The sequence below is a fragment of the Patella vulgata genome, chromosome 3 (assembly GCF_932274485.2).
Source record: "Patella vulgata chromosome 3, xgPatVulg1.2, whole genome shotgun sequence".
NCBI classification, from domain to species: Eukaryota; Metazoa; Mollusca; class Gastropoda; family Patellidae; genus Patella; species Patella vulgata.
This window is the reverse complement of record NC_065881.2, coordinates 65,221,386-65,293,474: the sequence shown is the minus strand read 5'-3', so window position 1 is coordinate 65,293,474 and position 72,089 is coordinate 65,221,386. Positions and strand designations below refer to the sequence as shown.

General features: G+C 34.7%; 3 protein-coding genes across 4 annotated transcripts in view; all 3 read right to left on the bottom strand.

Moving 5' to 3' along the window:
- Positions 1-16,860: 16,860 nt before the first annotated feature.
- LOC126814667 (uncharacterized) lies at positions 16,861-40,865 on the bottom strand. The gene is made up of 26 exons (XM_050539974.2): positions 40,544-40,865; positions 36,463-36,562; positions 33,566-33,710; positions 32,859-32,916; positions 32,625-32,730; positions 32,340-32,428; positions 32,057-32,168; positions 31,322-31,453; positions 30,743-31,030; positions 30,129-30,356; positions 29,596-29,739; positions 29,171-29,280; positions 27,872-27,999; positions 27,461-27,582; positions 27,130-27,262; positions 26,660-26,778; positions 26,189-26,329; positions 24,720-25,352; positions 24,157-24,313; positions 23,403-23,506; positions 22,548-22,679; positions 21,687-21,821; positions 20,470-20,652; positions 19,912-20,119; positions 18,934-19,228; positions 16,861-18,420 (listed from the first exon to the last, which is right to left on the bottom strand). Exons 1-26 carry the CDS (start codon positions 40,625-40,627, stop codon positions 18,415-18,417), a joined length of 4,092 nt encoding a protein of 1,363 aa, XP_050395931.1. The 5' UTR covers positions 40,628-40,865; the 3' UTR covers positions 16,861-18,414.
- Positions 40,866-45,511: 4,646 nt separating this feature from the next.
- On the bottom strand, positions 45,512-58,368 carry LOC126814668 (short/branched chain specific acyl-CoA dehydrogenase, mitochondrial). Its single transcript, XM_050539975.1, has 11 exons — positions 58,314-58,368; positions 55,006-55,174; positions 54,405-54,505; positions 53,196-53,402; positions 52,406-52,576; positions 50,520-50,645; positions 49,647-49,739; positions 49,257-49,346; positions 48,840-48,977; positions 48,457-48,556; positions 45,512-46,730 (listed from the first exon to the last, which is right to left on the bottom strand). Exons 1-11 carry the CDS (start codon positions 58,344-58,346, stop codon positions 46,657-46,659), a joined length of 1,302 nt encoding a protein of 433 aa, XP_050395932.1. The 5' UTR covers positions 58,347-58,368; the 3' UTR covers positions 45,512-46,656.
- Positions 58,369-66,736: 8,368 nt separating this feature from the next.
- LOC126815005 (sodium- and chloride-dependent glycine transporter 1) overlaps positions 66,737-72,089 on the bottom strand; it is a 20,451-nt gene continuing 15,098 nt past the window's right edge. Inside the window, exons 6-13 of one of the 2 annotated variants that reach the window (XM_050540514.2) lie at positions 71,769-71,872; positions 71,412-71,536; positions 70,181-70,293; positions 69,927-70,058; positions 69,273-69,372; positions 68,950-69,050; positions 68,124-68,291; positions 66,737-66,958 (exon numbers count right to left, since the gene is read on the bottom strand). In XM_050540514.2, coding sequence (XP_050396471.1) covers positions 66,863-66,958; positions 68,124-68,291; positions 68,950-69,050; positions 69,273-69,372; positions 69,927-70,058; positions 70,181-70,293; positions 71,412-71,536; positions 71,769-71,872 — 939 coding nt within the window. In that variant the 3' untranslated portion in view covers positions 66,737-66,862. Of the gene's footprint in view, positions 66,959-68,123; positions 68,292-68,949; positions 69,051-69,272; positions 69,373-69,926; positions 70,059-70,180; positions 70,294-71,411; positions 71,537-71,768; positions 71,873-72,089 lie in introns of those variants that run through there. The other variant, XM_050540515.2, reaches the window with a different exon arrangement.

Here is a 72,089-nt window from a genome sequence, read left to right as displayed (position 1 = left end):
TTCACAGTGTATAGTTGATATATTTTGAAATTATAAAAATTAATGATTAATTAAATTCATTATCTATTTTGTATCAATTATCACTGTGTTGTGTCTGAAAAGGGACTGAAGAACATTACTTACATGTAGTTTTTTCACAGTGTATAGTTAATATACTTATAATTATAAAATTATTTGATTAAATTCCTACGCTTAACGACAGTTCGATTCATTATCTGGTCTGTATCAATTATCACTATGTTGTGTCTGCAAAGGGTCTGAAGCACATTACTTACATGTAGTTTTTTTTTAAATCCCGTCTTCATTAGCCCAGTCGATGCAGAAAAGTAGGACGTTAAACCCCATTTCATTTCATTTATTTTTTGTTTCCGGAATTAGCAAGTTATACATTTTGACATTGACGTAGATACGTTTTTCGCCAATTGAGTGGGGATATTTTGTGAAAGGGGTAGAAGTAGGGTGAACAAACCTATATTTTTTTCAGAAATCTATGGCATTTTCAATATCGGTTAATTTTAAATATATATATATATATATATATATATATATATATATATAAATAACATCTCCTGAGTATTTCCAATAATTTGTTTTCTCAATTCAAACATTTCTAGTGCACGATTATATAAAATCCAGTAATCCCAAACTAAAAATATCAATAATATCTCAATACATGCATAGAAGTAACCGATTGAAGAATGGACCGGAATGCAATGGACAATAAAAAAGGGGGGTTCTGGTATGTACATGTATCATAACAGGTGAAATGGATATATATCGTGTTTCATGAACTCTTCGTTTTCAAGTAGATCAATATGAAATATTAATATGAACTATATACATAAAAACAAAGTAAACAAAACTAATTATAGCCTTAAGGTAAAAAAATATATTCATTAATAACCTATATTCCCACAGGCACTCTATAATTAAACGATTATATTCTACATACAACATTCAATATATAAAATTCTTACACTGACAGCTTCATGATTTTTTATGCGGTACTGTAATATTTAAAGGTTCAAAGGGCCGGAAATATACACTTTATTTTCAGTCAAAATGTTTCGTATTATTTATATAATAGTTTTTTAATTTATATAAAATGAATCTTATCCGAATATGGATGATGTGAATCATTTTCGCTTTCAGTGAATAATAGTGCTTGCTATAAATAAAAGTTTAACTATGGGTTTAACTATGGTCGGAGTGAAAAGTTCACCTGGTCAGAGAGACGGTGATTTTTGGAAAAATCAGTCGCGATGTTGTGTGTGCTGGAGTATCTTTCAGATTAATAAGCCACCTCTATGGCAAGCACCCCCACCCACCCACCCTAACGAAACATTGTAAAAAGAAGAGAGAATTTCATTCATGGACATGTTTTTGAGTTGGTTATGATTTAAATAGACTAGATTCCATATGTAACTTGAGTAGGTTATGATTTAAAAATACTAGATCCCATAGGTAACTTGAGTTGGTTATGATTTCAATATTACTAGATAACATAGGTAACTTGGGTTAGTTATGATTTAAATAGACTAGATACCATACCATAGGTAACTTGAGTTGGTTATGATTTAAAAAGGCTGGATACCATACCATAGGTAACTTGAGTTGGTTATGATTTATAGATTACCAGATACCATAGGTAACTTGAGTTGGTTATGATTTAAATAAACTATATACCACAGGTAACTTGAGTTAGTTATGATTTAAATAGACTAGATGCCATATGTAATTTGAGTTGGTTATGATTAAACAGACTAAAGACCGTGCCATACTTAACTTGAGTTGGTTATGATTTATAGATTACCAGATACAATACCATAGGTAACTTGAGTTAGTTATGATTTATAGATTACCAGATACCATATGTAATTTGAGTTGGTTATGATTAAACAGACTAGATATATCATGCCATACGTAACTTGAGTTGGTTATGATTTAAATATTTTAGATTCCATGCGTATCTTGAGTTGGTTATGCTTTACATATTAGATACCATACGTAACTTGTTTTCTCGGTGGACCTTTATGTCTTAGGGTATGATTAGTCCATAGAATCTTAGGTCACCAGTTTGGGATGATTGGCTGGACTAGTGTACCAAATTGAACCCACCAGTCAATATGTAAAAACAAGACATGCCTGACTGTGACAAGATGAACTGACTGTGACATAAACCTTACTCTTGTGCCGTTTTATTCGTCCGACATAAAGCTGGTTCGATCAAAAACTTTACGTTGAACTAGGCTATGGAAATTTATGAGGTGACGTTTCTGTAATGAATATAAGAAAATAAGTCAACATATATATTTTATTACATACCAATCATCATATACTGTCTGCTGACGTCATACAAAATCTCATCGTTCAGGCAATGTCTAATGTTATTTCTTATTCGGATGATGGATGATTTAATCCTTATTAAATTATTCACCCTTAAAGCGGATACAGTGTGCGCACTGTTGAGATTTTTCTCTGTACATATCATTATAACTAAAATGCTACATCTGCTGCACACTTTACAGAGGTTTTGAAGACGAAAATGTCAAACTTTCGCAAATTTAGTTTTAAAGATATTTGAAATACACACTGTATGGACAACTGATTCTATTCGAAGTACGCACTGTATGGAGAGTGCCAGCCGACGCCATAATATATTACGTTAAACATACCAAACACACGATGAAATACTAAAGAGTTAGGTCAGATCTATTTCAGAAGGCAACCTGCAGATTCTCCAAGGTCATGAGATGTAAACAGGCTTAGGGACACACTGATCCGCAGTGAATATTCGCATGGCCGCTACAATCACTGATAAGGATGACAACGATGCGACTTAATGACTACAAAATATTAACGTTTTTCTTTCGACAAATTAAATTCTGAAACATTTTTTTTTAGTATTAGAAAAATAAATAAAGGTGTTTGAAGTATATCTTGATAAAAATATTCCATATTTAGCGTAAATAGGTACAGAAAATAGTACGCGGAGGCGTAAAATGGGTAAAACGATATAATTTTGCCCGTACCAGTTCATATTACTACGTTCGATGTAAACAACGCATGTGTGACCATCAATTTGACGTTTTTTTCTGTTTGTTTACTCTTAATTCTTTCAGAAGTACATTTTTTACCGTCTAATCTGATTGACCTGCTCGTGTTTGTTTTAAAACAACAAAAACAAGCCACATAAGTAATCTTTTTTGGTGTTATCGATGCCACCTTGCTTTGTTGGTAAACACCGTGATGTGACGTCACCCTTAGAACTACAGCGGTCTGACCTTTTAAAGGTCAGTCATCTTGGACAGAGATAAAAGACGGATGTCGCATTAGGTCTGTAATACAGATTGGCTTAGGGAACGTGATTGTTGCCGAAGATTGTGGGTTAGGGTAAGGGGTAGGGCTAGCCCTGTTTACACCTCGAGACCTTGAGGAAATCTGCAGGTGGCCTTCTGAAATCGATCTAACCAGAGAGTTAGTCAAGTGACCACAATTATCTATTGTCTAATGTAATGGATTTTGTTTGTGTGTTATGTGGTCCTCCTGCACTTACTTCTAGAAACAAGATCGTTTTCAGAATTCACTCGTGGGAATTAGAGCCTTCTAAAGAAACAAAAATGAAAATCTACAAAATGCTTATTATGTCTTCTTCATTTTCTGTCGGCACTGAAGACAGCTGTAATAACATTTAATGTTGTACTCGGGCAAAAAAGTTGAACAGTATAGAATCAAATTAGCTGAAATATTATTAATGTCTGTAAGCCTACTGTTATGGATTACAACACGCCTGTGGTTTTATAATCAATTACGATCTAAATAACCCAACTAGCTATGATTGATTTTTTTAGAAGATAATTATTCTCATGTAAGAATATTATAAAATCATGTGTGTGACATGTTTTTTTTTACATTGTAGTAAATCGGTTGATAATTTAAATAACAAAATATAGCCCAGAAAGAATGTATAAAAAACAAGAGAGAGAGAGAGAGAGAGAGAGAGAGAGAGGGGGGGGGGGTGCTTAAGGTTTAATGTACATTCGTTAGACCACTTAGCTACCCAACCCCACATTGAAGAATATAAATAAATACTAAATAAAAGTGAAGACTTGTAATTAAACACACCCGAATATTACTTTAGTAACAAGGATTCAAAAATGGCCAGGAATGCGCCTTCACGGAGTTACCATACATTTTAACATCTTAAATTATGCCGCTTGATAGTAAAGACTTATTCATTTAACCTTTAAATTTAATATTTCCAAGATAATGTCGCATCGGGGCTTTTTCATCCACAACACATTCTTGTTACAATTTTTGTTAATGATGACGAAAAATCTTCTATTGCTTATTTCCTGGCGAACATATGTAAAAAATGGAACAGATGATTTAATGAGCAAAATATTCGAAGAAATTGAATGCTACAAACGTGGCGAGTTGGATGGCCGAATGATTAGCGCGTGTGCGTTGTATCATAAGGTCTGTCATTGAGTCAACTGGCGTGGTTTTGATTCCCGGGTTTTACGTAACAAGAAAAAGGGTCGCCTGTCCAACCTCGTGGGTTTTCTCCCAATGCTAAAGATCCCTACGCGCAAGCGAATTATTGAAATAAAATTGAACCATATGTTAGTCCCGAAATGACCTTGTTTGTGTCGATTGGACGTTAAGCCCCATTTTTTTTCTCTCTCTGCTACAAATGTGTATGTCGTAACTGACAAATACACATGATCCTCGATCACACAATTCTCTATACTTGTCTAAGATAATCTTTTTTTAAAAAAAAAATTAGACATAAATGAAGGATAGGATCAATAGGTTAATATTTAGAAATCGTCCACGTATATTGTGTATTAAAACAGGTCAGGTCATAGTGTAATCTTAAGAAGAAATATATCCATTATTTTATTAACTTATTGCTTGGGGACATAAACATGTCATATCAACAATACTACAGTTCTATCACAAGACAATAATTTTATAGATCTATAATTAATTTACCACGATCAATGAATAAAATAAGCATGATAAGCAACTTTTATTATTGCTGACATCAACAATAACATGTCATGGCAATGTCACATGTTCATGAGTTCAAACACAAGTGAATAAAACTATGACCCTTTCAAAACTGTTTATTCGTCGGAAGTCGCAGTTACTGCCTCGGATAAAACAGTTTGATTACTGAACGGGAGGGATAAGAGCAGCTCAAGTCCAGAAAGGGGACACGTATCAGTTTGCCATTATAATAAGTTAAAGTTACAATTTCATATTTTTAAGTTATATCTTTAAATTTATTAAAATAAAGCCTTAAAATATATGGTATCTATATAAACAGTCCTACCTTGTTAAAGAATAATCCTATTAATCCTATAATTCACTATTGCCAGTTGAGAAATTGGCAAAAATATCATTTTCAACTTCAAATTCAAACGTTTGAAGATAGCTATTCCATGGGGGAATATGAAAACAAGGGAGGTAATTGTGTTATTATTACCTGTGTCAATGATTTTTAAGTGTGGGAAATAATGCCTATGATCGTATAAAAGTGAGTTAATAACCTATTGAGCAAAAGACATAGAAATAATTATGTTTTGACTTTCTTAGAAAATATGAAATTCTCGCTTTAACATAATCCATAATGCCACTAATCAACTAAACGTGAAACACCACAATTTAACACGTAACACGAACAATTTATTTTAATTTCACCAATACGAAATCTACTCTATGTGTTCCCTAAGCGAGAATTATTTGTTTAAGAAGTGTCTCTTTAATTCTATTGATTGTTGAGTTATAGATTTAATATAATTGTTATTTTGCAATCTTGTGAAAAACAATTGGTAAGTGTTACGTTGAGTAAACATTAACATTAGTTTAAAGGGGTATTGTCAGATCAATACCACTCTATGCAACAACATATTGCACCACTAGTATGTCCTGCTGCCAAAGGATTCACGGACAACACAGGTCATATGCAAGGATACAACGCAAATCATATTCCTGGACGAATAGATCACATTAATAAACAAAAGAATACAAATCAGATCATATAAAAGTGACAAAGAGCATATTCATGGATGAAAGGTGACAAGGATCATATTCATTAAGAAGTGATGACACACATTATCAATATTAATGACATTTTTATGACAGAGACCATTACATATGACACCGATCATACATTATAGTAATCACAATCATTGTTAGTAATTATTCAGATCTGTTACACACTCATCCATGAATATAATCTACCGTGCAGATATAAAAGTTGAAGGTAATACAGATTCGGATACTTATATTTTTGTCAATAAATGCCCCCACCCCTACACTAAAAATACTTGTAGCTGTCGAATAAATCAATTCCATAGAGCATGAAGTAATATTAGATCTGGAACAGGTCAAAGGGAAGCACTGGGTATAGTTTTAATTGGAAATCATTTTGTTTCAAATGGTTATCTTAATCAACGGCCCGGATAGTGTGGATGTGAATAAAGAAGTAAAATATAAATAATGAACTGGTAAGCCATCTATACCCAAAACGAAGAGACATGTAGCTTGGAACTGAACTTTTAGAGGAACAGCCATGATTGGCCTGCTCAGTATAATGGTGGCATAGACCAGTCATAGTTGTTCCTGTAAGAATTCAGTTTCAAACTATAATTCCCGGAACTATGGCAGCTAAGTGAGTATGGAACTGATCCACCAACTAAAAGATTCCGGGATCGATCCCGATGCTGGTCAAGAAAGTTCCTTGGGGTTTTCTAGCCTGGTTTCCCTTGTAAGTGGTACAGGGTGGGGAGCCTGGCAAGGGTAACGCAGCTAGTTGTTTATATTGGTAGGATGTTAAAGAATATCCGAGCGTTCGAAATCAAAATAAAAACAGGGCGTAACGACGCTGTCCTGACGAAATTCCACCATTGTATGGTGCTGAATGATTTCATTTGTATATAAAGGTAGAGGTACAGGATTTATACGAATAAATTACTAATATGAGATAAATCAATAATTATCTGATCACAAGTGTCTACTTCTAAACACGGCTGCATATTTTATATCTTATTTCCATTTTCATAATGGCGATTTACACACCACATGTAATGAAATAGGAACACGTATAGCAGGTCAATTGATTATTATTTATATTCAGATCATTTTGTAATGGATTAAGCTACAAAGATAATTATCAGTTGGAATTAATCGTCACGATTTGTCAGTCAATATGCCGCCTGATAGCAGTATAGGTATAATGATACTTAAATCCCATTTAAAATGTGACGTCAGCATAACTGACATATTGTCCTTTATATTGCTTACTTGTAGAGGTGGGCGTGAAATAAAGCTATTAGATGTGTTTTTATTTATATATTTATTGGAATTAATTCTTGTTAACATGTCATCGAAATTGAGATGCTGCCGATATCCGCTTAATAGACGTACATTTAAAGTAGCAATATTCATTTATAACAACCTAACCAAAAGAACCCACGTTAAGTTATTGCCTGGAGTTAACACAAACCTCCAACGATTAAAAATTCTTAATTCTTGGTGGTGGTGTGAAGAGATAAACGATGGGCATTAATATGGTATTAAACAATTAGTATTACTAAATGGTGATGACTGTTTCATTCATTGCCGCTTTAATAATTAGAAGCTCATTTGATCATTACAGGGGCGTCGTGTATCACATATCCTACATCCTACTGAATATCCATGATTTAAAGTGTGTACAGTTTTAAGCATCTTGGCATTACCATATATAGTCTGTAACATAATATTACCCATTACACAAAACATAAATATCACATGGTTCCTGGAAGATGGCGTTGACTATGATGTTATGATATATTATATATTCAGTTACTTTAGGACATGGTATATTAGGTACAGTGGTTATACCAAGACAAATCTAAGGAAGAATTTCAAATTATATAAAACATGAAACAATTTTAAATAAAATATCGTATGATCTATCTATCCTATCGAGCAATCTCATTTGTATTCCATAAATGCAAAGGTAGTGTAATAGACTGTGGACAAATCAAATGTGAAGGACGTTCCAATGTTCATGGATATATTCTGGAATACCTAATGTCGTTTGTTATATGTCTTAGACTGTCGTTTGAATGAAGATTAACCTTTCTTTGATACCAGAAACCGTAAAGCTGATGAAATTTCTACTCTGGCTGTACAATGTCTGGCATGTAACTTTTCTCTGGTGGTATTTCTATACATTGACATCAAAATCTCGACAGGACGATTTACCCCAAAAATACCCAGTACCACCCAATACTACTTAATAAACCCCAATACTACCTATTACCACCTAATTCTACACAGTATTACTAAATACTACCTAATACAACCGAATATTTCCCAGCACCATCCGATATCGCCCATTACTCTAATACTATCAAATACTACCCAGAACCACCCATTACTACCATCTTTATTATCAAAAGCTGTCAGAAACTTCACCCACAATGTGCAAAAATGGTGTAGTAAACTGGAATACATTTACAGTAACAGTGTGAGTATCGGAAGCGATAAAACCACCACTGTATTTAAGAGTTAACGTATTGATGTTAAAATAACTGTGTTCTATTTACTGATGGTAGTGGGTCATTATTTTGTAGTTTGAGTTAATATCTGATGGTATTCGGTTGTAAGGAGAGATAAGTAGAAAGACGAGACACCGCCATCAGTATTGATAACTGTTTATTTGAGAAATACCTTCAATCTTTACCAAACACAAAAAGCTTTTTCTTCAAAGTTTTAGTAGTTACACAGAAGAAGAAACGAATGGAATGATTAAAAGTGGTCACCATTTTAAAAGTTTTGTACACATCCTTACACTCACCCATAGTGATGAGTGTTTGTTGGTTTCTTGTGGAATTACTAGATGATCCGTGATATAGGGTTCAAAATTGACGTTAAAATCCAATCATTACCAACTCATTACCAACTTAATTCATTATTTTGTATTGAACAAGTCTCTGCAATGAAGAACGAAAGGTGCAACCCACCTCTTTTTTCTAACAAATTAAGACGCCGGTTGGGGCTTTGTCATGGTGCGCACAAACCTTGCAGAAATGTAACTGTTAGTCATTGTTTATAATGGATTTGAGATAACCTCGGGGTCATATGGCCACTACCAGAATCATCACCCACGTATAAATGGGGGTCTGTCTAATCTAGGATAGAATCTTGTACTGAAGGGATGATGTCAAACAATTCAACGCGGCCTACAAATGTTTGGATGGACCGCCATTTAAAACGGAGCTTCTAAGACTGCCCTCATCTAAAACCATTTTCAACATCTGCCTATATAGCTGGGAAGTAAGAATGGTGTTTCTACATTATATCGCGCCTATTTCTACGTGTTTCCCCATGCCCACAAGCGAATTATTGGATTAGTTCAGGTTTTACAAAGCTCTGCCATTTGGCGGCCATTTTGGATTGATGATAATTTCTCAAAACTCTCTTATCAGATTTTGGCCGATTTTGGATATTTTATGTGCAAGGCCTACTAATTGATAAACTGACTATAACTATTGACTTTGCTGCTGGGAGACTTCTACTGGGTAGATGGACGTTACAGAACTTATGCATTTATCCAAATGGCGTTACAAAAACTCATTTGCGCGGAGCTGCGTCTTTCTCAATATACTATAATGTAAAGTTTATCATTTTAAATTTTTGCTCCAACTCTCTTTGGAATACTAATGTTTGTTATTGTTACTTATGAATATATTAATTCGGTTCTTTTGTTATTCAACTGAACTAGATACTTGAACAAATTCTTTGCAGAAAGCTAAAAAAATTTTAAATGTGTATTTCGGGTATACATGCAGTTAGATAATTGCATAACCCAAAACAAAAATGAAACAAAACAACATAATTCACATTTCCACCAATATTTTTCGTTTTCAAACCGAAATAACCTATACTTAACATGACTGTTAACTGAATTGATTTAATGTCAGCTTAAAAATGGTGCTATATGAAATTATAATATTACTCAAAATTTAATGCACAAAGACATCCGCTCATGATTTATTCCCTTTGGATCAACTATATCTTTAAATGTTAAAATGCATTTTTCATATGCGACCAATAGTTGTTTTAAGGTTCTTTCCCATCTGATAAAAACATATCATATTAGGATCTGGAAGAGTTTCTATTTATTTGAGACATTAGTCTCTATCGCTCTATCCTAAATTGTCATCGTTTCGACGATAACAAATATTTGTCAGCGTTGATAGGACGACCATTAGGCGACAATTCTCGAGACTAGCCTGGGGTTTGTATTGACAAATTGTAAGTATATAAGTAATATTGTTAGATAACGGAAATATTATCACCCTTGTCCGTTGATTTTGCTAAAACCACTGGATGTTTTTACCAGCTCCATGAAATCCAAAATCTAAAGTTAAATAGTAAACTGACAGTTATGGTGAAATGCAAGAACAACGCCCACAGAGGGTATGTTTTAAATTTTTTGTTAGAGTGGCTTAAAACTGGATCCATTACAAATTGGGGAAATCTAGTGTTATTTTGAATATGATATTAATTAAAATGTAAAATATTTTCTTGGTGAAAAAAATAATGCCCCCTTTAAATTTATGGATTATGTAACTGGAAGTGCAGGTCTGTATGATTCAAAGACTAACAAAGGAACAGCCAATCATTTAATTTGTATTTATGAATACGTTGTCATGGAGACAAAAAATAATTAAAAATCGTATTGAACAAATGACATGTATGGGTTTGACCGTGCATGTTCTTTTCCCGATATGACATAAACGTTTACAACAACAAATATATAATTTGACAACCTTTAATAGCAATTACATTTTTAGTGGTTTTGTAAAAGCATAAAACTAGTCTTCTTTTCTTATTTTATTCCACTATACATTCGTTGTATTTACTGTCAAATCAAGTATGATTTATAGAGGGATGGGGTGATAATTCGTATCTGCACCGGACTTTGCACGTTACTGAATGGGCATAACGTACCCCGGTTGTATGGAAGACCAAACAGCTCTTTATTCAGTGTTCAAAATTTTTAGTTCTTAACTCATAGTCCTTAAATTCTTAGTTTTTAATTCATAGTCTTTAACTAAGAACACTGAATAAAGAGCTGTTTGGTCTTCCATACGGTTGCAATTTCGTTATATTTTATTCATTATCTTGTATTAAAATAGTTTCCATAATACAGCTCGTTTTGTCAATAATTAAACATACATTATGCAAGAGCTAAATCTGCCTTTTGCAGGTCTTTCTTTAGGCCTGAAATGTTTTCTAAATTATTAATTAGACATTAATTAACTTATCCAGGCCATAATCAACTCTCGATGGCATCGGATTTCTCCGATATCAAATAGATTAGAACAGTTCAGTCATATTTTGATTTAAGCTAAAATGGAGGAGCGAGACTTAGCTTCGAACAGCCAGTCCGGTGGTTGAAATTATTGCACACGTCTTGTCAAACCTTCAAAGGCTAATATCTTCGCTTGCAATAGAGTAATTTGAATAAAATTTTCAAATTATTCATTTTACATTATCTATTTTCGAACTATTATAGCAAGAATGGCTAGCTCTTTATCTAAATCTTACCTAATGTATTTTTAACAGATTAAGACGCCGACTATGGTGTCGTGAAGGTAATGTCAATTATTGCTTATAAAAAAACCCAAAAGCGCGCCATATAATAGCGCCGCGCAGTACTGGATAAACACGCGGTTGTAATAGAGTTTATTCTAGGACAGACATTATTTCAAAGACACGTATAGTACGTGCACCGCGTTGTTTGTTTACAGTGGATGGCAATTACCACTAGAACGTCACAGTCGGCGTGTTAGTTTAAGATGTAACGATTTTATTGCAAATAAGATCGCCAAATTGTTATTGCAAACTTAGTCAAAATATTTTTAGAACGCCATTGTGTGTGCATGTACAAGCTGTTGTATTGTGGTGAACGTAAACAATGGCACTACTTAACTGCTTTTGATTGGTTCGTAGAATCAACTTGCGTGGCCAATGAAATCATCAATTCGTGAAAACCACTGGGCTTACCGAGGATGGTGTGTTATATGCCTTCCTTATATTTTGTTAGTCAAGCAATTCTACACGTTAGGAATATGCATGGTTCAAATCGACTTCGTACACGGACATTCGCATAAGTGTCTTATTTTGGACGAAACAAATTCGAGGCGGGATATGTTTACACTTTCTTATGCCATTTCCCATCTATTTTGCTAACAAGATTTGTTGTTTTGTGCATTTCTCCAACAAATGGTATAATAGTCTGGGTTTTAACATAAAATTAAGCAGTTTTATTTTCCAAAATATAATCGAGATTGATCCTGTAAAGAATATCAATGGTTGAATTTAATCCCAGTCCTACCAAATGCTCTACAGGAGTTCGTGTCACGTGCTACGCTGTCGTACTTGCATTTTCCTGGAAGTCGATAAGGCCAGCGGCTTTCAAGGAGCCAAATCGCTAATATTTGGTGGTCACAACGCATATAATGTTATATGAATGTATATAAACTGATTTACATTCAATTGTTTCAGTCGGCAATACTATATACCGGAAAACACCGGAAAACAACCGGAAAACACCGGAAAACAACCGGAAAACACCATTTTATACTGAATACCGGAAAACACCGGAAAAACACTAAATACCGGAAAACACCGGAAAAACACTAAATACCGGAAAACATCCTAAATACCGGAAAACACCCTTAATAGGTAACCCGGAGCCTGGTCCTCTGTGTGCGGTTTTGGACCAAGTGAGCGCCGATGAAGGAAGGTCATGTTCGTTTTACAAATAGCCCCCCCCCCCCAAAAAAAAAAAAAAAATTAAAAAAATCCGATTTTTTTTTCTCCCAAATTTTTTGGACGAAAAAAATTTTCTGTCCCCCCAAAAAAATAGAATTTTTCCGAAAAATTGGTTTTACAAAAAAAAAACATTCCGTAGGAAATAATTTTACAGAGAAAAATACTGGAAACAAAATTTGAATTTTTTTTTGAGAGAAATTTGGGAGAAGAAATTCTTAAAAAAAATCTGAAAAGAAATTTTTCTTTGACCGTAGGCGATCGATCGCTTGTATGTTAATGAACTTATTTCATCAGCGCTCACCTGGTCCAAAACCACACACGAGGACCAAACTCCGCATTACTAAATACCTACCGGAAAACTTAGAAGAGTAAACTGTGCCCGAGATTTTTTTTAGAGAGCGCGCCGCGCCGCTCCGGGAGGGATCATCGTCAGGGTGGGACGGGGGGTGGAATTGTCCAGTCACGTGACGAACATAGATCTTCCATTCCTCAACCCATATTATTTCCACAGTCATTGTCATTAATCACAAATTACGGGATGATATACGAAAATGCAGGTTTACTTTGAAATAGTGCAAATGATACTTTTCCATCTACAATCTTCAGATCAAAGGATGCAAGTTCTTACACAGTGTAGCATAATTTGTGCAACAGAAGACATCTCGAATATCGATTGTCGGAAAAAACATTTTCTCGGGGACATTTTTTTCCGATTACGCATTCGGTGTAAGTCTTCAGCCACCAGGAAGTTAAAACAACAATTGCTTCCTTGAAAATTTATTGATCAACCCTTTTCACAGACGTCCAGCTTACCACTTCCCGTCAATGCAGTAAGATAGAATATGTAGTTTCCTCATGGACAATTGGGCGAAAGTTGGGGTTTTCTCAAGGAAAACTGGTCAACGAGTTGGGGAATAAAGCTCGAAAAGTAATCCAGAAAAAAAATCCTGTGTGCGGCCCTCGGATTATGATGGAATATGTTGAATATTATTATGGTTACCTATTTAGGGTGTTTCCGGTATTTAGGATGTTTCCGGTATTTAGTGTTTTTCCGGTGTTTGCCGGTATTCAGTTAAAATGGTGTTTTCCGGTTGTTTTCCGGTGTTTTCCGGTATATAGTATTACCCGTTTCGGTTTTTACTCTAATTTCTAATCAGTTATATTCGGCGAAATACGTCAGAAGTCTCAATAGAATGGCAATCTCTAGCGTCTGGTTATTCCAGTCTACATGGATAGTAATAATAATAATAATAATAATATAATGAATTTATAAAGCGCCTGCAGTCCAGTAAAAATTACTGCTCCGCGGCGCTATTACATTTTGTAAAAATGGTAGATGCAGAATAAATAAAAATGAATAGTACATATAATCACAGAAAATTTAAGAAATATGAAGTTGTTAAAACGACAGCGCAAGCTAAAAAGTTCGGTTATTAAAAGTCATCACAATCGCTACATAAAACTTTGTTAACAAGTGCAATTTTTAAAAGTCATCACAGACACTCCATAAAACTTAGCTTAAAAGTTGATTTTTAAAAGTTATCACAATCACTACATGAAACTTTGCTTAAAAAGTTCTGTTTTTAACAATTTTTTAAAAGTTACCAGGGATTGCGAGTTTTTTATGTGTTCGGGTAGAGAATTCCATAACATTGGTGCAGCGTAAGCAAAAGATCTCTGACCGTAGGACGATTTGGTTTTTGGTTGTACCAGTAAATTGTTATTCTGGGATCTTAGAGTTCTAGTTGGAGTGTATCGATGGAGTAGAGATTGAAGATAGTGTGGAGAGTCTTCAGAATGGAGAGCCAGGTACGTTAAGGAGAGGATTTTAAAGTTGATACGCGATTCAATAGGTAACCAATATGATCACGTTGTTTGGTTCTTGTTACTATACGGGCTGCCTTATTTTGGATCTTCTGTAGCTGATTTATTTGATATGAGGGGAGATTAAACAGAATGGAATTGCAGTAATCAAGACGAGATGTTACAAGTGAATTGACTAACAGTTTTGCTGTTTTTAGATCAATAAAGTTTCTAATCCGACCGATTTTAAAAAGATGGTAATTAGTTGATTTACATATCATTGAAACATGGTGTTTAAAATCAAAGTTACAATCTAACTGTACACCAAGATCACGAACATCATTTTCCCCCCATAGAGCAATATCACCGATATTGATTGGTAGTTCGTCTATTTGCGATCTCCTAAACTTACTTCCGATCGTTAATACCTCTGTTTTTTCCTCGTTTAGTTTAAGAAAGTTGGTGGACATCCACTTTTTTATTGACTGAATGCAGAGTTGTAAATTATATATTTCATCTTTTTGAGTACCTTGTTTAAATGCAATATAGAGTTGTGAATCATCGGCATATAGATGATAATCAATACCAAATTCTTTGATCAAGTCTCCCAGAGGTGAAGTATAGGCTGTGAAAAGGAGAGGACCGAGTACAGAACCTTGTGGAACACCGTAACATAAATTCACAGGTTTTGATTTTTGATTATAGTACTTATTGCGCATGCTCTCGAGATAAGAATATGAGGTCACCATTTGACATGACTTGTGAAATATGTGTAGCCTCCTTCTTCGAGTCCCTTGTTACAAATGGCGCCGAAACGCATTATGGTACACGATTTGTGTACCAATGGTAAAATGTTTATTTTGTCTTATATATTGGATATCAGAGGCCCATATTTTCCCCTAATTCGTGTTTCAATATCGCAGATTTTGGACGATATTGAGTTAAGAGACTTAACTACTTTAAGTAAATTTAGCCGAAGGACATCGTAAAATGTTTATAAGATAGCAGAAATTATATGTAGAACTAATAGAAGAGGAGAGCGCTACAAATAATTGGTCTTGTACGATTCTGATATTGTAGAATAGATAACAAATAGAACACTGAAGCCAAAAATAGTCTATATAGTAAAACTAACATGGAACGTAGACAATCATATCCAGTGGATTGTAAATAATCTTTTCTGCACCAACAGGAGAAAAATGGACATGAGACGATGTAAACATAGGCTACTTCTTCAACTCCAAGTGGTTGGAGATTGTGGCCAGGGTTCCATTATATTATTAGTCCAGTTTTAGATACATGTAATTTATTTAATACAACATTTATTTAGATCATTATGTGATTATAAATGGTAGAAATTAAGATAACATCGGATGGTCGTAACGCGGTTTTCATGTGGTTTAAATCACGGTCGTCATTTAATAGTTTAATGTAAAATGGATAATTGAGACTATACATTGTCAGTGGTACTTGACAACGGAGATTATGTTGTCAGAACTGCAAACACACACAATAAAGTAATTTAACTGAACTTTCCAATATATTCATTTAACATTTGATCGCAGTCGGACGATGATAGTCGCCCGGTTGGTTACTAGTTAATCTGGTTACTAAAGGGATATAACTCTGATATAGAAATTGTTCAAAAGGGATGAAGACCACCTTTAATTTCCCATATCTGGGATGTGCTAGCTATTTTGCATGTCTATTTGTGTTGTTTGATTGGCATAGATATAGAACTGATGTAGATGCATTATATTTCTATTTTCTACCTGATTTGGTGCCACGAAAGTTAGGGAATGAGCTACAGCATGAAGTACGCCAGTGAATTAACATTATAGACATTTATAGTCAATGGAGAAATTAATGGTGTTCTGCCTCCAGGCTTTTGTTAAATACACATCCTGTAAAGATTTCCCGATAACTTAGTCAATTTTATTTTTTAAAAATGGCTTACATCTTAGACTTTTCATTTAACATCGTGGACAGACACAGGAAGGACCGACTGACTGTGGATGTAAACGATGACAATATACGTAGGCATTTAGAATCCAAGCGATTAAAAACCATGGATTGCGTTTACATTTGCTTAATTCCCGCATGGTGACCGATCACCCGGTTGGTGACGGTGCTAAAGTTACTTGAATACATTTCCTAAGGTGCCTTTAATGTAAACTTTTTGCTTTGTTCAATATAAATTCTCTACTAAGCTTTCATTTTTATCTTTATTATTCGTGAAACAATTCAGTGAAATAAGCACAGAAATAAAAAGCATTATACAACATAATAAGATTTATAAATATGATTTGATTTTAATAACAGGTTAAACAATATAAACATTAAACAGGCCTACATTAACATTCAAGTATCTAAAATAACATAATTATACAAAGCACTATTATGATGTAAAATATAAGGATTGAATATTAACTAGGAAAACAATAAACAACAATGAAAAATAAAGGAACATCAATATAAATTGCGTATGCTTTATGCAAGGAGAAGATACTTTTATTTAAAGATGCATTATGTAAGAGCTAAGACGGCTTATTACAGGTATTAGTTTTGACTTCTAATGTTATATAATGATTAATTAGTCATTTATTAACTTGATAAGTCCATAATCAACTCTCTAGGACATCGGATGACATTGATTTTGCATGGATTAAACCCAATCGTCATTTAATAATTTAATGTAAAAATGGATAATCGAGACATAGTCTATTACCGTAGCAACGGTACTTGACCATGGAGATTATATTTTCAAAACTTCAAGCACGTATAACTTCGTTCAGAATAAAGTAATTTGACTGAAATTTCCAATATATAGTCAGCTCTTTATCTATATCTTACATAATGCATCTTAAGAAATAGTTTTAAAAAATCAACAATGACAATAAGTTTTAAAACAGTTGATATGCTACTATAGCAATGTTTTTCTCTTAAAGATTCCTTCGAGCAGAATTAGGTCCTGTGTTGGATAGACAATTGTGTTTTTTTCTTTTTAATCTAAAGTTACGATATTTTTTTATGATCAGGACTAATAATAGTATGAACACAAATTTTGTATTAATCTCAAAATACATTCGGTAAGTCATTTATTATCAAGGATCAACCACTATTTGGCGAGTTGTATTTACAGTGAATGCTATTATGACAGGCTGAACAGTGACTGAGCGCATGCCAGAGACTACAACCAACCAACAATTAAAGTGACGTATCATTTATTACACAGCTTAATATGTAATATCTATGACCCGATTGGCTTGAAATATCTGGCAAAGTATACTGTTCTAGTAACAACTATTATTTTCCAGCAACTATCTGTTGAGCAAATTATCTTTAAATAGTCTATTTAAAAAAAAATAATGAATGTTTTGATAACCATTCCATTGCACTCTCCACTAATCCTTGTCATCCATGTACAGTAACGATTTCATTCAAATATCTTCAGGTAGGAAAATATTTTTTTTCTGATTTATAGTTCTAATGTCCCGTTACACCATTGACATAGAAATAAACTTTCAAACAATAATATATAACAGAATCCGCCGCCTATTCGAGAGAATATTTATTATAATATATGACATCCAAAAAACTACTAGTCCGTATGAGAAAAAAAAGCATACAAATATGTACAACAGTCCAAGAAATTCACCGGTGTTATAAATATAAACCAATTATTGATTATGTTGAAGCGTTTTGATTGTTACCCGACTTGCGTACAGGTAAAATAGTTAAGTTGCGCTACTGAACTTCCAGGCTTTAAATCTGTAAAATAGAAAAGTGACATTTTTTTAAATGAAGTGCACTGTACTGTATGTCTTGGAGATTATTATATTTATATGATTTTGAAACAGCAGTCATTCCCATGAAAATTAAACCTATGATTTAGCACATAATTTAGGGTAAAGTTTGACACTCTCTCTCTGTAAACTACAAGAACATTTCTAGATTCCACAATCCACAGTACACCGTAAATGAACCTAGGTTTAAGTAAGTGAACCAGACGCCAAGATGTGATTCAAAGTAAAACATTTAGCCATTTCGGATCTTGTCGCTAGATTTGCTTAACGGGCATGCGTGACTTGTGTGACTTGATAATCCGGAAGTAACAATACCATAACAATTTGGACTCTTGCATTTCTGGACATAGGAACTTGCAGTTTGTATTGTTTAGAAAAAGTATCCTAGAGCTCCAGATTTTACTCAACTCAATATGATAGTTATATCTGGGATTTGTCGTTTAACACCCGTGCATCTGATTATATACAATTTACTTACCGGGCCTATTAATACTTTTAATGAGAATATGCCGCACGTGGTGGTATTAGAAACGGTAACTTCCATACCGGGAACAAAAGAATTGGATTTGGTAAATGTGGCCTTTCTAATGGCATTAGTCTCCTTGTCGAAATTACCATTACAGGCAGCGAAAGACACACCCGCATCCTTTGTACCATACCAAACACCCAATAAGTCACCTTCTTCAACTAGGGTTTGATTTACTGCTGGTAATTTGATTATATCATATCTTCGTGTCTTTGTTATTAAATACAAGGAACTTATTAAAGTGTATCTGAAAATAAAATACATTGAATATATTGAACTTTAGAAATGTGAATTTTATATAAATGGAGCATGTTAAAGATCTATCTTAAAGGAAGACAAACTACCTCATATCTCTTTAAAATTTAAAATTAGCCGAAGTAATATTTATTTATTTTAGAAAATTGAATAATTGACTAAGCTAGTTTTCAAATAAATATGCAACCGGTGCGTTCCAGAAAAAAATAAGATTATTGTCCCTCACTCCTAAACCCCAATTTGATTAAAAGGAGGCGTTTTATTTTTGATGTTCTATATTTAACACATTGACAGCTGATATATATTTTGAAGCCGGTGTTCAGATCATGGGCACTGACTGATCTATTAAATTGGCGTATTGGTCTGCCGTACTGCGTTTTGGGGAATTATGTTTCTGTTGGGTTCGAGTACATTGTTGGTGTAAAAAGAACTTGCACTATCAGGCACTAGAAGCATACAATGTGATAATTCAAAGATAAATCAAAGACCCCTACTCCCCCCCTCCCTCAACCCCAAATGAAATTAATATTATCTTTTAATTAGACTCAGTCACTACGGTAACTTTAGATTGTACGTTTTTGTGATATGGATTTGAGATAGAGTGTAATGCCCCAGCATAATCTATAAACTGATTTTATTTTGGTATAAAACCTATTCTTTCTCAATATAAATTACCTATAAGAATTTTTATTCGCTGGTGGTCTGTAGATCTGTAGGGCTATCTCACCAGGATTGCCAACATAAAAATGCCATTCTAAGATTCTACCGCGTCTTGGAATCAACAATTCCTTTGTTGTTCCAGTAAATACGTGAGAGACTCCACCATATGCACCTCTATCCTTTACATAAACTTGATTGTTATATGTTGTAGTTTTCTCTTTGACTTAAAAAAAAATATAAAAATAAAAATTACCCAAATCTTGTAGTTTTATATTTGACATTAAAAATATACTAATACACAATCCCAAAGGTAAGCATGCCATGCCAGACGCTCTAATTAGACACACGCGAGCATAATCATTCACATCAAAACCAACTAATTTTTGGCTAAAAATCTGTTTGCGGCCTCGACCCGGGCAAAGATACCAATACCAGACAGACAATTAGTTAAGTTCTCGTATTGATAACATTTTTAAGATCTGGGATTGATAGCAGATTGTTGTTAAGCTATATGACAGAGCAAGTCTAGAGCCCCGAATGGAGTCGCCAATTATTACCATTTTCTTTACTTACCGACACAAACAGGTGGAGAGCCTGAAAATGTACCGTCAGCTTTGCAGACTCTATCTAAATTACCAGCTGTTAATCCATAACCTTTTTTACACTCATATCTTATAGCACGTCCACGATATAATAATCTACGTCTACTATATAATTGTGTATTCTTCGGTGTCAGTGGCATGGTACATTGTCTAGCTAAAATATGACATTATGCAATTGGTAAAAACAGTTTTTAAAGTGACCATGGGTGGGCTTTCATTTACCATAGATAATATATTAAAAATTCCATTCAAAGTATTTTATTCTGAACGAAGTTATCACAGTTTGGAGTTTTGGCAATATGTGGCATTGCTTTTTTTATTATCGTAACAACGGTACTTGTTATTTGAGACTTAGCTTCGCTTCTCCATTTTTAAATTAAATCATATAATGGACGAAGTGTTCTAATCTAATAATAATAATAATAATGTATATTTGTAAAGCGCCCTTCCATCACAAATGCATGCTCTAGGCGCGTACTATGTACTCTATGGTCACTATTTACACACAAATCCTTATCCACTCCAATGACCTAGAGGGTTGATTATGGGCTTAACAATTGTCATGTTAATAAATATTTAAATAATAGTTTATATAAGATTTGGAGCCAAAACGAAGACCCGCAATAGGCAGATTTAGCTTACATAATGCATCTTTAAAGAGCGACATAATTTTTTCCTCAAATAATTACGTTTGATAGTAACAATAGTAAGTACAGGAGGACCGGGCCACAAATAAACAAAATACACACGACAAACCAGCGAACATAACACAAGTCCAACAGTGAGGGTAATCTTCAGTGCGGGGTGCTATACAAAAAAACTTTAACCGTAAATGCAGGAGGATCGTACCACAATCAGCACGGGAGGAACTAATGGAAAAACATCTTGGAATTGTAACATGCGTCGATCGTATTTGAATTGGTCGGGCATCGCAGCCATCTTGGAATTGTAACATCATATCAAAAATCGAAGTCCGTCAATCGATGTATCGATCGTATTAGAATTGGCGAAGCATTGAAGCCATCTCTCATGTCAATCATATTTGATCTCGCGGAGCCTTATGCTTTTTGCGAAGAGCGTTGCCCCTCAAGAAGAACAAGAACAACAGGAGAGATTATTCATGCCAACTTTTCAGATTAGTAATGAAAAGGGGGCAAACCAGATCAAAGATAGAGAAACAGTACTTACTTTTGTATTTGTTACACATACCACATGTTTCAGAACATTCAGCCCAGGCAAACGCTGGTTGTGTAGTACACATAGCTGGTGTTTCTAGTAGTAGTTTCTGACAATTATTTAATCTATCAGTACATATAGACCTTTCTAAAAAGATCAACAAACAAAATATGGTTGTATATATATTAATACAACAAATATGGTTGTGTATAAATTAATATAAACAAATATGGCTGTATATAAATAGATGTAAACAAATTGGCAATACTTAAAATCATCTTGAATATTTTATCAAACGAAGCTTAATTGGGTCCTAATTACTAAATTAATAGGCACATTTAGCAATTATTACAATTATTCCGACTGGCATAAGGGCATTGTCACTCTGATGTTCATAACATTTCCCTTTTTATTTTTTTATAGTCTGTGCTTTTAAATGGGCATTCCTATATGTTAGATCTAAAATAATATTACTGAACAAAGGCAAACAAAAGATTATTAATTGAATAAAATATAAATCGATGAAAATGTGGGAGTGTCCCTTTAAGAAATTGTAAAATATCATCTAAATTGTACATAATATGTTTTATACTATATTTAAATATATGTGTCAATATTACTATGGCCAGTTGCACAATGCACATCTGTTAAAGATTCATTCTAAGGAAGCAGGTTGTATATAAGCATTCAATACTTGTTATCGTATCCTGGATTTATTATATAAATTCTGTAAATGTATTGAATAAAATATTGTTTAAATTACATTCTACATATTTTTAAATACACCGCAAAGATCATTTTCTCTCTCAACCAAGACTATATTCGTTATAATCGACATTGAAGACGGGGTTTCGTGGGGTGATATTTTCTTACCTTGTGGTTTAATTTTACATACAAATGAATGGTGATAATAATGACCACAGTAATTATCTTCCCATTGATTGTTATATTCTTCACCTAATAGTGCCACACAATGTTCTTGATTAAACCCATTATCAGGTGCCCCTAAAACAAATAGCAATTACAGATAAAATATAAATTGGCTGAAAATGGTGTTTGTTTTGGTCGTTTTTTAAATAACACAATAAAATTACTAATATTTATTATATTACAATAAATAACTACATGTAGTGGTCGCAATGCAGCATAGAAATTAATATTTCGTGTGCAACTGAATCGGAACTAAGCCACCCGACTACTTATTTTCATTAAATATAATCTACAGCAAAATGGTATTCAGAGCCAAACCTAAACGTATTTCTACAATTGTCTATTTCAGTATTTCAACCGCCGATCTATGGACTGGTGCCAGTCTGCGAAAAAGCCAACTATCTGTAAACAATGAAGTTGTGAATATGTTTCTAGCATTATTGTTCTTTGGTGTTTCTGTTTATTTTAACTATAGAATTTTCAATTTGTAGTATTTACATTTAAAAAATTATACATATAGTACTATAATAGAATGTTTTTCATTTCTGCATTAGTGGTTCCCGAAATATGTCTCCTATTTTCAGCGACCCCCAAAATACAAAAAGGTTGGAAACCACAGGTCTATTTTACCATCAAACGTTATCAGGTATAAATTATAATCGTGATATATTTATATATTTTGTGGATACACTGTCTTAATCGTGTTGTAAATTCCCGATATTTGGCGACTGTAGGTATTCCATAAGTTACGTGTTTTACCATGACTGAATTGGTCAACTGATAAACTGAAAATCGAACCTGCTTTAAAGTTGGTCCATGTTGCCGGTGTGCCATCAGACCACACAAATTCCCCCTCCTTCTTCGAGTCCGTCAATCCAATCCATATCGTCCTTAAAGGTATTCTAGAGAAAAAGTGTAATAATTGTAAAATTTCAACTAAGCTCAACTTACGCCTTTGGGGTTTAACTATAAAGAGTGTTTATTATTGTTTTCAAATACAGATAACTTATGTACGAATCATGCACTGACCCAAATAAGATTATAAATCTTTAAAATGTTTTTTTAACAAGAGTTACACAACACACTTAAGGAATTTCATTATCCAGTTGTATGCCAGACATGATAATCGCGATGATCAAATATCAATGACATTTTGGCAAGACTTGCACTTATACAGCATGATATTTTGGGAATTATAGCCAACACCTCGTGGAAACTAAATGATTGTATCTCTTCTAAAACGCAAAGGACTTCATGTGGTTGCATAATGCAGAATAAAACGTTTATCAAAGTATTTTCCCTGTGAACTGACCAGTTTTATTTTCTAAATCCATTCGAGACCGTTCCTTTAAACTGTCAACAACTGAATAAAGGTGAACTGGAAATATAAAATGATGTGGAAGAGTCAAAGTTTAGGGTTCAACATAACCTAATAGTCATTCTCAGATTAGCGATTTATGTTGCTTATGGCTTTAGGGCACTGGAAGACTTAAATTATCAGTAAAAAACTACAGTTGCTGAGGTGGTGGTAGTAGGGTATGTTAGTACAAACCTGATAGACGTGACAAATTCTGCTTCTAATTTATCCTTTGCAGTGGTCAGTTGACCACCTTTCTTTTGACAGAATAGGTTGGCATCATTCCATAACATTCCTTGGTTAAAATATTTATAACATTGTTTTCTGAATATAGACCATCCATCTGGACATTCTGTATGAAAAACACAGATATGATATTGGTGGCATAATCTTAAATACATAAAACCAAAGTTCGCTGTATTTGATCACTGATTAGATTTTTGATTTTTATTGTATCGAATGAATGAAGTTAAAACTTCTTACTTTTCTGTACCGATTAAGCTAATGAAGACAGGTATCCGCCATACTATGTGTTATGACGGCAATTTTACCCGGACAGCAAGTGTCAAGGTATACGCGGGAATTCGGATGTTCATCCCATCCGAATGAGTAGACCCTGATCCTGGCGAGGAGCTCCCACTTTTACCACTGGCGAGGGTAAACCGCACCGGGACGGAATAGTGGGATGTTAACACACCCATTTCAATTCATTCTTGAGATAGCAATCGTAAGTAAGAATTTAAGAAATTAACTCCTACCTCCACATACGAATCCACCAGATGTCCAGCTACCGTCCGTCAAACACGAGCGTGTTAACACTTCCTCTGCGTGATTGCACCGACCATCAACCAAACATGACTGTCTTAAAGCCTGTGGAATGAAACACTGTCCATGAGAAATACAGGATTCTTCCAAAGCAGCTTCAACAGAAGAATAATTACATGCATCTCCATACAAACAAGACAGTAAATGGGCCTCCGTCTCATTGTGACACTCGCGTAAGTCCAGACATGTCTCTATGGAATCTCCATTACTGACACACCACTTTTCCGTTAAACATTTTCCTCTACTTTCATGACATGTCCCATTAATTAAGCACGATACTTGCTCTTGATCCCGGGTCAAATTACATCTGTCGTCCGTCAAACAGCGCAGTGTTAACTTTTCTTCGTCACTATCACATCTACCGTCATGGATACACGTCTGCAGCAATTCTGCCATGGTTTGTTTACATTTACTGTCCTTTAAACACTTCATATTGAATTCTCGCTTAAGATGTCTACATCTGTAGGTTATTGTGTCTCCAACATTATAGGATGATTTTATTGTTCCGACAATAACAGAATCTTTTAGATCAGATGGAGGAGGACATCGTGCTTCAATCTCTGACTCTGAAAAAGTTAACGAATCCCCCCTTATTGAAAAAGTTAACGAATTCCCCCTTATTGAAAAACGACTAAAGCTAAGCACATTTTCAAAATCAAAAAGGTATAAACAACTTCTATTTCCAAATCTCTTTTTGTTGTATGCTTTTCAGGGGGTGGGGTGGTAAATGGTTTGGGGGGGGGGAGGCTAAAAGTGAATAATGGTGGGGAAGGGGGTAGGTGCGGTGGGTGGTATAGATCATAGGGGAGTAGGTTTTATGAATTTTCTTCGGTTAATCTGATTCTCCGACTCCCAACAACCCATGTGCGGAAGCGATGTATTGAACCCTAGATGACCTAGTTAGTACTGAGCTGATGTTAAACACCATTTCTGTCTGGCTCATCCCTTTTTTTATACATTTCACCGATGTGGTTACTTGAATAGTTGAATTTTACTACATATGCTTACATTCGTATTTCGTGTAGCATATAGCAGATCATGACTCATGCTGGCATTGTACAATGGTTTCTTTGGGTTGTATTCCTGATTGGTTTCAAATCTGAGTGAAGTCTGTGGCACTACAGACCCGGAACTGTACAGCGCAGTGGACGCTTACGGCTAGCCCCCGGATCCATTCACTTTTTTTGAATTGTCTGTCTGTTTGTGTTTTCCTGAGTATGATGTCTTGTCCGTGTATTTGTTTTTGTGTAAATTGTGTGGGGTGCAGTCCCCCTGCACTTACTATTACACAATTGTTTAAAAGATCAATTTGATTTTTGTTTGTGATTTATGTTGCTACATTACTATTGTATGCTGTACATTAAAATGGTATGTTTCTACATTAAAATTGTATGTAAATTACCTGTAGTAACTAATGGTAAAGGTGGTAAATGTGATTGGCATGTTTTAGCACAATTAGAAGCTGCTCTAGCATCTTCTAGACAAAATCTTTCCACTTGTTTTACAAGCTCTTCACAATTATCCAAATTATCATAAACTTGACCTAAAATAAATTTACAAAATCGTTGTTGCTGCCGGATAATAGTTCTAAAATAAATGTGTTTTTTCTTGCATTTTTCCTGAGATATAACACAAGATCCAATTTATTGACGGCACAGTAAATGTGCTTTATTATAACACTTATTGAAATTTGCGTTTCGTACAGTCTCTCGCGTGAGTGATCTTTATATTGTACCAATATATAACTATTTTACCATTTCAGATAAATGTAACGGCGTCACAGCTTATATTACCGTTTAATTGTATTACCAATAAATGACATAACAAAGGAAAAATGAACCCGATATGCAGATCTATTAACAACATTTGGTACCTTTTAAGCAGACGTCACAATATTGGCGTTCGCAACCATCTTTTTCTATATAGCACCAAGGTTTTAATCCATCACCTGGATTACGACAATAATTACCTTCCAAACCATCATCAAAATCACTGAAACAATTATTAAAATATGTTTTTATAAGTAACATTCTGCCTGTTCGTTTCAGATAGGAATGTATTTGCCTGCTTTCTAAATAAAATTAGTTTAGCCAAAACACCGGTGTACATATGACAGAGATCCTTTCTTATTTTGATGTGTAAAATAATTAAAACGTGCCCAATTCTAAAGTCGTCAAGAAAATTAAACATATTCCGCCATCAAGGATTGTTAGTTATTGCCCGGAAATAGGTTTCATTCAGCGAGGTTTATCCAGTCAGATACTGACGGGAGATATAGAATATATATGTATCGATGTAGTTGACTAAAGCTGTTATTTTCAGAAGGAAGTTGATCAAACCTACCCATGTTTAAATGGATGATGTGGACAGTGTGTTACTTCAGCCCACGGTAGACATGGTACAAACATTTCAGTTACATTTACTTTACCCCGATATGTTAATCCTTTATCTTCTAAATTATAACACATACTTTCAGCTGAAAAAAAACCAAACCAAATACATTCATTTATTTCATTTGAATAACTGGCAACAACATATTCCACAATGTCAGGCAGGCTTTGATCAGATGAAAATAAACCATAAGTAAAAATAGGCAACAAAATCATGGGACTATATAATCTGTTATAAGAATTAGAGTTATATTTATACATATAAATAATAAACATTATCTTACGTGTTATTAACGATATTTTAGCTTTAAATCCACGCCTCTGTATTGTCATAGACGTCCATAGTATAATATTTATAGTATTAAATATACTCTGATAATTTCCTCTCTCCCACGTTCCACACATACTGAAATTAAATTAAAAAAAAAAATACAATTAAGAGGTTAAACCATTATTCCAGCATCGATACCCTTAATCTATCAAGATGACCCAAGCCATAATAGGAATCTTATCATTAGTATTGGTTTTCCTTAATTAGAATCCACTGAACAATGCCATAACTATATAAAGGTTGATCTGTGCTTTAAAAAAATCAAGAATACTTTCTATTCGAATTATGTTTTTCATTAAAGGGCTATTGCAATGACAAATTCCTTAAAACTATATATCTAATCTGACAATATTTAGCTACTCACGCAGTGCCAGTTTGGCCAGTATGTGCTAATCCTAAAGATAATTTATCTATACATGGCTTTAATACAGTTGTTCCTGCTTCAATATCAAAATCTTCAAATGTTAGAAGAAGTCGGTTATTAGCTGGGGCCTGCAGAAATGGATTAAAATATATTAGCCTTCACGGTTTAACATGATTACGAACAATAATGACATATAAAAAAAACCCATATAAAATTACAAACTACTAGCAGACAAGAGACACAGTGCATCCAATCTTGGCAGCCATCTTGAAAAAATGTATTCCTGGGCCCTTATTCACGAAAACTTAAACTAAGATACAATCGAAATTTTAAGAAATACTGCAATTCGATTGGCTGACCAGTAAAATCAATTTGCATATATCCAATGAAGTTGCAGTATTTCTTAAAATTTCGGTTGTAACTTAGTTTAAGTTTTCGTGAATAAGGGCCCAGTACGTCAACGTGTAATATATATCTAAACACTGATCATACTTTGCACTGCCTCGTCAAAATAATAAAAAAAAAACATTAGCTCAATAAACCCCGAAAATATAAAGCTGTATCATTCACAGTAGCTTAGGGGATAGGCCGGATAGCCTGGTCTGTACACAACACCCCTTATAAATAAATGGAGAGGTACTTACATTAATTTATTTTTTATGTGTCATCAGAAAGTAAATTTTGGTCATATTTAGTTTATTAAAATATTTATGGCAATGGTAGGGTGGGAAAAAGATAATAATGACGAATCGCAGATAACGATGGTCAGTTATTAGGTGGATATGAAGACGAGTTTCTTGACTAGCAATCACCTTATGTATTGTTTAATGGTCGAGAGCGAGACATTAAGTAATATATTGTAACAACATGAGGGCCGTAGGCCCGAATGTTTTTACAATATATTACGCAATGTCGTAAGCTCGAGACCATTAAACATCTTAAAATACTGACACTCCGCACGAGCTTTTACGTCACACTAGTCCAATATCTCACTGGTATGAATAAAGTACTATTGGCAAGTTGCCCGTACGATTATTTGAAATAATGGTACGCCAACATCAAAGGGTGACGTCACATCTGTATTTTAAGTCAGGATAAACCTGTCTATAACCCAGACGCGTGCGTATTGACAACATTTCGCTGTACTCTCGGCTGTTCGTTGTAAAAGAGTTGAGCAAGTGATCGTTGCGTTTGTAAGTTTACAAGGCGTAACGGATTATTCTTAATATTTTATTTGCTCAAGCGACCTTTTATACACTCAAAACTGGAACTTTCCCTGTAACAACTTTAAGAACACACCTTTATAAGCCAATGGCATTCCATGTTTCTACTGTAATTCCCTGGGTAATTTGGTGAGTTTATAACAGTTTCAGTTGTAAATTCATCTAGATAAATCACCTTGCCACAATCTAAAAATATAGTGGTCTATGTTACATCATTCTGTGTTTTTCTATAAGCAAAAGACCCATGTAGTATATGTCCCATTTGATAATATTCTAAGTATAACAATTCAGGAAGTTCACTGAACAGTACTCAATAATAAATTTACAAGATAATATTATTACAAGATAATTAACTAGAAAAGGCATATTATTGTGCTTTGCTTGTGGTGTAAATGTCGAAAAAGAAACTTTTAAACGGATTTGGATAGCAATCATTGTCTGTATGTTTTGCACCGAATTTCAAATGGGAAAAGACGTACAAGACGTATATGATTTGCTTACTATAGTCTAATGGTTCGTAGTAACAATAATATATAAGAAATTCACGGCCTCTATAGATGCTACTTCTGGGTATACTTCCATTCAACTGAGATATACCATTATCAATATTATCAAACACGAAAAACTCCAATAGATGCGACATACCTGAAAATAAAAACCAGGCAAGGAAATGAAAACCACCAACGCCCATTATCAAACCCAATCAGTCTTTCTTTAGTCACAATACCAGTCAAATGGGCACATTGGGGGGAAATTCGAGGACGAACAGCCGTAACTTACTCGTAAATCAAGATAAAATAAAAATGATACCAGGTTTTTCACTCCCTATAGTTCGAGAATCTACCAAGTAGATCTGCAAAGTACATCCACGGACAGGAGTCAAACGAGAGGCGGTACCGAGTGACCGAGAGAGTAATCATGCGGTGCATCCTATCTTGCATCTGTTAAATACATGATATCAAGATATCGGCCATACGAAGATTGAGTTCATTAATAGCTGGAATGTAAAGGAAGTATATTATTATACTACATACCACTGACTACCTGGCAAGAATCACCACCTAGAAGTTTAGCTTGAAACAGGATCATTGGTTTATCATTAGGCAATTCAATTGGTTGAGATTCAAGACCATCGTCACGACAGCAAAACTGAATTAATGTATCCTTTCCATATTCACCGTCTGGAAGTTCACCGTGATGGCTGTTATTCATCCTTCTAGAGCGTATCTCATTATCAAACTGAATAAATCCACTCTTAAAACCTAACAAATCAAAATCAATCAAATAATTCAAACCAAGGTTTTTCTATTTTCTAAATTCACATGGCAATAAAGAAAGCGAAGGCCTGAATTGGCTTATTGTTCTGGAAAGATTCGTTTAGCGGCCATCAGTAAAACAGAGAACTATAGTTAATTAAATCGTTCGCTAAAGTGATTACAAGGGTATGCTAGCTCCCCTAGAAGATGACTTTAGTCCTGAAAAATGTAACATTAATATCCCAACATGAGTGATTGTTGGAATACGCGAGGAGGCTACTGAAAGCCGTGCTTTTGTTCTGTGAATTTTAATAGTGATGATTAACCTATCAGTTATACTGTCAAGGGGTGATACGCGTCTTTTGCTATTAACAACAATATGATTAACTCACCTATTGGACATTCGCCACCTTTTCTCAATATACAATAGGAACCTCTCGGCCAACCTCCACCTAATGGCGAATAATTCTTACTCGTACAGAAGTAGTAGGTGTGGCGTTTCCACGTGTGTGCGCCCTTTAAGTGGAGTCGTTTACCCTTCGGTTCAGACCATGTATATTTATGCCAATTTCTTCCATCACTCCAATGTGTCAGAGATCCTTCGTCAAATCGACCGTCCGGACATCCAGTATGTGCTGCTATAAGTGTATAGTGACCTGAAGGCCATTTGTATTCCTTTCCTTGAAATTAAAAGATTTAACATTGTAAAAGAATATGTTCTAAATCTATGCAGCAAGTAACCTAGCTACTGCTAGAGATTTAATAATCGGAAGGTCACTTCGATTCTAGGTTGTTGATCATTAAGTCTTTTTGACAAAGAGAGCACACAAAGCCCGAAAGAACATTTTACACCTTTCGCATTTGCAGCAGCTAAGTTATTATTTGTTTTTCGAAACCATGTTTGGAGTCCTTTAACCAAATGCAAAAAGATCTTTGTTAAAAACAAGGAAAGCTATTATTGGTGGACTTACTTCGTTTTAAAAAGGTATTACAGCTGGTTGCAGGATCTAAATGCAGTGGACACATACAGTCACATTCTCCATTTACGGTTGTTATAAAACCATCATTAGCACATATTTTATTTAACCAATTACACATTCTAGCTGAAAAGTTTGGAAACGTTCATTATATAATATACATGTATATACGATTTGGTAGACCTTCTGACTGATACACAGTTTAAATGGGTACTATCACATTCTACATGAGAAATGAAATGGGGTTTAACGTCCTACTGTTCTGCACCAACTGGGCTAATGAAGACGGGTCAACAAGAGAATAAGTGTAATTAATCTCTTACAGTATATTCAAAATAATTCTCGACTCATCTAATTTTTGAAAACTTTCAAGCAATTCCTTCAAAACCACAATACAAAATGTAAAATGCGTACTACTTGTAAATAGATTCTGAAGGCGCATATTATCTCGACAGAGTTTAACGTCCACTCAACAAGAGAAGCAGATGTTAACGCCCACGGAAAATAGACTAGTTTATTTGGAGACTACCTTTATGGTATATTTGAAATATTGGAATAATTCGCTTGCGTGACCGGAACCAGGAGAACGCAAAGAAAACCCACATATAGAGGTGGAATCGAAACTACAGCACTTGCTTCGAGGACAAATAATATGGTCTAAATTACTCACGTTTCCTTTCAACAACAGATTGATCTTGATTAATAATATAATTTTACGATATATCTTACCTGCACATCTATGATACCAATTGATATCACGTAATGGATAAAATCTACTTGTTCCTGTGGGAAGACCGCGGATTAGATTACTCATTGTTGGTCTATAACTGTTTCTGTACATCTGTAACAAGGTTAAACGTTTATCAAATGTATATGAATTAATGAAATGTCCTGCAATTCACACAGAATTAGAATTGTTGTACATCCATTTTATTCAAAATGGTGTGGTCTTTTTCACCACACTATTTTATCCCAACAGTAACAATAGAATGTTGATATATGTATTACTTACATGAACTGGATAATGCATCATAGATGTCATATCATACATATAATCTACCACATTGTCTTCTGGTTCAATCCTATAGACATACAGATAATCTACAAAAATATACAAGCACATTAATGTTGTCCAACAAATAAGTAGTGTCTAACAATTCAAATTAAATTCTAAATAAACATTATTCATCAGTTTATTATAATCATTTCATTGTCTCCTATGATCATAGCTTTTGTTCTACTAAATCATTAATATAAAAAACCTACATTTACGTTTTGGTTGGGTGGCAATACTTACTTGGTCTAATCTCCTTCCAGTTAATTCTGATCCAACCCTCGGCATGGTTGGAACGATGGCTGTGGAACAGACCAAGGACATGGCCGAGCTCGTGAACACAAGAATACTGAAATAAATATTAAATATTTCTGTAAGAACTGATTGGAATCTTACATAAATATTTCTTCTTAATGTTTGACTTTTAAATTAGAAATTCTAAAAAAACGCAAGAAATATTATATGTTAAATGTTTACCCTATCGCAGCAAGAACAGTCCTGGCGATGTCTTTTATTGCCCACGTCAGCATAACACCTACAAAATATACATTATGTTAGTAATATTACAAAAAAATCAGTATTCAGTTTGAGGGTTCAAATGTATGATCGACTAATGTTCATTTGTACTAACAAAACAAATTGCCACCCCGAGGTATGAACCTTGTGGAAACCCTAGGTATATCAACACAAGTCGATAATGTACGAAGCCTTGCCGAGTTTTATTTGTTAATTTATCGACGAGTGTTGATATTCTTTAGATATAAAAAGAGTAGAAGATTTTATTTATCACGCAACCCTTACACACAAATAAATAAATATAATTTTTTGGGTATAAATCAAATTCATATAAAGCGATATCTCCACTGTAGATATCGCTCAGTAGAATGTGAAATTTATCACACAAGCGATATCTACTGTAGAATGTGTTAGGTAATAAAGTACATCTACTAGCCTATCTACAATTATGAATAGGACTAGATTTAATTGTGTTCTGGAATGAGTGGTAATTGAAGAGAAGAGAATTTTAATGTCCGACGGGGTCATTGCGCACAGTTACCAGTTTAACTAACAATTCTGGATTCACCTGTCGATTGGTGGTCAGGTGGGATTGTGGATTAATTTGGTGAAAATTGGAAGTCATTTATTTATGACAGTTTGTATTTGGAGAAATTACTAATACTTACGATCCTTTATTGACGAATCTAACATAACCATCATGGTCTAGGTTATAGGTTGAACGAGTGTCATTCGTATGTGGTACAAACGTTATACAAGTATATTTCTGGACGTAATCAATAGCGGCAAGAATTTCATTTTTCGCGCTTGCATCTAATAAAAAAAACACATTGAAGGCATAATATTCAGTAAGTTAGAAATAAAGGTAAAAATAACAGAATACTTCAGTCAAATTATGCTTTTAGGTGCAGTGCCAAAGATTTGGAAAATGGACACTTTATTATGAAATAACAATACTAGGACAAAGACCAAGTTTGTGTGTTCCAACCTCATACATTAATTATAAAAATTGTAATTTATATGAATTGATTATCGTATTGAGATAGCTAAACAAATCGTCTTTATTTATTTTTATTTATGGATTAAAACAGCCAATCCGGGTTTTCTCCACTATTTCTACTTGAAAATACATTGTAGTCTAGAAAGAAAAAAAAAATGTTTTGACTAGATTGATAATCCTAGGTAAATATTTAATAAATGTTAAAGCCCGTTCTATACACCCATCAGTCACTAACAGGGAACTTAATAACACTACTCCTAACAACAAAGTTATTGTATAGACTTTAAATGATCAGATATAAAGCTTTACAAAGTGATAAACTCTAATAAATGTAAATGTATGCATTTTTTTAAAACGTTAAGATCAAGAATAATATAATTTTAAATATAAATCAAATAGAACAAAAACGAGAAGGTTATTGTCCAATATTCCTCAACGAAACAGAGATTAGCTATAGACCGTATTACTGAATAATCATTGTGACAAGATAGGCATTGTGCCATGACTACGCACAATAAAAATCTAAAATTTTCACACGACCTGTCTGCAAATCTTTAGCTGCATTACCTATTGTTTGTTTACAGGTGAAATCTTATTATAAATGTAGACAAAAATCAATTCACCCGAACAATAAAAATAAAGTTTAATATGTGAATAGTGTATTAACCACGCAGTGCTGATTTTAATAATACAGTATATCTATTGTTAACTCTCTACTTGTTCAACCAAAACCACCGCCTTTAAATATTTTAATTTCATGCATAAGAAGAGATGCACAGATTTGAATATATATTCTTCAAAAAAAGTAGGGGATATTGAAATGCAAATACCTATGCAGGTTGCGATATGATAAATAGTCGTGGACACTTGACATGCTTTGAGAGTATGTTCACAGATGAAGAACTTATCGCCCCAACAGAACCACTGAGCTGCACATACGGACACGCAATAGCGCCATACACGTGGGAGGGGATCATTGTCAAATTTGACACTTCAAGGAAGGGTTGATGAAAACTGCCGCGTGCTGGTTTATCTATCCATGTTTGCTTTCCTATCGGTTCTTGCATAAGATTTTCTGTTTAGCGCATCTTTGCTTTAGTGTGTTACGTTTAATTTGATCGGGAGACGTGTTCGTCTACGTCAACGTCAACCGACAACACTGCAAGAATTGGCCGTGGCACTGCAAGGGGAGTGGGTCAGATTGCCCTAAATTGTGATTGGACGATTGATTAGAAGTATGCCACGACGAATTGCTGAATGTCGAGGATTGGTGGAGAAATTACTCATTATTAAGACAAAAATTAAAAACGTCCATTTTCACTTTTGACGGTGTGTCTCTTTGCGAGTGAAATAGGGCCGTCAGATAAGCCGCCCATATGAACCGTTTAATATGTTATTAACAGACACTTGTTACCTCTAATAAAAACAGCAGTGTATTTCCGCAGTTTTGTATTGTTTCTGAATACCCCTCCTTTTTTTAAAAAGTATATACGAGGAGTCCCGGGGAAGAACGATCTAAGTCAACGAACCACAGTTAATGGCACCATCTGGTAGCAAATTGTATAAGCTTTCTGTGGAACAATCAATTTCAGGTAAAAACGATCGGAGTCACATCGAACCAAGGCCCTTCTGAAATGGCCTCCCGGACAAATACAAGTCCATCGTATTTATTTGACCTTAATTTCGCTGAAAAGTGGAAGTCAGTTGTTGTACAAGTAATTATGATTCGTAATTAAGGAATAAACATTCCGAATATGCATTCGGTCACTGTGACGTCACTGGCGTCTGAGGGGATTAAGAGTGTTTTCGATAATTGGCAAAGTCGTTTTTTCCCCCATCTTATGTGCACTTTAAGTTGATGATAATGATTTCTGATATTATTCCGCACAATTTAGGCTTGGTTTCACACTCGCACCTTTCATGTTGATCAAACTTTCAAAACCGAAAAATTGCTAATTGGTGACATTTGATCTCTTCTTAAGTGGCCTCTCTAGCAAAAATCCCATTCTTAAGTTATATTTTCTAATTTAGGGCACAATCCTCTATCAAAACCACTGAAGTAAAACTTGTACCTTCCATGTTGAATAAACCATTTTTTATTTATTTATTATAATTTTTTTTTTTTTTTTTTGGGGGGGGGGGGTACTATGGTTGACTCCTCCTACCATACCCACCACTGGCGCAACTTAAGAATTGGGTTTCTGGTATTTGGTAGTCTTTAGTTAATATTGGGTGGTATTGGATGGTATTGGGTAAATGGTCCTGGGCTGGGATCTCCTAACCTAGTCAAACACCACTAGCATACCAAACCTTCCGCACATTCCATGTTGAACAAAACCCACTTAGCTCCCGGACTATATAGTTTTCCACTGCAATAATACGTTAGTATGTCGTGGTGGTATTTGGTAGTCTTTAGTTAATATTGGGGGGTATTGGATGGTATTGGGTAAATGGTCCTGGGCGAATATTGTTGATATAAAGTCTGGGTACGACCATTTACTTTTTCGTTTCAAAGTTACATCGAGTAATTAAAGCTGATTATCGTCGATAAAAATTGATACATACCAATACTCGTATCATATATGTAAGGAACTATTCCATTGGTCCATTCTTTGTCCTTGATTATCATTCGTTTGTGACGAACCAATGGCACGTCATCTTGTTTCTGGGAAAGACAAAACATATAATGTTACGTTCATGGGGATTGTGATGAATTGTAATAACCAGGGCCCAATCTTATAGTTATAACTAACTTATTTCTATGAGATCCACACTGTCCGAAAAGTATTTTCTCGTCTTTTTCTTGTCCACTGCATATGCCCGAAAATATGCCCGAAGCTCTCTTATGATAGGTATGCCCGAAAAAACGGTATTGCCCGAAAATAGGTATTGCCCGAAAAACGGGCATCGGGCCGGAAAGCGGCAGAGAAACTAGCAGTAAAACGCGTTTGCGACCGTCAAATATTCCAAAATTTTCTTGGCGGGTCATTCGCCTCTCAAAGAAAACCGGCGCCGCTGTCTATAAATCCGAAATTTTTCGGGCATTTCTAGTTTTGCTTCCCTAACTGTCACCGAGCCCTAATAAAACACTAATTTTACTTTTCTTGTAATTGAATATCACGAATTTGTACTGAGTTGACTATGGATTAAAACATTTTGTCTGGAGCCATTCTACTTTGTGCGACATTTTTCAGGCATCGATTATTATTTGTGAATGCAGATGTAACAGTCTGATTGGATGGTTAGAATTCAGAGTGGGATTTCAGTTACAAAACCATTGGATACTTTTGGAGTTGCTTACACGGGCTAGAATAGCAGAAAACGCATTTACGGTGATTAAATTTTCAAATTTTTCTCCGGGAGGGTGAAGCCTCCATATACCGCGCGACGATTGATTGGTTGTTTGGAATTCGGGTCAGCCAGGTAGGCTATATTGGACCAAATTGAAGTTGCTGTATTCACAGACTGGAATAACAGGAAAACGCGTTTGCGGCAGTTACATTTTCAAAATTTTCTCCCAACGGTCCCGTCTTCGTTGACTGTAAACGATTGATTGGAATTCGAGTCAGCCACCTTAATAAGGCTATAATATATATTCGACCACTTTGAAGTTGCTTTGTTCACCGGCTGAAATAGCAGGAAAACGCGTTTGCGACAGTTAAATTTTCAAAATTTTTCCTAACGGTCCCGTCTTCGAGGACTGTAAACGATTGATTGGAATTCCGAGTCAGTCACCTTAATTAGGCTATATTAGACCACTTTGAAGTTGCTTTGTTCAACTGCTGCAATAGCAGGAAAACGTGTTTGCAGCCGTCAAATATTCCAAAATTGTCTTTGGGGGAGGGGGGGGGGGGTATACAAGGTCGCTGCTGTCTGTAAACCCGAAATTTTTTTCGGGCATTTTGGGTTCTGCCCCCCTAACTGTCATCGAGCCCCTACGCCTATGAATGTAAATAAAAAGCCTGGTAACATAATTAACGTTTACATTCAAAATATTTGAAACCCTAATAAATAACGAAGACTGGCATTTATCAAAACTCCTAATCATACAGCTGATTAAGAGAAATCTCTAAAACTGTCAAAGAACTATCATCAATGTTTGTGTTTGCATGAATTATAAATGTATGATAAAGGGTTTCTTTAAAATACAAAATTAGTTTTGCAAGATATGCTATGACAGTTTCATTATGTCCGGAACAACAATAGAGATGGGGACATTTCGAAAGTTATGAAGGACTACATTGTAAAAGCAGCTATTTCTGTAGCAATATTGCTAGAATTTTTGCTCTTATAATTCATGGTGGATTATATTGCGTTAATTAATGTCTTTGTCCAATTGTACTAAATATGCACTAAAAATACAAGTGACAGGTTGACACATAAAAAGAGTTATAGAACCAAAACATAGCTGGTTCTATGTGTCAACAAATTTACGTGTGATTGGAAATTTACCTATTGCACCATTTGGTTTAAGGGACCAATCAAATCATTAAATGCACAGGTTCAGGGTCATCAATATACTAATTTGTGCGTGATGTTCTCGGGTCCTCGGCAAACTTTAAAGTCAGATTTCATTTGATTCCGGAGAGATTACCATCTGAGTTCCTAGACAGCAGCTTGATTCCAGAAGGGAAAAGATATCGCAATTTCTATCAGCAGACTCGCCCAGCGAGTCTGGCTGGATGAGGTTTGAGAGAATGACTTTATTTTATTATACATTGTACCATATGTAAGCAGCTATGATATATAAAATGTAAAAACGAACTGTTGCATTGTTATTCCTGGAAAGACAAACGTCTTAAGAAAACAGTAAGAAGTAAATACACAACGTGAAGGTAGAGCAAAGACAACCAGAGACAAATTCTAGAAGATCACAGGGCTACTAAGATATGTAGTAAGAAAAGATGCATTGGTCGGTCGTACGTAGGATGTGGCGACCGGTTTGACAACGTCTACTCTCCACGTCTGACAGAAGACCCATGGTGTCAAATTTCAGTATACATGTAATTGGAATTGAAGAATCTTGGGAAAAATCAAACTCGTCCCAGATTTTATGGAAATAATGGAACATGTGGGATTTAATTAAATTGGATACAAATTCTAGAATCCAATTCGATCACAAGCTACCTACATCATATGTAACTAGTCCGCAATGTGAATGACTCTTTGATAGCCTTTTTATCTGTCAGTGTTTTCTGGAAAAATTCTGTTAAAATTTTTTCAAAAAGCTCCGAACTCTAGAAGGTGTCAATATATTCCAACATAAAATGGAGTTTAACCCTCTACTTTTCTGCATCGACCGGACTAATGAAAACGGACTGTGTGGAACATGCTAGAATCGATTTGTATCATATCTGACCCACGCACGGTATATGTTTGACACTGAGTAAGCATTATGATTATGATTATAATGTTGAAAACCACATTGAAACCGCCGGGTTTTTTTTTTAAACTTGCGAGGGGGCACAAAAACTCAAGGGGCGCAAAAACTCAAAACCTTGACGTAAAGCTCGTCATTGCGGCTCTCTCACTTACCCCCTGTTTGAGATTATCGACTGTTATTTTTAATGTTATAACAATTAGCTTATAAAGAACTAAACTATATGCTTATATATTTTACAATAATCCTATACCAACCATTTCATTTGAGTCATTTGGGTTGAGCAACTGGTTTTATTGAAACTATACAAAAGAAAAATATCGCACTGTAATATAATCCTGGGTTGACATTCTGTCTATTCAAAAGCCGCCCAATGCATGCCAAATAATGAGTTGGGCCTACCGTCTTAAAGTGCAATATAACGGGGCGGTGTACATACTTTGATCATTAATAAACAGTTAATAAAGTCAATATTTTATAGGTTAGACCCAGATTTTGGAGCCTTAAATTAAAAGTAACGAAATTGAAATTTAGAGGAAATAAAGATTCCCCGTGACATTGTTGATATCTCAAAGATAACTTGTAAAGGTCAACCGATATTGATTTGCTAATTCTTTAGATCACGTTTGAAATTGTTGACGCATCCCAAACATCCCCTCATTAAATACTGATGAACTCATTAATTACATATTAGCAATGGATATATTTCATCTTCATCTCCTCTTAAATATCACATCCGTCTTAATCATCATTTTGACATACTATTCAAGTGTATATTCAATTTTATAAGTTTGTTTGCGTACTTGTTCAAATGGTTGTATATAGGTTATATTGTATATAATAATGTACTATACGTTTCGGCCACCAACGTATCGACCACAGGGGATTTTAACCCCAACCGTAGCGGCTAAGCCTAACATTAATACTAAACCTAACGGCTAAACCTAACCCCAATCAGTTAGCCCCATTTAGCACTAGTTAACCTCTTTGGCCTTAACCTCCTTGGCCGAAACGCTGGACTACACTATAGTAAACACTTCTTGGTTTATATTTATATTTGTAAATCAACAAACATTATTAATTTTGATTTATCTTATTGCCTATTCTGTTACCATTAGAAACTATTTTTTTTTTAAAGACAATATTAAACATTACACAGGGAATAAACATGTCACTAATTTCATTCTTTCCAGTCAAGTCCCTTCGGTGTTCATATATGGACGTATGGTTATAAGAATGTAAATAATAACATTATTAAATACTTACAGCTAGAGAATGGTCACTACTGCCCACATGTTGGACAAGTACTACTACAGTGATGTAGCAGTATAACAGTATCCTCAACTCCATGTTGCAATCTCCACCATTCTGATTTCAAATATAATCACTTTCTCACCCAACTTTTATACGACTTTCCCCCGTATGAAAAACTCTATAATCCCGTCATGTCAATCATAGCCTATCGGTGAGTAGAGATAGATCATATATCTATTATTCTGGTAGAAAGTGAGGGTCTTACACTAGGTGATATTGTATTGATATGAATAGTCCAAGCTTTCAACTGATATTAGACAAGATATAAATAAATGTAAAGACTTTTCATATACAAACATGTAAAATATATATCCGTCCATTACATCACCTCAATGTAGGCTCTTAGATAGGTTATACAGTTTTATCCAATAGATTTAAACATATATACGATAAAATCCAACAGAACATTATGCCAGAATAAAATTTAGAGAGTGTAAACGGACATGTTTAACGATTCGCGTATTCTTATGTAATATTTGAAGTTAACTTGCGTCCATCTTTACGTGTCTGAGTTCATAAAATAATAATATTTCGGAAATTATTTTCATAAACGCCATATAAATTTTAAAAAAAAAACTGCAGAGCGGAGCAAGTAAAATAAATATCTTAAATGATAATCTGTTAGGTATCAGTGTTTTCAAAATAATTTTTCGATACTTTTCTCTGTTAAACAGTTTGGGATATTGTAAACGTGACAAACTCAATAGTGATATATGCAGACTAGAATTATATATTTACTAATAATCATAATCCTGCGATTGTTCCAGAGTAATATTGAGTGTTGGGCCAAACTTTATTACTCGGTGGCACGTGTTATACTAAAATTTAACCCTTTAAAGAAGATTCTTTTTCTACTAAATTTAATTTTAATTTATTCAGGTCCGGTACGTAGCTTAGGTTTAGTGTATATAGCCTACATATGTTGATACCAAATATGTTGAACTAATCAAGATCCACTTGTGTATATGAAGAAAACAGCTACTGTCGGCTATGATCGCTGTGTGGATATCATCTTTTTTAATTTGAAAAACAGATACCAGAAGTTTATTATTAACTCCTATACGTGTTCATAGACTGTGTGGAGTAAAAATTTCTTCTTGTAAAAGCTGTTGAAATTATTATAATATAGATTGATGATGTGTTATAAGTCATCTATACAATCTATAATTTAATACAATCTATAATTTAATAAGTTGCCATATTGAAAGGTTCAAGGGGGGTAATACCTATAATTTAATTTTAAATTAATTTGGGTATTTTGATAGATTAGAAAATGAATTAAACGTTTAAAATCAACGAACTTCAACATGAACCTAATACAAAATGTATTTAGCAAATATCCCCTATGGTGGTCTTCTTTTGAACATCAATGGAATGCCACTTGCTTTGTCACTTTGGGATGTTGTGTGAAACATGTTATGTTCATTGCTTTCTAAATTCGCCCAGAATATCGTGAACTTATACTGAAGCCAGGCCCGTAACTAGTGGAGCGCAAGGGGGGGGGGGGGCAAAGCCCCCATCCCCCTCCTGCAAAAAGTTTCGGCCCCCTCGTGAAAAAATTGTCGACCATAAAAACAATAGATATACATTGTCCGTCAATTTTACAGCATCCCTGAGAACTCTTCCCGCCCCTCGTTGCTCTGAGCTAGTTACGGCCCTAACTGAAGCATAAGCAAAACCAGCGGCTGCCAGGCAGGATACGCCCACATTTTTGAGAGATGGATAGAGAACAAGCTAAAAAGAAAGTGATTTTTCCTCCAATCAAGGGCCATAATTCATGAAGTTACAATTCGATATGCGCAAATATCGAAAGGAACCAAGATCTTTGGGTTATAAACATGCATTTCCAGTTTCATCAAAATCGGATTAAAATTGTAACCTCTACAGGGTCCACAACCTTGATATACCATATTTTTACACCTTTCGCGTACAAGCGGCGGCCACTTTGTCCGGCAGTTTTGGTTTGATTTTCAGGAAATTTAAACTCAACTTTTATTATGGTGTTACGGTGATATATTCAATTTTTTTTAAAATCAGATAATAACTGTGACCTTCAGAGGGACCACAAGCTAAAAGAGGCGATTTTTCGTATAATCAGGGGCCATAATTCATGAAGTTATGATCCGATATGCGACAATATCGAAAGGAACCAAGATCTTTAGGTTATAAACATGCATTTCAAGTTTCATCAAAATCGAATTAAAATTGCGACCTCTACAGGGTCCACGACCTTGACATATGCCATATTTTTACACTATTCGCGTACAAGCGGCGGCCATTTTGTCCGGCAATTTTGGTCAGATTTTCACGAAATTCGAACTCAACCTTCATTACGGTGTAACGGTAATATAATCAAACGTTTTTTTTAAATCGGATAATAATTGTGACCTCCAGAGGGACCACAAGCTAAAAAAGGCGATTTTGCGTACAATCAGGGGCCATAATTCAGGAAGTTACGATCCGATATGCAACAATATCGAAAGGGACAAAGATCTTTAGGTTATAAACATGCTTTTCAAGTTTCATCAAAATCGAATTAAAATTGTGACCCATACAGGGTCCACAACCTTGATTTACACTATAATTTTTATACTATTCGCGTACAAACGGCGGCCATTTTGTCCGGCAATTTTGGTCCGATTTTTCCCAAATTCGAACTCAACCTGCCTTAGGGTGTAACGGTGATATAATAATACGTTTTTTTAAATCGGATAAAAATCATGACCTATATAGGGTCCACAAGCTAAAAACACGATTTTTCGTATAATCAGGTGCCATAATTCAGGAAGTTACGATCCGATAGCGACAATATCGAAAGGAACCAAGATCTTTAGGTTACAAACATGCATTTCAAGTTTCATCAAAATCGAATTAAAATTGTGACCCATACAGGGTCCACAACCTTGATTTAACCTATATTTACACTATTCGTGTACAAACGTCGGCCATTTTGTCAGGCAATTTTGGTCCGATTTTCCCCAAATTCGAACTCAACCTTCCTTAGGGTGTAACGGTGATATAATAATACGGTTTTTTAAATCGGATAAAAATTATGACCTATATAAGGTCCACAAGCTAAAAACGCGATTTTTCGTATAATCAGGGACCATAATTCAGGAAGTTACAATCCGATATGCGACAATATCGAAAGGAACCAAGATCTTTAGGTTATAAAGATGCATTTCAAGTTTCATCAAAATCGAATTAAAATTGTGACCCATACAGGGTCCACAACCTTGATTTACCATATTTTTACGCTATTCGCGTACAAACGGCGGCCATTTTGTTCCGATTTTCACGGAATTCGAACTCAACCTTCCTTAGGGTGTAACGGTGATATAATAATACGGTTTTTTAAATCAGATAAAAATTATGGCCTATATAGGGTCCATAAGCTAAAAACACGATTTTTCGTATAATCAGGTGCCATAATTCAGGAAGTTACGATCCCATAGCGACAATATCGAAAGGAACCAAGATCTTTAGGTTACAAACATGCATTTCAAGTTTCATCAAAATCGAATTAAAATTGTGACCCATACAGGGTCCACAACCTTGATATAACCTATATTTACACTATTCGTGTACAAACGTCGGTCATTTTGTCAGGCAATTTTGGTCCGATTTTCCCCAAATTCGAACTCAACCTTCCTTAGGGTGTAACGGTGATATAATAATACGGTTTTTTAAATCGGATAAAAATTATGACCTATATAAGGTCCACAAGCTAAAAACGCGATTTTTCGTATAATCAGGGGCCATAATTCAGGAAGTTACAATCCGATATGCGACAATATCGAAAGGAACCAAGATCTTTAGGTTATAAAGATGCATTTCAAGTTTCATCAAAATCGAATTAAAATTGTGACCCATACAGGGTCCACAACCTTGATTTACCATATTTTTACGCTATTCGCGTACAAACGGCGGCCATTTTGTCCGGCAATTTTGTTCCGATTTTCACGGAATTCGAACTCAACCTTCCTTAGGGTGTAACGGTGATATAATAATACAGTTTTTTAAATCAGATAAAAATTATGACCTCTATAGGGTCCACAAGCTAAAAACGCGATTTTTCGTAAAATCAGGGGCCATAATTCAGGAAGTTAATGTCCGATGTGCACGAATATTGAAAGGAACTGAGATCTTTGGGTTATAAACTTACATGTTAAGTTTCAACAAAATCGGATAAAAATTGTGACCTCTATAGGGTCCACAAGCTAAAAACTTGATTTTTCGTACAAACAGGGGCCATAATTCATGAAGTTTCGATCCGATACATGCCAATATCGAAAGCAGCCGAGATCTTTTGGGGATAAACCTATATTTCAAGTTTCGTCAAAATCGGACAAGAATTGTGACCTGTAGAGAGTCCACAAACAAATTGTGGATGGACGGACGTCCGGACGGACAGGGGCAACGACAATATACCTCCACATGAAAATGTGGGCGTATAAAATCCGAATAACTCTAATTGGGCAAAAACACCCTACGTAAAACCTTACGTCCAAATCAATATACTACATGAAGTAGTATGTGCTTGGCTTAAACAATATTTAACTTCAAAGAATAAATGTTGTTTTGGTTTAGTCCCCACCTCAACCTCATGCAGGCTTTAGGGTTGGTAATAACTTTTGCTATATCCCGACCACAAACTCACCTTTAAAATTAGTTGCTGCTCATATAGATAGAAAAGTTGTTTTTAGTTGCCGTTGATTTAGTATGGGCTTATTTCAGTTTTTGTCAAATCTGTGGCCATATACAGGTATAGCTGTCTTCAGATAAAAACAAGATTTGGTGCTCAAATAGTTGAATGTATTATCAAATCAATGTATGTCCTTAATCTTGACTTACCATCAATTGACAATACATCACCAAATTGGTCATGTCTTTACCTTAAAAACTTCAAATAACCCAAAGTACCTTATTTATCTATTTTATTGATAGCATTTGTCAATGGCTCGTTTTGTGTTTACACTGAATTAAAACTAGTCTGTGGTTCTTATACTTTAATTATTATAAACAAAACAACACACTACTAGAAACCACACTATACAAGATCATTCAAGACTAGGAGTCACCTTCTTCCATACATAATAGTTACCACAAATAAATTATTAGTTAAAATGTAACCCTTCATTCATTCAATCATACATACACATCAATATAACAAAACAAACCGGTGGAATAATTTATACTATAACATCTCCCCAACCTCCTAGTGAATACTTCACATGACATTACATGCACAGTGTTAGGATTTATATCCATGATATTGTATTTCATTATACTTCTCTTGACAGAGTTGCTCATTTTTTTACAACAAATTTATGTGTTACTAACATGATTAACAATAACTCTGACACTGAGAGAACAAATGATTTCAAACCTAATTTTAATAGTAAAGTAGGCTGTTTTGATTTATAATTCCTATTAGTATGTACATACTGGTATTTATATCACTATATAGATTTAACACACCCTAATTGTTATTTTAATATCACTGGAGGTATGAAACATAGTAATTTGATTAAAATACAGATCTATATTTAGTTTCGTTTTTTTATACTTTCGATGGCCTACACTACATGAAGATATGACCAGTTGTACTCGAAGGCTGTGTCAGGGGTCATACGAGCGGCTTTTGACCCCATGACATCAGACATTAATTAATCAATCAGCGTTGACGTTTTTCGTGGTTTACCCACAGTTCTATGATGGCACGCCAAGATGTTGCTGTAACAGACTGTTTCATTGGCTTATGCCTCACTTCAACCAAAACGCCTGTTATATAATAACTCTTCCAGATCCTAGTGTAGTAAAACGAAATTTTGAACTATAAAAAAAAAAACGAAACGAAATAAGATCTGTGTTTTAATCAGATTGGAAATATAGGATACACCGGACATTACCTTGATGTCCACTATCACTAATTATATCTTTACACAGTATATTCTGAAATACACATTATTGTATATAGTTTTGATCATAAAGAGACAGGTTTTACATACATAGACAAAACCTGTTCCCCAAATATTGTTTAAAAAAAACTTGTAAGATGTAATTTAACTAAATTCTTGATCTATACATTTAGCTATAGTATTTAGTTGAATGTTGCTGGTTCCTTCATATATAGTACCTGAAAATATACAATTCATTTTATTACTGAGATATTTTCACAGATATCAAATAATAGAGAATACAAGAACTAAACTAAAGTGTTAATTCTACAAGAAAAATGTAGTGTGAGCTATTAATAGATATATACTTTCTTCTTTTTTTTCTATATGGCATGCCCACTTTTGTTGATTTTTGGGTCTAAAATTGATGAAAGGTGCTAGAATTTTGATTTTTTGCTGAATGCATATAAATTCGAGGCAGAAGGACCACAAGATTAACAGGTCTCTATTTGAGACATTCCTTGTGAAAAAATATGATTCCACCTTAAAAGAAATTGTGCAAGTCAACCATCTTCTAGATTTTGATCAAATAATTGTAATATGTTGAGCGCTTTGAACTTAGCAGAATGTTTAGCAAAACAGTTATAGACCCACATATGCAATCAAAATCAGTAGCCTTATATTAAACACTACCATCCTACAACAATAGAGCAAGTGTTGTAGGACTGTAGTGTTTAATATGAGGCTACAGTTTGATATCTCACTATGTTATTTTGTTAATATATAGCAGGCCAAGATATGAAATGCTATATTACCATTGAAGTCCTTGTAGGAAATAATTAGTAACCTTATTGCAAACATTACAGTGATAGAGTAATCTCCCTTGACCAGTGAAAGACTTATGGGGTGCTTGATTGTCAGTCTGGAACGTTCCAAACGAGTGACGCAGAATTCAGTCCTGTCACAGTTCTGTCAGTCCCGACAACGGTGGTGGTGTGAGTAGAATCGTGACATAATTAAACCTAATGAATATGTTTCAGCTGTCATGGTTGGTTGAGATTTTTTTTTCAGGCTGTCCGCGCATGCGTTCTAGTGCTAAATCCCATTTTCACTCGATTTTCACTATTTTGGGGTACAAAACTCCTCATTCATACATTCATTACAAATAAACTAGACTATCATAATGCCTTCTTTTTTGACCTTCCAAATTCAAAAAATCCAAAATGCTGCCGAAAGAGTTTTAACAAGTACAAAAAAATCTTCATTGGCTCCCAGTTCCAACAGTGAATCGAGTTTAAAATATTACTGTTGACTTTCAAGGTGTTACATGATCAATCATCAAAATATATCAAAGATCTGATCACTTCATACAAATCCATCAGAACTTTTAGATTCACAGATAAACAATTTCTGCATCAACCATCAGTGAATCTTGAAATCGCAAAAAGATCTTTCTCATTCTCTGCCCTTCTCTTATTGAATTCATTGCCAAAAAACATTGACATTTAAATGCATTTAAATCTCAGCGATTTCAATACTTCAATAGAGAAAACTTGAAAAGCACGATAGAAACTTCTGTTTTACTATAATCATGCTATATAATTAGAAGTTTATTATAATTATTATTATTATGAAAGAATAGCACATAAAGTTAGCAATATCTGGGATGATGTAATGTAAATCAAACTTAGAGAAATGGGGGTTAACATCCACTCGACACAAACTATGTAATTTCGGAATAATATGGTTCATTAATTTGCTTGCTTGTAAGGGTTCCATTTTATTACCAATTTTTGTTTGCACATAGGAATCTTTAGGTTGAAATCGAAACATCACCACTTGACTCAATGACAGACCTTAAGATCTAAAGTGCATGTGTTAAATCATTCACCACCCAATCCCCCTGCTAGTTAAAAGTAAACATATCTTGTTTCAAACAGATACAATGTAGTTACATTTATTTACCTATTTTACAATCTCTGTAGTATTTCTCTATCGGATAATCTTTAATAAAACCAACTCCACCCATCCATTCAATACATTTAGAAGTCGTTAACGTAGCCACCTAAAATTTTCAGAAGTTTTATTTTTAAAACAAGCTAGCAAAATAATTATGTATTAAGATTTATTTAGTTAGAATAAATCAGTTACTATATATCAGGTCAACGATGGTTGCATCCCCCTCAAACTTGACAGGAATTTTTTTTGGGCAACAATCAGTTATTTTGGGGGCTGCAACTCAATATTCAGTCAAAAAACATCAATTGAAATCTTGTTACCCGTAACCCAAAGTGAACATATAATCAAATTAAAAACCAACATAATTATTATAAAATAAGCACACTTACCTCGGATGCATATAATTTAGACATTGCAGCTTCTTTAACAAATGGTAGACCTGCTTCTTTACGTCTGGCAGCATTATAAACCAGTAATTTAGCAGCTTCTATTTGCATTGCTACATTAGATATCTGATGCTGCATTCCCTGAATACATTAATCAAAAGACTGTTAAATTACTTGTTTAGTAACAGTAAGCCTAACTAAGAAACCAATATTTTTGTCGCTTATGCTTCAAGGAAATAGATCCATATTTCATACTATGTCATCTTATAAGAGATATTAGATGCAATAAACACATCTTCACCAAATTTTACCCATTATTAAATGTGGTCTTTAACAAGAATTTCTTTTTCAAGGTAGAATAGCTCAGATTTTGATGTGTAATGTATATGATAGAAAATATTAAATATTTATATTTTTTACCTGAAAATCAAATATTCTTTTACCAAACTGCTTTCTCTCTTTACAGTAAGGAATGGTATTTTCAAAACAACCTTCAGCTAGACCTAACATCTGTATAAAGAAACAAGACAAGTCAAACTTTAATTTTATTTTTTTTTACAGTGAATTTTAGTTGCTGCAACAAATTAAATTATCAAATAGTTTCTAACATACAAAAAAACGATCAAATTCTACATGCTTTAACAGCTTTAAAAAACTTTATGAATGTGAATACTTGAATGTCAATATATGAATATTTGTGCATAAAATATTACAAAAGTAAAAAGTAAACAAATTTCTAGACAAATGACTAGTTTGATTATTTTAGATGTAACCTGTTTATGATTTATATCTTCTAATCGACATGTTTACCTGAGCACCAATGCCTATTCTTCCCTCATTTAACATTTCTATAGCATATTTATAACCATGACCAAACTGTCCTAAAATATTACTCTCTGGTATCTGATGACAAAAAACACAAATTCTATTTAAAACAAAATAACTTGAATACAAATAAATAAGTTTTATACTATCCCTCAATTAAACTGGCAGTCAGGGTATAAAAGGAGACCAGATGACCAAGAGCATATTGGCGGATTGGGATGGCCTGTGGTCTATAGTGTCGCGCTTCAAACTCTATATGGCCGGTCACCTCTGGCTTGCTGTTGTGGTTTTGATCCCTGATGTGAATCTGGTGGTTTTACTGTGGGCACTCGAGTTTCCTCATACAGAAAAGACCCCAGTGAGTGTGCTAAGCATGATAAAATAAGACAACACTAAAAGAAGACGAAAAATAATAGCATATTTTCTGCCTCGTCACCCTAGGTGGTAGCTTAACAATGATAACATTAGATCCATGTTTTTTTGTTGTCAGTACACAGAACTTGTATAAGTCACTTGTTTATTACTGTTGCATGAGAACTGTCAGGACAGTACAAGACAGGGATTTAACATCACATCAATACAAGTCAGACTGAATGTAGTGTTAATCGAGTGATCAGGGATCCAACAAGCCTTGCCTTCACTTGTCAGGAGTGGCACAAGCAAGCTTTACAAGGAAAGTGTTTGGATAGGACAATAAACCAGGTCCACCATGATACAGAAGTCTGAAGCCTGCTATCCCAAAAAAATTCTCCACCTGGCGTTGCACATCACGGACATGAAAATTATCATAAATTTGTCTCATAAGGACCTAATTATTGTGTTGACAAGACATTCCATTTTAAGACTATGGTTGCTTACTTTAACATTTTCAAAAGTTACTGTAGCTGTCTGTGATGCTCTAATTCCCAATTTATCTTCTTTCCTACCAATACTGACACCTTCTGTATCACGGTCTACTATAAAACATGTAATACCTTTATAACCCTGAAAATAAAACAATATTAAACAAGACTGAGTATATCCTGTCTAAACATGATAACACTTCACTTCTTATAGTGTATAAAAACGACATCCGGACATTGAAAATTAAGAGTTAACCCTATGGCATGGCAATGACCATCAGTGGAGTCACAAGAAAAGGTTATTTTATATACATGAGTAGCATCAAGTGTTTAAGACGCAAGTAATATAGCTTGTTTGTGCTCAACATCAATACTAGCCTAGCTAGCACTTATATAGTATAAATTATGTTATTTCCCAAAACATATAGTTGGACTAAGACTAGTAAATATTTCCCCTTATATCATGATGGACAAATGTAGTGCCAGTTATAAATAGACAATTTTTCTCTTAATTTTTTTCTCCCCTCTTCCTGCATTTTTTGGTTGACTTTTTGGTCTAGAATTAGAGAAAAGGGATCAAATTTGCAATTTCATAGCAGTTTGGGGTAAGACTGATGATATAACAGCAGAGGGGTAGGGGGTGTAAAGTGTCTTTCTGCAGAGCAATCATTGTGTCGGATGTGAGATTTTGACCCAAGTCAACATCAAATCCCCATAGCAAAAAATCTAAATGATCCACCCCCTACAAAATTATGATGAGAAGATTGCCAAATGTGATCCCCAAATGCATTGTGTCTATAAAGATTGGAACCAACAGAATGTTGAGCAAAAAGCTACATCCTGTGATGTTACAGCCATTCAAAATTGAAGCCAATGGGCAAATAATTGCTAGTCTGAGACCTGATGGTAGAGATGTATTTATCTCCCTTTAAGGTCATGCTCTTGTGTCCAGATCAATTTCTGTTTCAGGTGGAAAGCTACCCGAAAATAGCTTTCTTTAAATCTTAAAGCTATTGAATTGAAAATGGTACAAGCTGTTAGGAAATGTAATAAACAAGGGAAAACTAACACTGAAAAAAAAAAATTGTTGCCTTGGGTAACAGATTTTTTTGGGAAAAAGTATGAAAACCATTGGTACACCACATCTCGGTAACTAATTAAGATATCTTCACCAAAATTGCAGGATATATAAACAAATATCTACCTCAGAATCAGAAAGAAAGCTATTTGAATTATCATTAATATTTCAAAAGTTATCAAAATATTTCTCCAAAGACAAAATTTTGTGCTGAGGCAAATGTTTTAAACACCATTTTCCAAGAAACTATAACAATTATAGAGAAAAACTCTCTGTCTAGTTTCTGGGTTGTCATTTAAGAATAAGCAGTCCAAAAATGAGACATTTATCTTTATTAGTGCCAGCGATATGGAGTACCTACGTTTATCATACCTTTCCCCCCCAAAAAAGTGTGTTACCCTGGCAACAACATTTTTTTCTTTTTTTTAATGATAGTTTTCCCTAGTTTATTACATTTCCTAACTAGTTCCATTTGCAATTCAATAGCTTTTAAAATTTAAAAAAACATTGTTCGGGTAGCCTCGCCTGTTCAGACTTAAGCCTGTCTAAAATGGACGCGAGTTACCCAGGAGTAGGTAAAGTGTAGGGTGATGCTGTGGTAATGCCAGTGAAGTAGTATAACACCAACGCAACATGTATATCAGATAACGCAATCATAGTGCCACTCTGCTGTCACCCCTGCTTCACTGCAAGTACTTGAGATTATGGTTGATTATACATCAACTAACAAATATTGATCATAAATAATTGAGAATTGTCAAACCACACTAGATTATTAGTCATAAGATCAAGTCAACCATCAGCCTAACATGATATATACTTACATCAGTAGGTTTAGCATTTGCCATTACCAGAAAGACTTTAGCCATGGTAGCATTGGTTATCCAACATTTAGATCCATTGAGAATATAATGATCACCTTGTTTTACTGCTGCTGTTTTTAAAGCAAATGCATCGGAACCAGATTCAGATTCTGAGAGACAAAAACTTCCAACCTACAAAACGTTACAATTCTGAAATTATAAAATCTTTAAAAATTGCTGTATCTGATTCTGGAATAGAATTGAACACATCATCCATACAATACTTTGGTTATTTTTAGACATACACGAAGCAACTTTCATTTCAATTGTCACACATGCAATACAAGAGGTAGAAGTTTATCTGGAGAGTCGTGTTCACTGCTTATTTTTCTTTGAGTTCTTATATGCTGGCAATGTGTACACAGGTGTTGGAACGACATGACTAAATATGTCTAGGAAGCAACTGAACGTCTACAGCTAGATATCAAGAGTATCCATGCAATGAGTACTACTCCCTGAACAGAATCCACATACCTTAATTAATAAAGTCGCTGATTGACATTTTCAATTTTTCGGGCGATATCTAATGTCACAGCTTAATCCACACTAAAAAAAGACTTGTGTCAAGTTTAACACTGATAATAAAGACAAAATCAAAATATCAGTCGTAGATAATCCCTGGCATGGATTCAATTTGATTAAAATGAGGCCCATCAAAATCAAATAAACAACATAACCATAGATTGGAAGCTGATGGCAAGAATCTGCTGTATACCGATAATGAAAACTGTGTGGGATGTATTTTACTTACCATATCCATACATAAACGTGGTAAATATTTTGCTTTTTGTTCTTTTGTCCCATAATGTCTAAATAAAGATGTGATTAATGTATTCTGTACATCACAAATAACACTTATAGCTGGATCAACCTTGGCTAGTTCTTCTATTACTAATGTCATATTAAAAAATGTTGATTCACTTCCACCATATTCAGATTCTACTTCCACTCCCATTAACTATATCATACAAGGCAAAAAAAATAATATATTTTTTTATAAAAGCAAGCTTTAATAGTTTCTAAAGATTATAGTTAGCTAGCTAAGACAGAAAATTTATCATTCTTAATAAGATTCTTAAAGGACAATATTGGTGTCAGTCATTATAAAATATGTGATAGAACTGGTTAAATACATCCCAAAAATAACTTTAAAACAGAGATCATTGCTACGGGAGATGTGTAACAAGCACGTGAAGAAATGGGAAGTGACGACAAACATGACAAACACGAGTTATCCTACTTATATAACTGATTGAAGCAACGAGCGATAACAGACACATGATCGAATTTCATTTCACTGATAATTCAGTTGAAGATGAAAAGCTATTATATGAGATGGTGAGAGGATATCTGACAATTCAAAAAAAGAATTGGCTGTCATTAGATAAAAGTTAACGAACAAATTAGAAAAAGTCTGTGCATTACCATGTTTTTATTAAGAACAGAATGAATAAAAACTGGGGAATGCACAGGATTTTTCTATTTTTCTCATTTTCCCTTATCTAGTGACAGCCAATTCTATTTTTGAATTGTGAGATACCCTCTCAAAGTCCCATATAATAACTTTTCAACTTCAACGGAATTATCAGTGAAATGAAATTCGATCGTTTGTCTGTTATCGCTCTTTTCATCAGTCAGATACATAGAAGGATAACTCGTGTTTGTCATGTTTGGCGTCACTTCCCGTTTCTTCACGTGCTTGTTAGACATCTCCCGTGTTACTGATCTCTGAGTTAAAATTATATTTGGAATGTATTTAACCAGTTCTATCACATATGTAATTATGACTGACACCAATATTGTCCTTTAATTTAATGATTTGTTTAGTAGACAAAAGGTTTTAAGATTAGGGGCTTGTACTGTAAACAATTATCACAATGCATCTTTTGGGAAATTTGATTTAAAAGAGTCTGTAGAGTAGGATAATACACGTAATTCATAAATATGTATGATTGCTTACCCCGTTTTGAAATAAAGCATCCATTACAGAAGGATTAACATCACTTTTTTCATCCATCTCTCTAACAAATGGTTTAATTTTTTCATTGGCCATTCTTGAAACTGGAATTAAAAATAACAGGTATACCATATCAAATATATTATGGCTGGTAATTACAAAATATACCTGAGGAAACAACATTGTGTAGCTGGTTTCATTCTAAACAGAAGATTAAAGATAAAGATTCTGACATACTGATTTTTGTGGCTATGATTTAACAATTACTGATTTGGCAGGTTAATTGTTTAAAGCAACTAATTTCATTGTTGAAAAGTAGGACCAATTCTACACACAATTTCCCAAATGTCTCTTTTTTAAACTTCAGTAAACATACAGTCTGTGTGCGTTGCACCAAAACATTTTACTTTTGAAACCACTAGTGCTATAGACCGGAAATTCCCTTTGTGGACAAATTTTTAAAATCAATTTTACCTTAAAGTCAGTAATTACTTGACTTTTTACTAATCAGATACGATGTTTAAAAATAAAGTATTATTCAAATCTTAAATATAAGGCCTCTCTACACTTGCCACTCAGCCATCAGTTTACTAAACAATTTTACCTGTTTCTCTCATCATTTTTTCTTCATCACTGAGTAAATCCAGTGGTGCTGATCTATATAGAACACCCTCATCACGATTTACCAAATTATCAGCCGTGGTTGTATAATGACACGTCTGGTGGTTGACAAAATTCATACCATGAAGACATTTTGTGTTTTGTCTTATAAACTGGAAATAAAATGATATATACGCTTCAAAAAAAGTAGGGGATATTGAAATGCAAATACCTATGCAGGATGTGATATGATAAATAGTCATGGACACTTGACATGCTTTGAGAGTATGTTCACAGATGAAGAACTTATCGCCCCAACAGAACCACTGAGCTGCACATGCGACACGCAATAGCACCATACACGTGGGAGGGGTTTATTGTCAAATTTGACACTTCAAAGAAGGGTTGATGAAAACTGCCGCGTGCTGGTTTATCTATCCATGTTAGCATTCCTATTGGTTCTTGCATAAGATTTATTGTTTAGCGTGTCTTTGCTTTAGTGTTACGTTTAATTTGATCGGGAGACATGTTCGTCAACGTCAACCGACAACACTGCAAGAATTGGCCGTGGCACTTCAAGGGGAGTGGGTCAGATTGTCGCAAATCGTGATTGGACGGTTGATTAGGAGCATGCCACGACGAATTGCTGAATGTCTGAGGATTGGTGGAGCAATTACTCATTATTAAGACAAAAATCAAAAACGTCCATTTTCACTTTTGACGGTGTATCTCTTTGCGAGTGAAATGGGGCTGTCAGACAAGTCACCCATATGAACTGTTTATGTTCATGTGTAGGCAATTTGCCTGTTATTAACATACACTGGTTACCTCTAATAAAAACAGCAGTGCATTTCCGCAGTTTTGTATTGTTTCTGAATATCCCCTACTTTTTTTGAAGAGTATATATAAGAATCAGAAGAAAGAAGACCCTAAAGAATATTTGATAATTTTACTTGGTAATTTATACACTTCCTGAAATGAACGAAAATCAACTATTTTTTATTTCATAATACACATAAACCTGACCAGATGACTAGCTGAATAATTCCGATTAGTTCCTAAATCAATAGTTTACTAACCTTTTGATGTTATCTTACCCTTTTTATTGTGGCTTTTATTACATTTTAACATCTGGCAACCTACTGCCTTTTACGTCACGTCATTCAGTCAGCAGATGGCTGTCTTTTGAGACGGTTTATATTTTTCTTAGTTGCTTCTTTGTATTCAGTATTGTTTTGATTTTCATCTGTTTTTGTGGTAAATGGAATATACGCCCTAACTTTATAGTCAATATACCTCAATTCTATTCAATACTTAAAATGTTTCTCAATACATAGAACATTTAGTTTTAGACTACCTTTTTTTTTTTATTACATTTCACCGATATGGTTACCGGTACTTGAATAGGTAATTTTTACTTCAATATGTTTACATTCATATTTCATGTGACATATAGTAGATCATGACTCATGCTGGTTTTCTCTGGGTTATATTCCTGTTTGTTTGTTTTCAATTTTGAGTGAAGTCTATATCACTACAGGCGACTGTACAGCGCAGTGTACGCTTATGGCTATCCCCCGGATCCATTCACTTAATTTGATATGTTTGTTTGTTTGTGATTTCTGCCTATTGTGTCTTGTCCGTAGATTTGTTTTGTGTAAATTATGTGTGGTGCAGTCTCCCCGGCACTTACTATTAAGTTTTGTGCTTGTTTGCTTTGATCTTCCATTTATTTCCCTTTTTTTTCAGAATTATTAAAAAAAAGTGAAGTTTAGGGTTGAGCAAAAGTGAGCTTTTTGATGCAACATGGGCATGCCCGTTGTATACTTAATCCACGAACCTCGTCTTGAATCCGGGTGCTAGGAACTTTGCTATGATATAACGAAAGTTCATAAAATTTGGCATGTTCATACAGTATGCGTCTGTTGATTTGGGGAAGTAAAGATCTTCGAGCCATCAAAGCTAATTTAGAAGTTATTGTGTGCGCAGTGAGCCTACCATTACCCGATTCCCCAATACTTTTAGTTTGTTTACGGTAATATATCACGAAAATGCAACAAAGCTGGTTTGGTTGTTTTTTGATACAGCGTGGGCGTACACTTTGTTTATTGAACCTCACCTCGAATTTAAGTGCTAGAAACTTTGCGATGATATAACCTTATGCATCTGTCGATTTGGTGAAATAAAGATCTTCGAGCCACCAAAGCTAATTTAGAAGTTATTGTGTGCAGTGAGTCTACCCTAACCTGATTCCCCCCTATTTTTAGTATGTTTACGGCAATACATGTGTATCTCGAAAATGCAACATAAGAAGGCTTCTGGAATTTTGCAGTCAAGTAGTTTATTCATCCCTTGATTCTGTAAAATAAAAACATTTTGCCACCAAAGTTGGTTTGAATACTTTTTTGATGCAAAATGGAGCCTTTCTGCATGCTCTGTAAGCTTATTAGGCTAGTGAGTAGTGTGAGATATTTTAGTATGTTAACGGTACCGAATAGTTTGTTTTGTTCGATTATATTAATATGTCTTAAAATGTTATTCTCTAATATAAAGGTGATAAATATATAATATAGGTTAGGTTTTTTTTTTTACTGGCACTAGGAATATGTTTGGTTGCTAACTTCATTTCGAATCTGGGTGCTGGATCAATGAGATTCCGCTCGGTAGAGAATATAAATTTGTTTTGGGTAATTCAAGGTGTCTTGGTTTGTTTTGGGTAAATCTGGTCATGGTCATAGAGTTATAACTCTTTTATGCCTATGGCTGTGGTACGGTACGATTTATCGGTGGTCTTGATACGACTCCGAGTGGTCAGGGCATGCATTTGATGAACCCGGAAACCGGTGTTATTTCGATGAAAGCTGTAACTAGCCTTATAGGTAATATGATGACGATATGGAAAAATTTACTACCTACATCATCAATCATCAAAGCTTATTCATTTCTGTTTAATGTTCAGTTTCTTTTTCATATTTTTTATGCTGTAAGTACTTTTGTATAGAATTTAACAAAATTTTTGATTGGTTGATTTATTATTTTGATTGACAGCTGCGATCGGTCAATTTAGGAGGAAGATATCGTGAAGATCAGTAACTGTGGCGAGACCCGACTGCAGTGGTTTACTAGTTTGATAGCCTTCAGAACGGGACATTCATGTGGATATAAACCTGAAAATCTGTCCTGGCAACCAAAATCATGGGGTGGGGGGAGACCAGAGACCTATTCGCCCCCCCCCCCTCCTATTCTAAGGGGGGGGGGGGGGTATAGGCAAACGCCACAACAGGTTGATGCAGTACGTTTTAGTGTACAAACCTTGAAAATATGACAGCTTCTGGAGGCAGCCATTTTAGTCGAGATTAAAAGGTCTTTTCTCACCTCACGGTAGTCTATGTTATCGGATACAGAAAAGGATCGAATAGAAGTTGTTGGGTGGTGTTGGGGGGCGGGGGGGGGGGGGGGGTCGTCTTGAGAATGTTGCGGTTACGAGAAAATTTTAACGTTTGTAAATATCTTGATTTTGACAAAGCGAAGTTCTTTTACTTAGTACGGAACACCATTGGCATTAGGGCCAATCAAATCAAAAATTTTCCCGAGGCCTACTACCCCGCGTGATCTCGACCACCCTACAGTTTAATAGTTATTCCAGGGACCGCACACAGATTTTTGTCATGAATTTATTTTTATGATTTTTATGATTTTTTTATTTTTTATCAAATTTTATGATATTTTTACAAGGCAGTCTTTTACAATGTATTTATCACATTTCATGACTTTTTATATTTTTATCATTGTCAAATATTATGACTTTGACACTGACAGTAAAAAACTTATCTTTGGACCAAGAAGTAGTGATCTTCAGTGTTATGCGGATAAGAACGTCCCACCAGTAGCACAGGTGATATTAATGGTCGCCTAGTCATCATCTCCTATGTTCATATTATACCCACAGAAAGCCACGGGTTCGCTCCCGATGTTGGTTGCGAAAGTTCATCGGAGTTTTCCGGCGTGGTTTCCCCTTGTCAGTGGTGCAGGACGCAGGGTCTGACAAGGACAGCTGTCTAGTCGTTCGGATGGTACGAAAATCCGACGTCCCGTGTACACATTGGCGTGAACGTCAGAGATCATTTGGCAGTTGGAATTCAACATAAGAGTAGGCCTTAGCGCCGCTGTCAGAGCAACATTTCCCTCATAGCTCTCTGTATGGCGTATGCCCGTCTGCGGTTGGAGCAGAACAGTAGGACGTTATACCCAAATTTCATTTAATTTCATTTCATATACATATACCATCATACCATTAACTGAACACTGTCAAATAGAAAATGAAAGAGAGCAGCAAGCTGGGGGTCATAAAATGGCCTGGATGATTTTCTTATTCAAAACCGGATTTATTAGTATAGAAATTTATTATTAGGAGTAGCAATTTATGTTTAATTTTATATTTTGAATTTTTTTTCGTGTCATTTCATGTAAATAGGGAAATTTTATATTTTTTATGATATTTTCCATTTTATGATAATTTTATGAGAAATCACGAAATTTTCTGAAAATATAAATGTATTTATATTGTACTGTCCCTGTTATTCTTTCGTGTGCAACATTAGGCTATACACACAGAGCATATCATTTTGTACTGGAAGTTAGAATGATATTTGGGGTGGGGGTAATTACTGATAGGAACATGCCAATTACTGATTTACTTCGTTTGAAGGCAGTAACAGACATTCTTGAATGAGTTGTAGTAAATGAGGGGTAGCTAGCTACTTGAAATTTGTCTTACAATATTATTTCTATATGGCATTAATTTCTTCAAACCAATTTGAAATTCCTTGTTACTGGGCAATATCAACCGAATTTTAAATAATACATTATTTAAAGGGACTATCCCGATTTGAACAGAGTCTCAAAAATAAAAGTCGGAGTACGTATGAAATTTAAGCGACAAAATATAGATGAATGGTGTATTTACCTTGTCTCAAAATTCCAGCTCAAAATATTGAGTCGTTTGGACGTGAACGTCAAAACTGCTTATCCGGACACGTAACCTTTTTAAGATTTCGGATCAGTTTTTTCGTTGGGTGACCTGATAATCGATTCCCGTTCCTTGAAAGGTCTATACAGTGAATGACCCATGTGCTGTACTTGATAACGAAAGGTAAATGTCACCTACACATTATTTTTCTACAGTAAAAGTCTGGTTTTATCCAGACACCACATAATACAGCTTAGGACACTGGTCTCCATTTTCAGATGAAGGCTGGCGGGTTTAAATTGTTTGAAAACGTATCATAAATATTGATTTAGTTGCTCAACCCTTAGGTAGGGGATTTTAAGAGATTTTAACACAAAATTAAGCAGTTTTATTCTCCCAAAAATTATCGGGTTTAGCCCTTTAAATATTTACGAGCCACAAATTATTTATGCAAAGAAAATACAAAATGAAGAAATAATTAATATTGTATATTATTTAGGGAGATATAATAGACGTATAAGAAAACATAAATTCTACTTTACTATTTATTACAACACAAACCAATAGCTTGCTAAAAAATAAATCATGTATAACAAAATTTTTATATGGTGTATGCCATTTTGTAATTATACTAATTATTCAGCACCTTCCACGAATGTGTTGCCGTTTAACCATCCTCTCCACTGCAAGAACTATAAACGCCATGGCTATCCCGACAGATACAACAAGGATACAACCTAGCATGTCCTCTAGTCTCATTGAACGATTACCTTCTTTTAGTTTACAGGACAGGGGTCGATTATCTTTATAATGTTGATCTGTTAATATTTTTAGAAAACCATTGTCGGATAATTTCCACATAACCGAATCAAAGTCATATTTTAAATAGGAATTTTTAGTTACAGCGAGGGCCAAGCTTAAACTCGGTATAGCCACACCCGCCGTGTCCAGGACACAATCGTTTCTGTTCAGCACAAAATATAACGGATCTGAAACAACATATGCGTAATTATTTGAATTCAACACTTTCTCAACTTGAATAATCTTGTTTGATTCCAATACATTCGGGTCGGTGTTATTGCATTCTAAAATCTTTTGCCAAAGTCTCTGTAAAATTTTATTTGTAGTATTACTCACAGTTGTTTGTGCTAAAGAATCCCCAGTAAAACCTACTGTCCAGTCCGGGCGTCCAATTAATCCTTCCAAAGTTTCAAATGGTGGCTTTTCCGTAATTTCTGTAAGCTTTGCGGTGAGGTTACCAATGTAGACACTTGTTATTACAACGCAGAATATCCAAAAGAAGGCAACAATAATCCGAGCTGCGTCTCGTTTTGGCCATATTCCGTCTCCCCTAACGGACACAAATCCTAGTAAGGATATTATTAAATACGATACACCACAGGCATTTTTCCTTACCATATGGTCCTTTGTTAAATTGTTTGTTTCATTATCAACAAGGGCCAACAACATCCCAGTGATGAGGATACTGACAATAGTTAAAAAATAAACATGCCAATGCAGCGGTGAAAATATTTTAAACCAACTGCTGCCACTGCTGTGAATCGACCCCTTTTTGTACAGAACACCCAAATTTTCCATGTGAAACGGTGGGTATATGTAATCAACAACGTCTGACCTTTCCATGGTAATTGTAAGATCTGCAATGATTACATCGATATCTCTTCTCTCTGCAAGTCGCATAAGTCCGCGCCATTTACCATTTTTCTTCACTCCGTACTTTTTATCTTTTGGTTGAACATATGTGTACGTAAAATTCAATAGGTTTGATAAAATGTTAGTTAAGTCTGCCACAACACCTGTATAATGCGCATTACCGCCAGTATCAACGCGTTTCTTAATCCAGATCGATTCTAGCGTCCCTATTTTAAGATTGCGTCTATTTAGTTTGTAGCTGCTTTGAGGATACAAATTTGTAGTCGAACATTTCGAATGCGGAAGATCACTAGCGTATCGCTGAACGAGGCATTCTATATCCTGTACATTATTTCGCATAGTTTTGGTTGAAAACACACCTGTGTCATTAATATTCGCAAAGATAACATGTTCCAATAGAAGCTCAAAGTTATCAATTATTACTGGACCCGGACTCAGAAGAATCCAATACGAATTGGTTCGATAATTGGTGGTCTTGTTCGATTCGAGATCCAAATCATTAGCAATTTTTAAGAACTTAGTGGTACTGTTTCGTAGTAAGAGAATTATTGGCACTGGTGATTGTTGTGAATACCTTTGTATTAAAATATCACGCATGCTCTCTCGCCTATTTGCAGTAAGTTCATAAATGTTGATCTTTAAATTGGCGTGTTTGTTTTCCACAAATTCTAGAATATTTCTCACCAAATCAATATCTACTTTGTCATGAATGAAAATTACATAATTCCAACCCATTGTTTTTATTATCTCTAATAAAGGCAACATGAAAGTTGTAGAACTTTTTAAATCTGATCTCTGTACTTGAAAAACTTTGCCATCACGGGAGATTTGATAAGCATAGATAATTGTCACATTCAGGATAATTACGATTAACAAGAAGACAATGTTACACATGATTATTAAAAGCTTTCAAATGACACGTAGATTTATTGGAATAGTTGGGATTTCACATATTTTAAGATGCATCATTTAACACTACTTTAATTTGAGAGAACTTAAATTATCCAAAAATTAAAACATCTCACTTAATATTAGAAAACACTTCCATAAATGATAACTATTCCAAATGATTATGGCAGCTTTTAAATATTAAATATTCAACAATATTCAACAATATGAACATTTATTTTGTTGAACCGTTCACCCATATTCATAACAATGAAATGCATACTAGAAAGCATTTTATAATCGTGGCATTGTGCAATTTGGTGATATACCGCTACATATAAGAAAAAAAATTCTGAAATAATCAATGCAAGGAGCTTGACCGAAATGGAACAAAATGATAGTGGTTTTAATGCATTTTTGTTTATTTTGGGATTCAGATCCAACATTTAACGAATCTTAATGGTATTTAAGTAACTAAATCAAGCAGATAAATATGTATTTTACTCAGTCAGCAATATCCCAGCAGTTTACAATATTATATTACTTTTACTGAGAGAAAATTTGGCTCTATACAAACATTTGTCCAAGTAAAATAGAAGTCGATTTTTACAGATCGATAAAAATAATGTTTTCAGATTGAATATATTTGAGGTGCTTGGTCGACAATACCCGGACTTTATGTGATACTCCATTATTATCTTATTGCATTATTAAGATAGCTTTTAAATATGACACTTTCTTTTAGAAGGTTATCCATCATTTCTTCGAATCAGAACATAAATGGAAGATAATAGGACACCTTGACATACGCTGTTTTGGTGGCGGTAGTTTCTGCAATTACAATCTTCGGGCAATCTTGCGAACCTTTCCTACTAAACCATCTTCGATCTACGTCGTCAGCACTTTTGTTTTATTACATCAACTTTTTTCAGTATTAGCTTCACGAAACCAACACTTTATATTAACAAGGCATACAGATAACGAATAACTAGACAAGGGGAACCACGCCGGAAAATCGGGATGAACTTTCTCGGCCAATGCAGGGATCGAACACCCGACCTCCAGGCTAGCGAGCCAGCGTCTTACCCACTTAGCTACCGTAATCCCCCAATATAAATACAATAACACATAATAAGTATATTGACTAGCTACTGCCCTCAGCTCGAGTCGACAGATGGGGAACCATCTTTACGATCTCGCCATCGTGGTTGAATGATTTCTGGCGAATTTGTATCCAGATAAATCCATTCGTCGCATTTACTCTAAAGAACACATAAGGGCACCAGATGAAAGTTTTTGTATTTATAGCCAGTGGTTACTATATACACTTTCCTGCAAGCTCGCGTCAATCTGATGAAAATTATTCGATATATTGCCGTTTGAGTATCAGACACCCGAAAACACTTTTCAATTACAGCCTTAATCCGGTTGATTGGCCGGTGATGTCACAGGGAGGGACCACACATACAATAATACACTATTAAGCTCTTATCACTATCCATACACACCACCTCTTTAACTGGTGTGTATGGACGGTTCAAGTAACCTACTTACTAACCTAATCATCACAGATTATAATTATCTACATGTAAGCTACAAATCATTATAATTCAAAGCATTTTTATAAGAGATGACCTTTCTCGTCTTGAATTGTAATAGATTACATACATGTACTTGTGACTGGAATGTGTTAGAGTGAATTTTAAAATGCTACATTATCTTTGTGTTGTTGAGAGTTGTGTAAATTCCAGCAAAGAAAAGGGACATAATGTGCCGTCGATTCTCTTCCACCAAAAGTAAAACATTCTCGATCATGAACATACCCCATGCTGCAACCAGCTTGAATCACCAACGAACTATATTACACCCAGCTATTAATTTAGAATGGAAACAATTCCATCCCGATCACATTGCCGGCGTCAGATTAAATGAGAAAGGTATAACGGTGGGGGAGGGGACGATTTGACAGATACACCTAACCACAACGCTAAGTTTGTATTTGATATACAATTAGTCCAGGTAAGTTTTAATTCGTATTTATCACGTTGCAAAGTCAAAAAAAGACTATTACAAGTTTTGTGTGAACCTACATGGAAATGCCCGCGTCACTGTCATCATATTCCCATTGTCCAAATGACGAAATTGTGCCCTCTTTTCCTTCTGCCCTTCCCTTGTTTCAACTAATCCTGTGACACTAATAAAACAATGTTGTTGTTTATTAAAGATTTAACGTCCAATACAATGAATATGATATTATGGACAGGTTGATTTAATTAAATTATTTACACTTGAAAATTGTTAAAAACACAAAATAAAAAGGTCCTCGGATACCAAAAGTTTCTTAAAGCACACTTGTAAATTCGCTGTCGTGAGAAGAGAGGCGGGTCGTCTTCTCCCTTTGTCATAATAAGGTTAACACAGGAGGTTCAACTGACTGATGTTTGGCGTCATCAGATCGGATAGAAAAAAAAAGCCGTTGGGAAAAAAGAATCAGCTGGCTTTATGTGGAAAAGCGAAGTGCTGGCAGTAAAAACCACATAGCTGGACCCGTACATTATTTACATACTAGCAGGATACCCGGCTTCGCTCGGGGGTCATAACTCCGAAACCGGAAGTGGTAGACTAACGCCAACTGGCCTATGTTACTCCTCGGTCCGAGCTACCCCATACCCCAAATTTCAGACTCGGGGCAGACCTAGTGTAGCCGCCAACCCCGAACAGACCGTCTTCGCTCGGGGGTCATAACTCCAAAACCGGAAGTGGTAGACTAACGCCACCTGGCCTATGTTACTCCCCGGTCCGAGCTACCCCTATACCCCAAATTTCAGACTCGGGGCAGACCTAGTGTAGCCGCCAACCCCGAACAGACAGACAGACAGACAGACAAACGACAGTCACAAATATATATATAGATAGATAGATTAAAAGTGTTCGCCCAATAAGTTCCATGTTGTTAAAAATTAACTAAGAGTTCAAGACTTCAAGTTTAAAAGTTGTGAATAAGAACAATGTGACTGGAGGATAAAAACAATCGCGCTCAATGTACTTATATGCACCGTCGGCCACTACTCGCCGCTGGTTAGATTAGAGTACCCACTGAATACAGATTAATCTCTTAACAAGACTGCGTTGATTTTAAACTGTTAAACTAATACTCACTTGATGCAGATTAATCTTCTGACTAAAGCTGTCCCCCACAAGTGTCTAAAGGCGATAATGTGGAAACATTGAAGGCGAGTGGGGTGCCGACTTTCTCATAGCCTAGACAAGAATCAAACATGCTCAGTCAGGTAGTAGACTACCCATGTGGCTGGAGAGGATACCGACCTCTTTGGGTTCTACTGTTACAAAACAAAAGATGGGCAACCTGGTTTTTAGATCTGCCAAGCATACACAACTTGTTTTAAAAAAATCTAATTGGTAAATGTTGGAATATCAAAGTGGACCTGTAAGCGACACGGTTTAGTGTGTAGTGACTCATGCAGTGAATGTAAAGGTGTCGCCGGCCGGAAAGTTTCATGTGTTGTGTAAGAGCAAGAAGAGTTTGACCTTGAATAAGGTAAACACTCTTTCGGACATCATGTGATAGACAAATTTTTTTTTACAAGAAATGGCACAATTCAGGGCTGCACTCCAATTTAATGCGCTTGTGCTTATTTACATTTGAATTTCTATCAGTTAACTGACATCGGTTGATTTATGATATTTCTGACTCGTAGGATCATGTTTCTGTCTGTAATACATTTATAAGGTGAAAACTCAATAATAAAGGATTTATGAGGTTCCAAGAGTATATTTGGCGGCCATTTTAAATTTATGGAAATAAGGCCCTTTTCCCCGCTTTGGGTATGTTTTTGAGGATGATCCCACGAACACAACGGTGCAGGAAACCTTCTGTTGCAATTTTTTCTAGGTCAACTCTTATTTTAACTTGACTACAATGAAAATACAAAAATCAGAGCTGGTGACAATGTCGAGAATAACGATTTAAATAAGAAACTCGAGACTGGATGTCAAATTGTTTTCTGGGGATTTTCCTTTCGTCTATAGTTATCTGAATAATGGTCAATTCCTCCCTGCAGTTTACTATTCATCTATATATGCTGTATAAACTGATTGCTGGTTTGTTTGACACTATAAAGTAAAACCACTATATACAAAATTATTCATGGGGAGATGACAATTATTTATAGAACATGAGTGATCAAATCAAAATAAATGTATTTAATAGAAATTGTAAGGTACAGATCAATTTTCAATAACAATGTCTTTGCAGTATGGTTTCGCATGTCTTTCTTTGAAACAAGACAATACGAAGGTGGTTTAACTTTCAAACACGTGTCTCTTCATGGTATCTGCTTGGACATTTCTCAGCCAGTTCCTGGGGTCTCCATTTTGGAGTAGGTTTAATACTTTGCCTCAACCTCTGAAACCAACAAACCCAGTTTAATTTGAGAATCTCTGGTCCACATGCCATACAAAACATTTATACAATATCCGGATTCATTTCGGATTAATTTTGTTTAGGATCTTAAACCACCAAATGAATATAGTGAATTGTCAAGAATTGATTCTACTGAATATTATATTAGCATTTAAATAGTCTTAGCGTGATGATAAATATCATCTATAGTTAAGGTATCAAAGTTAGAGTACGCATCCTGCCAAAATTCAGCCGCCGTATTTCCTCAAAGCGAGAATTTCATATTTTCTAAGAAAGTCAAAACATAATTATTTCTATGTCTTTTGCTCAATAGGTTGTCAACTCACTATCATACGACCATAGGTATCATTCTCACACTTAAAAATCATTGACCCCGGAAATAATAACACAATTACCTCCCTTGTTTTTCTACCCCCCCCGCCATGGAATAGCTAGCTTCAAACGTTTGAATTTGAAGTTGAAAATGATATTTTTGCCAATTTCTCAACTGACAATAGTGAATTATAGGATTAATAGGATTATTCTTTAAATTAGCTAAGTCTCTAACTCAATATCATCCAAAATCTTCAACATTGAAAACACGATTTATTTGTCAAATTAAATCAACATTGATGTTGTGATCTTACCGGAAAAAGATGGGCTTTTGATATCCAATATTTAAGACAAAATAAACATTTTACCATTGGTACACGAATCGTGTACCATAATGCGCTTCAGCTTCAGTTGTATCAAGAGACTCGAGGGACGAGGCTAGACACATTGCACCAAATCAAACGGCGTATGTAGACTGGAATAACCAGACGCTAGAAATTTGCACTCGCTTGAGACTGCTGGCTTATTTCGCCGAACATAACTGATTTGAAATTGGAGTAAAAACGTAAATCATTGAATGTAAATCAGTTTATATACATTCATACTACAGTATTATATGCGTTGCGACCCACTTTTGTCAATTTCTAGGTCCCAAATGTTAGCGATTTAGCTCCTTTAACAAGGTAGGACTGTTTATAGATACCATCTATTTTAATACATTTTAAAAATATAACTTAAAAATATGAAACTATCGCTTTAAACTCAAACTAGTAGAAATGCCATATGGAATTAAACATAAACATTAAATATTTAATTACAGATTAGCCATGTTTACCTCTTTTATGGAACCTATTTCATTATAAATGGCCTTGATCATGAAAATAGGTACTGGCAGAAAACAAAGTATAGTAAGGCACCAACCAATGGCTGAAGCGTATGTTGGGTATTGATATTTTCCATAAGATGGCGTTTTAAATCCTACACATGAAGAAATTAAAATGGCCTGAATAAGTAGAAGAAAAATAAAATTAATTATAACCATCAAGTTTTTTTAATCAACAATACTGTTTTTCAATCGAAATGGCATTTGGGAACTGGTTAGGCTCCTGTTGATCCATCTACACTAATTATATACATATACAATATAGATAAACACATAGAGAAACATAACCTTTATATACAAATAATTATTTGAAACAAAAAAAAATATTTATCTACCGTAAACACAGAAGTATTTGTGCGTTATCTATATATATATATATATATATATATATATATATGTATGTATAAAATTGACGGTTCGGATAATTATCATTACTTTAAATAAAGTAATATACATATGCTATGTGAACTCCTCGAACGGGTAGTGGATAAGGATACACCGGTACGTGCACTACACTAACTAACTGGGTAGACCATTCAATGGTTTTAAACAACCAGGAGAATTATATTATATGTGTATGAGAAAAAAGAAGCAGTGCGCCCCACCACACTCCCACCCCTCCCCTCCAGTCCCTCATTATCCAGTGTCGGTATAAAACGACAGACTTTATCCTACCGTTCACATGTTATTTGGAAATCAAAACACCCGCTCAGTTTTTGGTAGTTAAAGCATCGAGAATTCAGTTCACCAATGGCTTTTACTCCACGGGGATACTTACAACTAATATGCCAGGTGTAATAATTTTCCAGAGTATCTCAAAGATTACTGGTGGTTTGCGTCCAATCATCATCTCAATATCTTCACCAAACTTATCAGTACCTTATTAGTATAGAAAACAAACGCAGAGATAATATTTGGTTCGATCTAAACTAAATATGAAAAGCAAAAACCTGGTGTTGTTTTCCACTAAAATAATATTACTGCGGAATCTTTCAGGATAGGCCTACTGCATTTTATATTTAGAAACTATGGTAAGTGGGCGACAGCATGATTATTTACATTAAGTGTGTAATGTGGGTGTAAAATAAAGGGCGTACATACCATAAATCCAACCAAATACAACACATTCTATAATACCGAAACAGAAGACACTAAATGCCCCAACATACCAATCAAATATTTGGAATATGTACATCCCAGCCTGAAATTCAAGCCGATATTTTAAATAAACAAATAAACATGTTAATGCTAGAAACTGTAACGAAATGAATTTTATGACTAAGGGTTACAAGTTGTACCACGTGTCCTTCGGGATTATAATAATAATAATAAAAAATCAGTTGACAACGGGGTAATGAATGAACGGTAATAGTTCCAACCGGGCTATATGGTGAGATACAAGACAGGCTAAATCACATCACAAAACAAAATTACTTATATGCATAATAAAACAAATATCACAGATATTTTTAAATCAAAATAGATATCCCACCATGAAATGTTTCCAAATATTTAAAATGTAAAAATGACAATGATATTATGTACAATTAAAATTTATGATCAAAACCTGTATCTTATAAAAAAAATCTAGTATTTTACAATATAAATCCGGTTTGGTAAATAATTGTTGTAATGGCAAACGGTTAAATGCAATCTTACATCTTTGTAACAACGGTAAAGATAAAGGGTAATTTTAGAGAATGTCTTGACATCGAAGTTACTGAATATTATCTTATGTTCTTATTTAATACCAACCTGTGTACAAAACAGAAGTCCGAGCAAAAACATGATAGAACAAATGATTACAGTGCATAATGGACGTCTTCCAGACAACTGTGCAGGGAACGAATCAATGATTACGGACACTGCTAATTCCAGAAAACAAAACTGAAATGATAAATAAATATACCACTGATTAAAGTAATTAATGCATGAATATAAACGAGCCATAATTAGAGTATTAATTAATTTATTAAATAGCTAATATCATTTCAGAAAATAAGCCATACCTGAGTATCGAGACCCACAGATAAAAGCATCAGAAAGAACAAAAAACACCAAAGTTGGGGCACTGGTAACAATGACAAGGCTTGGGGATAAGCGATATAAACTAGTCCAGGTCCTAAAATATAACGAAAAAACATACTGTAATAAAATGTAAGCTAGCCACGGTTGGACACTACATCTATATTCTAACAACTAACAAAAATCTTCAATGACCCCAATTATTATAAATGTTATTATAATATTTCGATTTTCCAGGATATTATCATGTACTGTACACCAACCTTTTTCACTGTGGCTGGTGCAATTAAAAGGAAATGGGCTTTTACTTCTACTGTTCTGCTCTGAATTCCAACTGCCAAGGGATCTTTTACATGCACGCCAATGTGTACGCTGGACCTCGGTTTTTCGTCCCATCCGAACGACTAGACAGCTTTCCTTGCCAGGCCCTCTGTCCTGCACTACTGTCAAGGGGAAACCACGTCGGAGAATTGGTGTAATTAAAGGTAGAATTCTTATAGGAAGGTAAGGACTGCGGGGAAGAATACACAAGTAAACCATATTCTCATTGGTGTTGCATTGGAGATGACATTGTCTTCGTTCAGGTATCAGGTGGCATGCAATGGATTGGAAACCACCGCTAGTGACGACCCAGATAAGAAACCCCAGTTTTCCTCTCTGCCAACTTCATGATACACTTCACTATAAAACCACCTGAACTTGAATTTAAGCATGGTCAACTCTAGGCAGCGGGTGTTCATAAAATGTGAAATTCAATGAAGAGAATAATTTTCATGTCTCTAAAGATGTTTGGGAATCAACAATTTACAAACCCCATGTCAAAAACTATAGCTCCTGTTACACATTAAACAAATAACTTCAAAATGGGGAGAATAATGTTCATGCCTCAAAAGATGTTTAGGTATCAAACAATTTACAAACCCATGTCAAAATACATAGCTTCTGTGAAGCACAGAAAACAAATAACTTCTAAATATTTCACAATTAGACTACAAAAATTCTATTACTTTTGGAGTGTATATGAGGGGAACCTATATGTTGATAATCATCACAATACTATGGAAAACAGTCAACAGATGTTGTATTGGGGTGGAGTAGTCAACAGTATTAGTAATACATTATAAATAATATGCAAAAGAGAACTTATTAGTTTTAAGTTCTAAACGGAAGACAGACAGCAATATAACAAAAGTTATATTTAAAAAAAGAACATACCAGAGGAAACCACTTCCGACACACTGATCCCAACATTCTTCGCCATAAATCCCAATATAGAAAATATGACTAACCCACCAAATATACTCGTTCCTGAACAAATAAGACATACCATAATGGAGTCTCTGAGAAAAAAAAATCAAAACAAAAATATTTTATATTATTAAAAACTTGTTATTGTTTGAATAATAGAAAAAGAATTTGAGCCGTAACTATTACACAACCTCGCCATATACCTGTCCCCCCCAAACTTTAACTTTAAATCTAGCTCACAGTCACACATATATAGTTACACGTTATTTGTGTGGTTAAATATGATTACATGTTCAACTTTGTACGACATGTTTGAAATGATACCTGTAAGCATTGCTCTTGAATTTATTGTAGCTAGACAGAGTGATAATAACTCCCCAACCTGGTCCTAGAGAATAAAATATTTGTAGAGCTGCCTCGATCCATACCTGCATATAGAACATATTAAACTTTTAACATATTATGAAAAACCAATAATAATATTTGATATCGAACCGTCAATATTCAATTTTAAAATTTTCTCGTTATTGTATTGAAATAACTATAGATTATGGTGGCAATCATGTGATGCCAAGTTTAATGATAACTTAAGTCTTGCTTTTAAAGAATGGATCTCATCTTATATTTTCAAGAGAATATAATGAT

Excerpts from the sequence above, each read along its gene's own strand:
- LOC126814668 (XM_050539975.1), bottom strand. The coding sequence starts at position 58,346 with ATGGCTGCCTCCAGAAGCTGTCATATTTTCAAG. Across the intron at positions 50,646-52,405 it reads CAAATGCTAAACCTACTGAT|GGTTATAAAGGTATTACATG; the intron begins GTAAGTATATAT and ends TTTTATTTTCAG. Across the intron at positions 46,731-48,456 it reads CTACAGAGATTGTAAAATAG|GTACTATATATGAAGGAACC; the intron begins GTAAATAAATGT and ends GTATATTTTCAG.
- LOC126814667 (XM_050539974.2), bottom strand. The coding sequence starts at position 40,627 with ATGGAGTTGAGGATACTGTTATACTGCTACATCACTGTAGTAGTACTT. Across the intron at positions 26,330-26,659 it reads TTGTGACGTCTGCTTAAAAG|GTCAAGTTTATGATAATTTG; the intron begins GTACCAAATGTT and ends AATTTATTTTAG. Across the intron at positions 21,822-22,547 it reads ATGTAAAATTAAACCACAAG|AAAGGTCTATATGTACTGAT; the intron begins GTAAGAAAATAT and ends TGATCTTTTTAG.